This window comes from Henckelia pumila, chromosome 1 (genome assembly GCF_033568475.1).
Source record: "Henckelia pumila isolate YLH828 chromosome 1, ASM3356847v2, whole genome shotgun sequence".
Lineage (NCBI taxonomy): Eukaryota > Viridiplantae > Streptophyta > Magnoliopsida > Lamiales > Gesneriaceae > Henckelia > Henckelia pumila.
In genome coordinates this window covers 128,064,672-128,136,760 of record NC_133120.1, presented here as the reverse complement: position 1 = coordinate 128,136,760, position 72,089 = coordinate 128,064,672, and the positions used below count along the sequence as shown (strand labels likewise).

General features: G+C 34.9%; 3 protein-coding genes across 3 annotated transcripts; 1 reads left to right on the top strand and 2 right to left on the bottom strand.

The window, feature by feature from the left end:
• Window positions 1-40,170: 40,170 nt before the first annotated feature.
• Window positions 40,171-40,530, bottom strand: LOC140873975 (uncharacterized). Its single transcript, XM_073277254.1, has one exon. It carries the CDS (start codon window positions 40,528-40,530, stop codon window positions 40,171-40,173), a length of 360 nt encoding a protein of 119 aa, XP_073133355.1.
• Window positions 40,531-42,278: 1,748 nt separating this feature from the next.
• On the bottom strand, window positions 42,279-46,151 carry LOC140887162 (uncharacterized). The gene is made up of 6 exons (XM_073294236.1): window positions 46,007-46,151; window positions 45,745-45,884; window positions 44,587-44,939; window positions 43,918-44,014; window positions 43,546-43,833; window positions 42,279-43,415 (listed from the first exon to the last, which is right to left on the bottom strand). Exons 1-6 carry the CDS (start codon window positions 46,149-46,151, stop codon window positions 42,432-42,434), a joined length of 2,007 nt encoding a protein of 668 aa, XP_073150337.1. The 3' UTR covers window positions 42,279-42,431.
• A 9,762-nt stretch (window positions 46,152-55,913) lies between these two features.
• Window positions 55,914-60,453, top strand: LOC140875687 (E3 ubiquitin-protein ligase BIG BROTHER-like). Its single transcript, XM_073279455.1, has 9 exons — window positions 55,914-56,052; window positions 56,549-56,640; window positions 56,860-57,015; window positions 57,551-57,788; window positions 58,682-58,716; window positions 58,829-58,873; window positions 58,949-59,076; window positions 59,703-59,811; window positions 59,890-60,453. The coding sequence occupies exons 3-9, from the start codon at window positions 56,875-56,877 to the stop codon at window positions 59,938-59,940; spliced, it is 747 nt and encodes a 248-aa protein (XP_073135556.1). The 5' UTR covers window positions 55,914-56,052; window positions 56,549-56,640; window positions 56,860-56,874; the 3' UTR covers window positions 59,941-60,453.
• The last annotated feature ends 11,636 nt before the right edge of the window (window positions 60,454-72,089 follow it).

The following is a 72,089-nucleotide window of genomic DNA, read 5'->3' as shown; positions in this document are numbered from 1 at the left end:
CAACATCAGCAGGCTGACGACGAACACAAGTATAGTCCGAGATCCCTAATAGTATTAGAGATTATCTATTAGTTTAGATAAGGCTTTTAGATCAGTATCAGTGATATGGTATTGTCTTGGCTTGTAGTTATGGGTTGTAAATGTTTGTTCAGCTAGACCAGTTGTTGAGATCCGAAAGTACTATTCGAGATATCCTGTTTAGCACGCATGTTCTATGTGTTGCATTTTTTTCGCATGTTTTTACGTGCTTATATATTATGTCACAATCATTATGTTGCATGCATTATCATGTTGAGCATATACATTGTTATAGCTTGTAATGTAGTCGCTCAGCCCTTATTCCTTAGTGGATGATTGGGCCTGCTAGCACGGGGTCAGGTCACCTATTTCACAATTTATTCTGGTATGTTGCCACCTCCTGATGCGATGGTACACCGTGCTGCATATCATGACGTCTTTCCATACTGAGAGAGTTTGACCGTGACAGGTTTCTGATACCCTGTACATTTCCATTCACACACTCATAGCATGTGTATACTCGTATTTTTGTACTGAGTGTTGTTATCACTCACGTATTTGGTTGTTTTGTAGACAACCCATTCCACGAGGCAGATGTAGGTTTCCCAGAAGTTGGACTTGTGCATAGTAGGTGACCAAGGTTTGGATTGCCAGTGGATTCTAGTTTAAGTTGTTTTGGTATTATTTATTCATTTGATTGGGTTGTATATTGATTTTATTTGGGTTTTCAGCAATTTTACCGGTAGTATCATGTCAGGTTATTATTTATTTAAGTTTCCGTAGTAACTATGATTATGGTTTTTTGTTTAATTTTAACCGCATGCTTAAGTATCTTATTAGTAGATGGTCTGGGTCAGGTCACTATAGAAGGATTACGGGATTTTGAAATCTTGAACTGAATACATAGTCTTGAAGGAGCCGATTCCGCAGCATAGTTTCTGGTGTATTATGGTTTTGTTTGCATCGTTGCTTCACATGCATTTGTTGAAGAAGAGGAGTTCATGAATTCGCAAATTTTTCTGGCAATGAGAAAATGGAGCACATGACCCTTAGTCGGCAAAGTCGTTGTCAAGCTCTTCCACGTGTCCCATGTTTCTTGTCGCTGAAGGATGTTCTCAAAGGGAGTAAAATCAGTGAAAGGAATAAGTAATTTGTCTTGCAAGCTACAAATTCCTTTATATTATTTTCCTTGTTTTGATAAGATTTGATTTATGAGTTTTTCCCTTCTATACTTCGGATTTCTTTTAATTAAAAATATCTGATTCCTTTTATTTAAATGATCTTATTTTCTAATGAACAGTTTTTTCTTATTGTGTAAGAAACTAATTAAGGAATATTATCAAGAATTGAAAACTTATTTATATATATACCAAAAGATTGCTTCGTACGAAACCGACCAGATCGATCAACAAAGAGAAAAAAGTTCGGAATATATTGAGAGCTTAATCGAAGAATTTATGAAAATTTTCTTGTATCCGATCACTTCTATTTTAGCTGTGGTGTTGTGCGTATTTGAGACATCAAAGACAACGCCATGCAAAGTATTGTTTGAAGATTTGATTTTTTTGCTCCAAATTTTGGCACACGGGATTTGCATATTTTGGTTTTGTTATTTTTATTATGATTTTTTATGATAAAATTTGTTTTCTCAACTTGTTGAGAAAATTCATTTTTCATAGAAAATCACTAGTATTGATATTGTTAATTGATTAATTTTCTGGTGATTATTTGACCCTGAGACACCGCACAAGTATAACAAATATTTATACTTGTGCATAATTATCTCCGAGTTTTATTTCTTTTGTTTAGTTATTCGTGTTTGTATTATTAAGATGCATGTTGTCATTGGTATTGACAACGCCACACACAACACTAACTCTTACACAAATTTAAAATATATTTGTCAAGGGAATTTACCCTTCAAGTGGTATCAGAGCCAAATTTTGACTTTACTAATGAGATTCTGGTTATTTTTGTTTTTCATGTCTATCATGGACGTGCAGTTTGCTAACATCGCACTCCAACCACCCATTTTGGTGGAGCTAAATATGCCCTTTGAAAAGTGAAAATAAGAGTCTACATTAAATCTATAGATGAAATAGAATGACAACGAGTTGTAGATGGTCGGTCTTCACAAAAAAAAGGATGATGTGGATGGTGATGGTATGCTCAAACCGAAAAGCCGATTGACGGCCGACGAAGTACAAAATTCTAATTTTAATTCAAAAGCTTTTAATTTTGTCTTTACATCAGCTGATATGAATATGTTTAACTTGATCGCTAATTGTGCTTGATCTAGGAAAACATGTGAAATTCTCCAAAAACAATGTGAAGAATCCGAAAGTGTAAAAAGAACCGTGGTTAGATTGATTTTGGAGAATTTCACATGTTTTCCTAGATCGTAAAGAGAACCGTGGTTAGATTGCTCACCTCTAAGTTTGAGGATGGAAGAAAAGCAGACAATCAAGAAATATGATCATCGGTTGAGGAATATATCCAATGAAGAATACATCATTGGAGATCCAATTCAAATGAAATACTTGTTAGCAAAGTCCTTAGATCAGTTTTGGAGCATTTTAACATCAAGATTTTTGCAATTGATGAATCAAAAGATGCATCTAAACTTGGATTAGATGAATTGATAAGTTCACTTTGCACCATCGAGATGCAATATTTGTAAGCACACAATAAAGACAAAGGTAAGACTATAGCCTTCAGGTTTCACATGATTCTTAGAACGATTTTCTAAAACTGTCGCAGTAAATCAATGAGTCCGTTCTACGTGAAGACTCAATCTCATTAATCACAAATAAATTTGGAGATTATTTGAAGAGGATAAGGGACAAGAAGAAAGTTGGTCAACAATCTAAGTTCCCAAGTCTACCTGCTCCTAAAAAATCGTAAAGAGTTTCATCTACTTAAGGACCATCTCGACCAATGTATGATGGTAAGAATCATCCTAATACCAGTATTTATGATTCTGTGCAATGCAGGGAATGCAATGGATATGGACAATATGTAAATGAATGTGCAAATAGACTATGCATGTGTATGAATGTGTCCTTGAGTGATGATGAATCTAGTGGATATCAAGAACCAAGTGAAAAAGAAAATCATACATATCTGAATGCATTGTTGAAAGAGAAGCATTGTTTTCAAGACAATACACTTGGTGTTGCCTCCAGTGTTGCAACACCAGACCACAACATTACTCAAAAATCAGTGTGCTTGAATGAATCTACTCTTGGTAATTCGATTGATCAAGAAGAACAGGAAGCTGGTGGTGATGAAATTTATTTGGAATGTGTACATAAATTTTATGAGGAGTTGTATGTTGATTGGATGTTGAACACAACTGTCTCTAAAGAAAATTCTAAATTTAAATCTATTGTGGCTAAACTTGAAGTGATTATAAGTTCGAAAGATCTTGAATTTTGCAAGATTAAAGGGGGAGCGTGAAAAAGAAACTCTAACACTTGCTAAGTTTAATTGAAGTACAATCAAGCTTGACTCTATACTTATGATGAGTAAGGATGGTAATACTGATCTAGGTTTTGAACACAATGTGTATGAAGTTGGGGAATCCTAATAACCAACTGTGTTTGTGAAAGAAAGTAGCAATATAATTAGCACACCCATTGTCGCTCTGTCGATCATTCTCCATCAAAAGAGCGTGTTTCTGCTCAAAAACCAAAACAAAGGAAACGTCATTTTGTGTGTCACTACTATTTCAAACCTGGACATATCAAACCCTAATGCTTCAAATATAAAAAAGATTACATGGAATGGGAAGCCAATAAGATGTTGCCCACAATTTTGCACAACACCTACCGCAACACCTCCATCAAAAGACCTACAGTGAATAAAGTATGGGTACCAAAAGTTAAAATTCAATGTCATTTTTTTATAACTAACATTGCAGGTAATTGATACTTTGAAAGTGGAAGCTCACGCCACATGACAGGTTCAAAAAAACACCTCACTAATTATGTTGAACAAACGAGTGGAAGAGTGACCTACGAAGGTGGTGCAAAAGTAAGGATAGTTGTCAAGGGTACACTGAATGTGGAGGGACTCCCCAAGCTTCACAATGTGCTACATGTCTAGGGACCAAACTCAAACTTGATAAGTATAGTCAATTGTGTGATGATAATTTACATTTCAAGTTTGATAAAAACACTTGTGAATTTTTTGATAATGCTAACATGAGTTATGTCAGGTACAAAATACATGGATAATTGCAATGAACTAGTAGAAGATCTTGTTTGAAAATACATGAAAGTCAATTATCTTGATTTATGCAACCAAAAGTTGGGTCATAAAAATTTCAAGACATTGAAGAATTTGAGTAAGTATGATGTTGTACGAGGTATGTCAAATCTAAATTCTAGATTACCATATGTATGTGGAGCATGTCAAAAAAGTAAGCAAACTCGGGTGTCACATCTCGTGTTGCAACACTTTGGGACAACACGCTGCCTTGATCTTTTGCATAAATATTTAATTGGTCCGAAGGAAGTGTAAAGCTATGGAGGTAAGAAGTATTATTTTGTGTGTGTTGATGACTTCTCATGTTTTACATGGGTAAGTTTTCTTATAAAGAATTCGGACATGTTTGATGCTTTTAAAAATTTGGTCACAAAAATTACCAACCTGCATAACTTGAAGCTAGGAAAAATCAAGGTCGATCATGTTAAGGAATTCAAAAACTCTTTGTTTTCAAATTTGTGTGATAAGAAAGCTATTTCACATAAGTTCTTTGCCCCTAAAACTCCTCAACATAATAACATAGCCAAAAGGAAGAATTGAAACCTACAAGAGTACTAGGGTGATGAGCTCAAAGAATATTTCAAAACGTTTTTGGGCTGAGGCCTTGAACACAACATGCCATATTTCAAATCGATTTTTTCTTAGAAGTGGTTATACTATGACATCTTATTAAATATTAATGGGAAATAGGCCAAACCTTAAATACTTTCATGTCGTTGGTTGTGTATGCTATGTTTGAATTATAGAGATCACCTAACCAAGTTTGATTACAAAAGTGACAAATTCTTGTTTCTTGGATATGCTACAAATAGTCATGTCTACCGAATGTTTAATATAAGAACTAGGACTATTATGGAATCTATTAATGTTGTCTTTGATGATTTTGCAGATCTAAAAATAAAGACTGATGAAGACGATGTAGATGATTTGCTGGAAATATCCATACCACTGGAAAATCCAGGTGTTGTTCCAACAGTGACTGAAATCGAGTATGAACATCAAAGTGATGATGATGTTGGTGTGATCAATGATAGAAATGACATTTCAAGAAAAATACATAAGAATCGTCCATCATCACAGATCATTCTAGATACACATGGGAATAAGGATGGAAACGGGGCGGGTTTGGGCAAACCCGAGACCCGCCTAGGCCCGCCCCATGGACCCGACGGATCCAAACCGGGTTAGACCCTTTGGACCCGCCAAATTAAATATAATTTAAATTTTATTAAATAAAAAATTTAAAATAAATTAAAATTTTAACAAACCATCATTAAATTTATTTTTAAAATTTATATTAATAATATTTAGGACAAAAAAATATTCTTACAAGTTAAAATATATTATTTTTTATTTAATTAATAATTAATAACAAAATAAAAATCATAATAATATATTTTCATATTAAAAATATCATAATATATTAAAATTATTTAAATCCAAAAATATTATAAACTCAAATTAAGGATAAAGTATTGATTATGTAATATAAATAATATAATTATATACTATTAATATATATACATATATTTTATATTTATATTTAATATATATATTTTTGGCGGGACAGGTCCGGCTAAACTCGGGACCCGCCTAGGACCCGCATGTAGACCTACTTTGCCGGGTCTAAACCCGTCCCGCCGGGCCGAGTTCAATGCGGGCCGGGTTTAGACCCGACCCATTGTCATCCCTACATGAGAACATGCAAACTCAAATGAAATAAAAGGTGGACTACTGAAAAATGACTGGATTAGTATGCATGATTTTCGTGTACTCACAAGTAAAGAATTCCTGTTTTATCTCAAATTTCGAGCTGAAAAATATCGATAAAGTTTTGAAAGATGAATTTTGGGTTAATCACATGCAAGATGAGCTTGAACAATTTTTTCTGAAACGATGTATGGTACTTAGTTACACTTCCTAAACACGATAATATAATTAGTACAAAATAGATTTTAAAAAATTAAACCGATGAGCCAGAAAACATCATTAGGAACAAGGCAAGGTTGGTTGATCAAAGGTATACACAAGTTGATTGGGTTGATTTCGATGAGACCTTTGCTCCTGTAACCCCCATTGAGTCAGCCCAACTATTGTTAACTATTGCATGCCATATAAGAATTAAAATTTATCAAATTGATGTCAAAAGTGTCTTTTTGAATGGTATTATGAGTGAGGAAGTCTATGTTACACAAACAAAAGGATTTGAAGATCCACTTCACTTGGACCATGTCTACAAGTTGAAGAAGACTCTCTATGGATTGAAGCAGGCAGCACATGCATGGTATGATAGATTAAATGAGTATATACTAAAAATTGACTTCAAGATGAGGTTGATAAAACTCTTTTTATTCAAAAGTCCAAGGTGAAATACTTATTTGACAAGTCTACGGAATGACATTATTTTTTGTCCTTCTTCTCAAAAGAATGTAGATAGTTTTGTTTAATGTATGCCTCCTACTTTTGAAATGAGCATGGTAGGTGATTTAAGTTTTTCTCTTGGATTGAGAATCAAAAAAATTCATGATGGTATTTTTTTGTGTCAAAAAAAATATGCTTATAAGAATTTAGTGAAAAATTTCTGCAATGATAACACTAAACACATGAAAAATCCTATGGAGTCAAGTGAAAAATTGTGTGACAATGATGTTGCAGACGGTGTTGACAACACCATGTACCACAATATCATCGGCAGTCTTATTATATTTAACTGCAAGTCATCCTGATATCATGTTTAATGTATGTTTGTGTGCGAGGTATCAATCAAATCCCAAGGTCATACATATAAAAGCTGTCAAACATATCTTGAGATACATTTCTAGAAACTTGGATTTAGTATTGTAATATACTAGGGAAACCAACACCAACCTAGTGATGCTGACTTGGTTGGAATTTAGATGATATAAAGAACACTACGAGAGGTTGTTTCAACCTTGATAATAATTTGGTTTCATGATATAGTCGTAAGCATAGTGTCACTCTCAACCACTGAATCTGAATATGTGGCAGCTGAGAGTTGTTCATATCTATTATGGATGAGCCAAATGGTAGAAGAATATGGCTATAAGAGTGAGACTCTCATTATTTATTGTGATAAATTGAGTGCTAGACATCTCAAAGAACCAACACTTTCGCACAAAACACATTGAGATTAGACATTACTTTATTCGGGATTTAGTTAAAAAAGGTATAATTGATAAGTGTCTTTCCATGCATATTTTTGTGTTATTGTTGAGTTCATGTTCCATGCATTTGTTACATGTTTAGGTTCATTTTTGTGTATTTTGTTCTTCATTTTGCGCATGCGGTCTACGTTTCACTTTCCCTGGTTTTTTTGTAGGAATTAAGGAAGAAATTCGGAATTTCGGTAGAACAAGGGGTGCTCAAGCACAAGAATTTGCAGCTCGAGCGGCGCTCGAGCGCGAGACGAAAGAAAATAAGAAAATTGGCAGAAGTTACCACGCTCGAGTGCAAGATCTTGCGCTCGAGCACGGTCGACGGGATTTGAAAAATAAGGAGTCATAACTTATCTCACTCGAGCGCGATCGCGGAGTCAGAAAAAATTTAAAGTTCCAAAAAATTTAAACTTGGACTTGACGGGATTTATTTCTTGGGCTTTCAAAGATATATAAATAAGAGATTGTCAAACGTGAGAAGGGATTGATTATGATTTGACGTTTAGAACGTGGTTGGCGGCTATGTCTCGGGATTGAAGGCGTTCCACACTCAGTTTTTCTTTCTTTCTTCTTTTGATTTTTAGTTTATGATTAAAAACTTTGTTTGAATCATGTTTATGTTTATGGAGTAATCTTTTCTTTTCGATTAAGGCCGCGAAATTGAGCCGAACAGATTATTGTTGAACAAGTGGATATTGATTTGGGATTTTTAGATTTTTTATTAAGGTTATTGATTGTTGGATTTATATTTTGTTTTTGTGAATAATTACTTGCATGTTAATTGATTCTGAGTCAACAGATTATGAATTGATTTTGATCACTCCAATAATTGACATATGGTTAAACCGACTAGAAATAGTATTCGGTTTCAGTTTGTGGTTTTAGGTGAAAACTGGATTTTCATAGCTTCTAATGCATTTGAGTTTGATTAGAATTATTAATTAATCCGTCCGACTTGAATACATTTAACAAATTCTAGAAATATATTGTTAAACAAATGAGGAGAATTCGCCGTGATTTAAGATTAAATTCGATACCTAGATTTGCCACTTGTTTGCATAATTTGTTCGGTACCTGCGTGTGCCTTGATCGAGTTTTTCTTAATTGAATTCATACCCAGTCCTTGCTGCGTTCTCATTTTAATTTATTTTATTCATAATTTAATTGTTAGTTGAATTTATCAAATCACTCTTTATTTTGCTTGGTCTAGATTAAGTTTTATTAATCATATTTTGGTAATCACAAAAAGCAGTCCCTGTGGGTTCGACACTTGGACTCGTCGTTCACTTACTATTATTTGACCTAGAATACTTGCTAGTAATTTATTTAAGACCGAATCGGTCGGTCAATAATCCATATGGATTTTATGTAATAATGAAAAAAGGTAGTCATACAAATTCACAAATGAACTTACATATTTAGATAAAAATAATAACAATAATAATAATATAATATATATTATAATTGAAGAGTCACATAAATAAATAAGAAAAAATTTGTGATAAATCATCAATAGCAAGCAAAAGTTTGTTGTCAGTCCTTGTGTCATAACTTGTGATTTCTAACTCCCTGAAAAATGTATGTCATGTGTTTGTGCTCCCTAATTGAGGCCAAATTACCAGATTGCCCTCAAATAATTTCTAAACTCATTTATACCTTTTTTGAACAATAAAATAGTTTTTTAATAATCATTATTCTATCCTTCCAATTCCAACGTCTCCCCTATCTGTATTTTTCTTTTTCTTGAACCCTAAACACAATTTTTCGTTGATCGTGATGTAATTTTTTTGCTTAGTTCATTAACCACGGGCGAAAGAAATTTATAGAGAAGAAGCGCGGGATTTTAAAAATCGTTTTGAAGCACCATTGAAACAAATAGTTCAAGGTATGATTTTTTTTTTTTTTTTTTTGCTGCAAAATTAAGATTTTTTTTAGCTAAAATTATTTTTTATGATCGGTTTTGTTTAATATTTTCCAATTGAATACTTATTTGAGTTTTTAGAATGTACGATAGTGTTTATGTTTGAGCTCAATAGCTCGCATGTATTTTATAGATTTGATGTTCAATATTTAGGTTTTACGGATGTGAGTGGGTCTGTGGTTCATCTATTATAATTGTGGAATCATTATCTGAAATTCGTTAACGTTCTCGATTTTAACAATTTAATTGCCAAATTTTATGGTTTAGTATTGGATTATAAAGTTTATATGTAAAGTATACATTCTATTAAAATATGGTGGCTGCAAGTGTGATTCTTTAATAATTTTTTTCGGTATGAAATTCGTAGACGCTAAAAAGAAAACAAAATCGTCGTAGGTGAAGACGGATATGAAACCCAGAAAAGGTTTGAAGGTTTTTTCTTCGAAATATGTTCTCATCTTGAAAATCGACCAAAATATCTTTTTTTCGAAAGTATTTGAGGATTTCTGCGTTTTGGTGTTATTTTTTTGTGTCTTTTTTTGAAATTTTTGATTGTGTCTATTTGTCATAAATTTGTAGGATTTTGATGTTGATTGTGGTTAATTTTCTTGTTTAATTATTTATTTATTTTATTTTATTATTAATTATTCAAAATTGTTGAATGATTATGCAGAAGTACGTAATTATTATTATAATACTTGACTTTGATTTCGTTTTCGACAATTTCTAGTGTTTTGTTCTTTAATTGAATAAGAACTTATTTATTTATTCGGATCTCAAAGTGGAGTTTTACTCGAAATCATTCAATAGTATTTTAAGGTTCATAAATTATTTTTTAGTTATTTATTTTCATGTGTTTATCTCAATTTTTATGTTTTTGTTCTTGAATTTGTTAGTTTCTGTTTATATTGTTGGCCGCTTCAGTGGAATAATTATTCATTTGAAATGATTGAATGATTATGGTAAATCTGTTTTTCCAAAGTTTATTTTGGTTATTGAATTTTTTTTCTGAAACTGCCTATTGATGCATTTTATGGTTTCATTGGAGTTTCTAGCCCGTGACATAGAAGAAATGTGGACATATAAAGATACAGTGAATATGGATACTTATCAAGATTTTGTTGCTGCGAGTATATTATCTGATGAACATGGAACTCTGGAAAACAATTTTGAAATGATTTTTATTATATTATTAGCTTTTAAGGTTGATGGAAGTTTGACAATAATTAATTATGAGGAAGACATTTTGTAAACTCAAGGTGGTTCAATATGTTATTCAAGCTTCAGTTAAACCAATTTGTATGTGTGTGTTCTGTATGTTTGGTACAAAAATTTAAGATAATAGTACATAATTTGTATAATTTAGCATAATTGTACGTCTTTCTAGATTGATAAATTGGTTTTACTAAGATAGAATACGTTAACCAACTAAAAAAATTTAATGATAGAATAACCTATATATATATATATATAAATTTCATAATCGAATATATAAATATATATTTGACTAGTCTTACTAATAAGATTGAACATGTCAACCAACTAAAATAAATTAGGTTCGAATTCTTCTGGATTCGAAATAAATCCAAATTAATTTGGAACAATCTCGGATGAATGATCATCCAATTACATGAGTGTTGGTCATCTTATGTCATGTGTACTATTTTGGAAAATATATAATAGAATACAACGTTCATTATTCAATAAGATAACATATAACGATATTATTCATTGCTCAATATTTATAATTGCGTACTTAGATGTACTTTTAAATTCCAAAAGTTGTTGAATATGATAGTTATTGTTGGGGATCGTGTGTGTGTCTGTGTGTATGTAGAGGGGGGTGAATACATATTTTAAAAATATTTGACTCTAAATGCAATATGGTTGAGCAAATGTTAGTTCACTCAACCGATTTTCCTTTAAATTTCTAGAGATATAAGAGCTACTGAAAGTAGTGCGGAAACAACTCTTGTTATACTATATGATAATGATGGAATCGTGTAATGCAGTGGCGTAAGTAAGCAATGATATGTTTATGGATGTTCGGAGCTCAATTTCCTATGTCACCCCTTCTTCCTCACGGGAAGAATACACTAGAAGACTTTGGTTATTACAACGACATGCAATACACCCGATCCAAGTTAGGACTTATCAAATGCCCAAGATGGAACTCCTAGATTCACACTGATAAGATTCTAAGTTCTTATCAAACATTCTTCAGTTGATGATGATGGTGCTCTAAGCTTCTTGAAGGCTTAGAATCTCAAATCCTTGTAGCAGATAGTGTTCTTCAAACAACGGTTGGATTTAAGTAACCCTGAAAAGATCTCTTCGTAGATCGGATAAGCTTTTTGGCTAAGGGTTGAGAGAGCAGTCGAGTATTCAAGAAGTGTTTTTAAAGTGCTCAAGTATGCAAATCTTTGTAAGCGTTGTTCATCTGAGTAGACTCTGATATTTATAGAGGCTTTGTTCAACGTCTCTTTTCTTTTGACAACGATAGAAAAACGTCTAGAGTGTCAGATATCAGTCCTAGATTTGCGATATGCAATAATATCTTTTGAATATCTGTATTAGGAGCGCCTTAAATTGTCTATTCAATGTGTCGTTCACATTAAATGATATTTATGGTTTTTCTTACTTTATCAGACAGCTCCTTAAATTCTTCGTCCTTTGCATTCAAGTTGTCTTGTCAACCTTTTGAGAAACTAGGAATTTGAGACTTCTTGAGTATGATAGACATCCCGTCCACTTGTGAGTTCAGTAGATATCATTGCTTTGATAACCCAGATCAGTTGAGCATACGTCGGTTGATGTTCTTAGATTGGTTGATAGATAACGGTTGACGTGCTAAGATCAGCTGATACCGTTCATTCCAATAGACATCTCTTGGTCAGCTGTCGGTAGAATTCTCCAGAGCTCCTGTTTTACACAAAAGTGACGGCCAAACTAAAACAACGAAGTATTGTTTTGTTATCACCAAAAGCTAGGATTCAACAATTTCCCCCTTTTTGGTGATGACAAAACCTAGGTCCCGAAAAATCATTTATGAAGAAAGTTTACAAGATGAATTCATTGCAAAAATAAATTGCATTTATAAAAAACAAGTTACAATCAATCATTCGACAAATTGCAATAAAATCTTATTACACCTACGTTGCGGAAATAAATATACCTGATATCATTATTTCCTTTGTTGTGGGACATCTTGCCTTTTTTGTACGGTGTCAACTAATTTTTTGGATACTTCTCCCTTTTTGACATCACCACGGTTGAGATGAGGGATGATCTCTCCAAGTTGTGCACCGACAGTGGTTTGAAAGGAGTTAATACGGGAGTCAATATGAGCAGTCAAGTCAGATTGAAGAACTGAGATCTGTGCAGAGGTGTGCTCATTTGTGCGACGAACAGTTTGTGACACTTGTTTGGCAACGGTATCCATGGCACGAATATTGCATTCCTTGTAGTTTTTCAGTTTGGTGATGCATTTGCCAATCTCAGAAGATAGATTATTGAGATGATACATAATTGCTGATCTAGAGCTTGCAATACCAGCATCTTGTCCTTGGATGCGATTGCTAAAACTCTGCGTTGTAGAGCGAAGGTCGTCTATGATGCATTCCAGAGCATAAGTCGAGGATTCTGGTTCATCAACCGAAGCTGAGGCAAGTTTGTCAAAGTCGCAGCCAGAAACGTTGAGCGTGATTACTTGATCTTCGGCAGTAGTCTTAATAGGGGATGAGGTAGTGTGCTCAGCAATTGATGGCGTTGTGGTTATGTTTTTCAATGAGAAGGATTGCTCGATCCTAATCGTCTGATCAACTAGATTGATTGGACTGGTAGGCTGAGATTATTGAGTAGTCTGTTGAGGAGAAGAGTCAGCAGAGTGAATCTCATGAAGAGGAGATGTGTGTGAACTTCATCCAAGTCATTTAAAGACTTCAAAACGTTTGATACCAAAGTAAGTGGGATCTCAGGAAGAGAATCATCAGCGAATGATGTAATTGGTTGTATCAGTGGAGGTTCTGAATCGGTAGCAGTGCATGATGTCGTTGGTTCGTCAGAGATGGAACCAAAAGAAAAATATGTCGAAGGACATTCTTCTTGTGCTGCAATGAATTCTTTTTCCTCTGATGTGAAGATGAAGTCGGGCGGTTCTGAGTTATCGTGAGAATCCAAGATTGGAATCATCGCCTGAACTTCTTCACGGTACATGCACTGGTATTCTTTGGCCGGGTGAGGTATGGAGTGCTTCAGCCGATATTCTCGTAAGGTGTCAGGGACATCTACTGACTGTTTGAGACGCAAGATGACTTCAATATCATCTTTGGTTGTCTTGCTCATCGGTTGATAGTGTTGTTCTCGTTAAGATAGAATGTATCGGGCGAGGCTGTCACGGAGTTGGACATCAACCAACTTATATCTGCTGAGAGCGGTTTCAAGATAAGAAGTCGCTGTAAGGATGAACATTTTATCTTCTAACCTGGATAGGTATGCCAACTTGTTTTTGTGCATAATTTGAGAGTATGAGACGTTGAAGCGATAGTTCATCCATTCATCAAATTCTTGGAGTCGCACAGCTCTGAGAATGCCAGAGATGATGAGTAAGACTTCCATTTTTCCAACAGATTGGGCTTTAGGAGGTGGTATGAAAAAGCCTTTGCCTTTTCCTTGAACGTTGGTCGAGATACTATTGAAGGTTGTGGCTGAGGGCTCATTGAGAGTGATTCCTTTGAGTGAATGAACTAGAATGCTGACTATTGGATCTTGAGCCCTGAGGATTTGATTACTGATGATGGAGATTGCATCAAATGATGAATAAGATATTGTCACCGAGATTGGTTTACTAGTAACTGCAATGCTTTCAGCTGGCTCGGATGTCAGCTGAGGGATAGAGACTGTTTGAGTATCAAGATTCATCGATGTCGAGACTGCTATCGTGGTTGCTGTCACAAACGAATTTGGAGTGTGAACAGTGGATAACAACTTTATCCTCTTAGGTTTTGGTTGAGATGGCTTGAGATTTGTTTTCTTCCTTGGTGAAGGAGAAGAGCCACCGAAGACTTGAACCAAAGGAGCATTGTCACTGGCATCATCATCTAGATCTGAGTCAACATTAATAGTGCGTCTGGTAGTTCGAGGGCGCTTTTGTTGAAGATCTGTAGTTCCCACGGCAGCATGTTGTTGTTCTGCCCCGATTTCCCGTTTGATATTCCTTAGTTGATCAGTTGTGACTTGCTTCTTTTGCAAGAATAAAGGGATGGTAACCGCATTGAGCCATTTGGAAACATGAAAGGCTTCAAAACTGGAGGTGTCCACACCTAAGGCTGCAAAAAGATGACAAATTTGTAGTGCAAAGCCTTCGGATTGTCCTTTGACTCAAATCATCTCACAAATAGTAAAGTAGAGAATGGATGACCAGTTGAAGGTCAGCTAAAGGCAATGGGGGCCATGTACTGAAATTTTTCAAGAGTGATCTTGTCATAGGATCCAGCTTTGGCCAAAAGTGTTTTTGCTACAATGTTTGCTAGCAGTTGATATGCAGTATTCAGACTTTGTTTGAGACCATTAACTTTGATAGGTGCTCCATCCAATGTAAATTGAGCTGCCCAGTGAGAGGCATTCCCGTCAGGTAGATCTGCGCATTTCATCAAACCACTGGTGGGCAACCCAAAAGTTTCACCAAGAAAGTGTTGATTGAATTCTATTTTCCATCCCTTCATGATGCAAACGATGCTTACATGATGAAATTCGGCGGATTCAAAGAATTCCTTGACTAGATCGTAGTCCACGGTAGCGCTAGAGCTGAGAAACTTGCGAAGCCCTGATGCTTCAATCATGTGGAACATTGCAGAGATTTCTGCATTTTTGATGGAGTGGATTTCGTCAAAGTATATTCCCAAGCAAGTATTCTGGATAGACATGTTGAAAAATTTTAGTATTCGTGAAAGATTTGCAAGGAAATTGAAACTCGAGTTGTTGCGAAAAATATATATGTTTGTGTTATGTGGGTAGCCGCAGTGTACGCGTCACCTAAAATTTGAAATTTTGAATTTTGAAATTTGAAAAACACCCGGTAAGATAAAGATAAGACAAACAGTATATATATATATATATAAATATTATAATTATAATAATAAGGCGGTTGGTTCCAGAGTCCGATGTCTGTATGCAACTGATCTTTTGACATCAGTAGGTGGCGTTTCGGATACGCCGTCTGGTCCAAAAGTATGATTGACGTGTAGGCTTATCAGTGGATAATGAACAGATGCAATTGATATCTGCCGACCCTTTAACTTCCTTGTGTTTTTATAAATACGAGATCAACAAGTCAGTAGGGCATCAAAATACACACATAAGATAGAGAAAAATAGAATGTCGGGTCCAGGAGGAGATTTGGCTGAGGAGTTCAACGCTGCTTTGAGCAGAGTTAGATCTCGCGAGTATGAGGATACGGTGTTTGGCCAATTTGTTGAAGAATTGAAGGAAATTGAAAAACTGTGTCTCTATCTCTCTGTTGTTCATCCTCAGGGTTCAATGGACACTGATAGAGACTATGCTGCCCAGATGCAGCAATATGAATAAAATCTGGGGTCGACTGATCCGGTGAAGATCTTCAGTTCGGAGAGTTTGTATTTGATCTTGCTCTACAAGGAGCTTGAAGGACTGGAGCTTATCCGGTCAGAGGACATTGGCTATGTTCGCTCTCCTACCAGAGAGCTTACGTTCTTCGTGCTTTCATGGAAGAATGCAGTAGAGAAAGAGATTGCTAAGGAAGTGTCAGCCTTTGAAGCTCTTATGTAATCAACTTCTCCTGTAAAAATGACCTGAGATGATTCTTTGTCGTAAGTAGAAATTTACTCATAAATATTATCACACCTTTTCACGTAGCCGATGTCTGAATAATAATAGTGATGTGACTAAAAGGCGTATATACATGAGTATGGGATGCAGATGAAATAAAATTAAACAAAATAAAACAATAGTCAGAAAAGTACGATGCAAGATGGAACTGTTTCAAGCTTTCATTAAATGCCTAGTGCACGAATATCGGTAAAGTAGGCTTATCAAAGGTCTGCGCCAATATTTTGTAAAGATATTCTCGACGGTTCAATGTAGGTGACTATTGACCTACTGGACCTTTGGCCTTCAGATTTTCTCGCCTATAAATATTGTGCCTCAGGCAAAATAAAAAATCACAACTTAGTTTAAGCAAAGAAAATCACTATGGATGAGTTTGATTTTGAAAGAAGAAAAACAGTAAAGCCCCGTTTTTATCTTAAATGAGTTTATTTGAGTTAATCGGAGATTACAAAGTTCACAAGCCGACTTGTTTTTGATCAGGGTCCTTTTTGCAAATTTTGGAAATTTCAGGGACTAAAACGCAAATTTTGAGATTGTTATATTATCTACTCTTGGAATTGGATTGACCAAGTCTTCCTTGCCTTATCTTCTTCTTCTTCATCGGCTTCTCTCCATTAGAGACACCCAAAGCTTTCTCCAAGCTCTTAAAATCCAGTCCGAACTCGATCCGTCCGTTGGAAATTAATTCTGAAGGCAGATTAGTGATCACAGCAGTGAGAGCTCCGTTATACCGTAAGTATTTCTCCGATCGGATATGTTTTATTTTTTAGAGGTTCTTAGAATCGATTTAGATTCTAGTATGTTGTTTTTGGCGGAGTTCTGATCGTTTATTATCTGTCGGTTTTGAATTAGAGCGACGTTCGGAATTGTTATGATTTTTGGAAGCTATTTTCAAAAATGTGAGTTTTGAGATGTGTTGGGTTTGCCTTGTTGTTGTTGTATTAGCATTGAATTGAGTTGTTATCGGTATTGAACTGCTGTCTGCGTTGCCGGTTTGTTCAGTTTTTAATCGTTATGCCGTCGGTTTGAGTTTTGGGGATTTCGAACCGTATTTGAGTTGTTGAACTAGACTTGTAAGTTGATCGTGGTTATTGATCATTCTTTTGTCTCCGTAACAGATTCTTTTGGAGGTTCCAAGCCCTGAGTTAGCAGTTGTTTGATCGTTTCCGAGATTTGAACGAAGAACGGTATAGAGAATTTCCTTGAACCGTTGCCTCGTTGTTGTTAGATTGTATAGTTGTTGATACAATCTCTTTTGTAGCGTATCCAAAGTTGGGAGCTACTGCATTGAAAGGTAAAAGCAGTCATCATGGCGGGATAGCATACTCGGGACTGTGGTTCTCGAGTTTCCCCTTTGAAATCACATACTTGCATTTACACTTGTTCTAGCATGAGGAACTTGTGTCTTGTTTGATTGTATTAGGCTTTTGTTAAAGGGCTTATGTGTTATGTTTATGTTATGCATTCATCTTGAGCCAATCTTGTTTTCAACGGGCAGAACCGCCCTTTTTGTTTAGACGTTTGGGAACTATGATTGAGTGGCCTAGGTCGTAGTCGTTTCGCCTAGTGCTAGCATACTCATTATAGTTGCTCAAAGTCTAGAGGAGTGAATACGTGGCACCACCTCGATTGGGAGAGTCGGTGAGTTGTTACGTGATCTTATCCTCGGGATCCCAAAAGCACAGCAGCAATCCCTTTTTATCAGATTGATATCCCGGTTTAAAATACATGCATTGATTATGTTATTATTGATTTCTTTGTTGTATTGAAAGCATGATGATTGTTGTATTAATTGTTATGTTGCTTTTACTGGGAATGTCTTTCTCACCGGTTATCCGGCTGTTGCTTTGTTTTGTATGTGTACTTGGCAACAGGTGGGGCAGGATCAAGTCAGAAGAGGCATGGTTAGCTCCGAGGGAAAGTTGTAGCAGTGAGACTCGGTTTAGAAGTCGTGTCAGCATGTCTACCTAGTGTTGTTAGAACATGTTTAGATATCGAACTTCGTTATTATGTTGTATTGACATGCAAGCTTTGCCGTGTTGTTATCGTGGCATGTTCTATTTTGGAGTAGTTGTTAAACTCTAGAACTTCATGTATTAATCGGAGGAACTGCATTTCTAATGTATGTGTTGATTTGGATTGCATTGGAATAGTTTTAGATGGAATTTGCAAAGCATGTTTTCTGCTGTTCTGTTTCTGCTGTAGGGGGGCGCCCGAGCTGCAATTTTTAGCAGCCCGAGCGCACCCCACTCTGAGAACTCAGTAGCGCCTCTGTCCAGGGCGCGCTCGAGCGGCGGTTTTTGGCCGCCCGAGCGCGGCCCTCTTTAAAAAAAATTTTTTTTTTCCCTTGCTTTGCTTTTAGTTCTTAGATCTTGGTTGTTTAATTATTGTTTACTACTTAATTAGATGTTTAGAACCGAGGCCTCACATTAAGTGGTATCAGAGCGTTAAGATTCTTGGTCGAACTAGAGTGAGTGGGGTAGATCGAGTCTGCGTGTATTGGCTCCTCGCATGTGTTTGAATTATTTAACTGTGTACTTGATTCCATGCGAGCATGCTTTATTGTTAAGAATTATTGAATTACATGGTTTTGTGATTTAATTTATAAAGCATGATCTACTTGAGATATAACTGTTTCTGTTATCGACTGGTATCCTGTATTCCAAGCGGTTGTAAGGGCACTGATTGTAGCGATTGAGATATCTCGTGTCCTAACCTTTGATTATCAGATGGGTCCTCGTCGAGTGATAAACAGAAACACACCGCCAGTTATTCCTACGACTGAGCAAGCTAGCACTGAAGTTGATCAGTTGGATGCTTCAGCGACTCCTATGGAAACCTTGCTGAAGAGGTTTCAGTCGTTCAATCCGCCGTTGTTGATGGGTTCAGAAAATCCAGTTGACTGTGAGAGTTGGTTGGATGATATGGATCAATTGTTTGATTCCATTGACTACACAGATGACCGCCGAATCAGGTTAGTAATTCATCAGCTGCGTGGCGGTGCTAAGAGCTGGTGGATCATGACAAAGAAAGCAATAGAGAATAGAGGTACGGAAGTTACTTGGACTCTTTTTAAATCTGAATTCTATAAGCGGTTTTTCCCTATCTCGTACCGTAAGGACAAGGGAGCAGAATTTGCCAATTTGAGACAAGGGAATCTGAACATCGAAGAGTACGTTGCCAAGTTTGATAGTCTGTTGCGTTTTGCACCACTAATTGCCGGAGATGAAGAAGCTAAGGCAGATCATTTCATTAATGGCTTGAATCCTGACATCTTCACTTTGGTGAACACTGCTAGGCCAGACAACTTTGCGGATGCCATGAATCACGCAAAGGGAGCAGAAGCAGGCTTGTGGAGGCAAAGAGGTAATCAGGTGGCACCTCAGCAGCAAAGGCAGTATCAGAACCAACCCTCTCAGTATCAGAATCAGCCACCTCAGCATCAGAACCAGCAGCAGAGGTATGAAGGTGGTAACAGTGGGGGAAACAGAAAGGATCAGTACAAGGCAAGAGGTAAACAATTCAAGAGGCAGGGGAACAGTTCGTCCAGTTCCAGTGGTTCGAAGCAATTCGGTTCAGGACCGAGTTCTGGGTCATCATCCTTGTACTGCAGCAAGTGTGGAGGAAGACACTCACCGGATCAATGTGTGGGAGTCTTCGGCAATTGTAACACCTGTCAGCAACTGGGACACTTCTCTAAAGTGTGCCCACAGCGTAACAGAGATAGAGCTCGGAGTGGGAGTTCGTCTAGATCTGCAGCTCAGCCTGAGAGGCAGTCTTCTGCAGTGCACTCTTTCCAGCCTCAGCAGCAGAACAGACAGGGAGGTAGTACCAGTGCAAATCAGCCTCCGAGACAGCAAGCACGAGTCTTTGCTCTGACAAAGGATCAGGCTCAAGCAGCACCTGATGATGTTATAGCAGGTAACTGTTTGATTTTTGGTCATTCTGCTCATGTTTTGATAGATACAGGTGCTTCCCATTTCTTTATCTCTGAGAAATTCATATTATTGCATGCTTTGCCAACTGAGTTATTGCCTACAGTAGTAGCTGTTACTTCACCTTTGGGTGGAGGAATTGTTTCTGTCCGTTTAGTCAGGAACTGTGAACTGTGTTTTGAGGGAAATTTTCTAGAATTCGACTGTATTGTACTTGGACTGTCAGATTTTGATTGTATTGTCGGTATAGATGCTTTAACCAAGTACAGGGCAACAGTCGTTTGTTTTCTGAAAGTTGTCAGGTTCAGACCTGAAATGGAAGACGAGTGGAAATTCTTTGGTAAGGGTTCTCGATCTAGAATTCCTTTGATTTCAGTGTTATCTATGACTCGTTTGCTACAGAAAGGTGCAGAAGGATTTTTGGTGTATGCAGTTGATGTACTGAAATCTAGCCCAGCTTTGGTAGATTTACCGGTGGTTAGAGAATTTGCTGATGTGTTCCCGGAAGATGTTCCTGAATTGCCACCTATTCGAGAAATCGAATTCAGCATTGACTTAGTGTCAGGTACTCAACCTATTTCAAAAGCTCCTTATCGTATGGCACTTGTTGAATTGAGAGAGTTGAAGGAGCAGCTTGAGGATTTGATTGCCAAGGGATACATCAGACCTAGTGTATCGCCTTGGGGTGCTCCTGTTCTATTCGTTCGGAAGAAGGATGGTTCTATGCGGCTTTGTATCGACTACCGTCAATTGAATCAGGCTACAGTTAAGAACAGGTATCCTTTACCTCGAATAGATGACTTGTTTGATCAGTTGCAGGGTTCTTCTGTCTACTCTAAGATTGATCTGAGGTCAGTTTATCACCAGTTGAGAGTGCAAGAGGAAGACGTTCCTAAGACCGCATTCAGGACGAGGTATGGTCACTTTGAGTTTATAGTCATGCCGTTCGGTTTGACTAACTCCCCAGTGATTTTTATGGGTTTGATGAACCGTATCTTTCAGCGTTATTTAGATGAGTTCTTCATTATCTTTATCGATGATATTCTTATCTACTCGAAGAACCGTACTGACCATGCAGAGCACTTGAGGACCGTACTGCAGATTTTGCGAGTTGAGCAGTTGTTTGCCAAGCTGTCTAAGTGTGAATTCTGGTTAGATCGAGTTGTCTTTCTCGGTCATATTATTTCTGAAGATGGGATTTCTGTCGATCCCAGCAAGATTGAAGCGGTTATGAATTGGCCTAGACCTACTTCAGTGCCGGAGATCCGAAGCTTCATGGGTTTAGCTGGTTATTATCGTCGTTTCATCGAGGGTTTCTCGTCTATTGCCAAGCCTATTACCCAGCTGACTCAGAAGAATGCGCCTTTTGTTTGGACTCCAGATTGTGAGGCTAGCTTTGTTGATCTGAAGAGAAGACTGACCAGTGCTCCAATTCTTTCTATTCCGAAGGGTACTGGAGGTTTCACAGTCTATTGTGATGCTTCTAACCGAGGCTTGGGTTGTGTTCTTATGCAGCATAAGCATGTGATAGCGTATGCATCGAGGCAGCTGAAACCGCACGAGACTCGTTATCCGGTCCATGATCTTGAACTAGCTGCGATCGTCTTTGCTCTGAAGATCTGGCGTCACTATCTTTATGGTGAGTCTTTCAAGATCTTTTCTGACCATAAGAGCCTTAAGTACTTGTTTTTACAGGCAGAGCTAAATATGAGACAGAGAAGATGGTTAGATCTGTTGAAGGATTTCGACTGTGAAATCAATTATTATCCGGGAAAGTCGAATGCAGTTGCAGATGCCTTGAGCCGAAAGCTTTGTTCTTTATCTCTTTCTACTATTGGTGTTTCTCAGTTGATCGATGATTGTTGCACTTCTGGTTTAGAGTTTGAAACAGATAGGGAGACTATCAGAGTGTTTACTATTCAAGCCGAGCCAGAGTTGCTTGTTGCAATCAGAGAAGCACAGAAGTCTGAGCCGAGCATCCAGATTTCAGTAGAGAAAGTCAGATCGGGTCATCAGTCTGAATTCCAAGTTAGAGATGATGTTTTGTTCGTGAATAACCGTATTGTTGTGCTTGATATTTCGGAGTTGAGACAGCGTATTCTCCGAGAGGCTCATTGCAGTCGGTTTAGTATTCATCCTGGAGGTCGTAAGATGTACAACGATCTGAAGAACCAGTTTTGGTGGAAGAGAATGAAGAGCGACGTAGCGAGGTTTGTATCTCGGTGTTTGAATTGTCAACAGGTGAAAGCAGAACGGAAGCGACCAGGAGGTCTGTTGCACAATCTATCTGTTCTTGAATGGAAGTGGGATCACATTTCCATGGATTTCGTCACAAAGCTACCACGATCCGTTCGAGGATGCGATGCCATTTGGGTAGTGATCGACCGATTGACGAAGTCTGCGTGTTTTATTCCGTACAGGATGACGTATCGTCATGATCAGATGGCTGAGTTGTATGTTAGCAATGTTGTGAGATTGCATGGTGTGCCGAAGTCGATCGTTTCAGACAGAGATCCTAGATTCACTTCTCACTTCTGGCACAGTCTTCAGGGGGCACTTGGTACTCGATTGCATCTGAGTACAACTTATCATCCTCAGACCGATGGACAGTCAGAGCGGACTATCCAGACGTTAGAGGATATGCAGCGAGCGGTAGTGCTAGATTTTGGCACTAGTTGGCAGGATTCTTTGCCTCTTGTCGAGTTTTCTTACAACAACAGCTTCCAAACGAGTATTGGTATGGCGCCTTTTGAGGCATTGTACGGTAAGAAATGCCGATCTCCGTTGTTTTGGGATGACTCGTCCGAGTCACCAGATTTGGGACCGGATATGCTTAGAGATATGGCAGAGCAGGTTAAGATCATTCAGACCAGAATGAAGTCAGCTCAAGATAGACAGGCAAAGTATGCGAACGTCAGACGTAGACCTCTGAGTTTTGAGCAGGGAGACCGCGTTTTCCTTAAGATTTCTCCGTTCGGAGGCACTGTCAGATTCGGTAAGAGAGGGAAGTTATCTCCGAGATTCATCGGGCCGTACGAGATTCTTGAGAAGATAGGCGATCTTGCCTACAGACTTGCACTTCCTCCGTCTTTATCTGGTATTCACGATGTTTTTCACGTCTCTATGCTGCGAAAGTATCATCCAGATCCTACTCACATCCTTCATCCTGACGAAGCTGAGTTAGACGAGACTCTGAGCTATTTTGAACGACCGATTCAGATCCTTGATCGGAAAGAGAAGCAACTCAGAACCAAGTTGATTTCATTAGTGAAAGTACAGTGGAGCCGTCACGGAATCGAGGAAGCGACTTGGGAGACAGAGTCTGACATGAGACAGCGTTTTCCAGAGTTATTCAGTTGACGTGAGTTCTTCTTACTGTCTTTAGTTCTTTATTCTATCTTATGAGTTGTGGTTCTCGTTGATTTCAAGGACGAAATCTCTTCTTAGTGGGGGAGAATTGTAAAGCCCCGTTTTTATCGTAAATGATTTTATTTGAGTTAATCGGAGATTACAGAGTTCACAAGCCGACTTGTTTTTTATCAAGGTCCTTTTTGCAAATTTTGGAAATTTCAGGGACTAAAACGCAAATTTTGAGATTGTTATATTATCTACTCTTGAAATTGGATTGACCAAGTCTTCCTTGCCTTATCTTCTTCTTCTTCATCGGCTTCTCTCCATTAGAGACACCCAAAGCTTTCTCCAAGCTCTTAAAATCCAGTCCGAACTCGATCCGTCCTTTGGAAATTAATTCTGAAGGCAGATTAGTGATCACAGCAGTGAGAGCTCCGTTATACCGTAAGTATTTCTCCGATCGGATATGTTTTATTTTTCGAAGGTTCTTAGAATCGATTTAGATTCTAGTATGTTGTTTTTGGCGGAGTTCTGATTGTTTATTATCTGTCGGTTTTGAATTAGAGCGACGTTCGGAATTGTTATGATTTTTGGAAGCTATTTTCAAAAATGTGAGTTTTGAGATGTGTTGGGTTTGCCTTGTTGTTGTTGTATTAGCATTGAATTGAGTTGTTATCGGTATTGAACTGCTGTCTGCGTTGCCGGTTTTTTCAGTTTTTAATCGTTATGCCGTCGGTTTGAGTTTTGGGGATTTCGAACCGTATTTGAGTTGTTGAACTAGACTTGTAAGTTGATCGTGGTTATTTATCATTCTTTTGTCTCCGTAACAGATTCTTTTGGAGGTACCAAGCCCTGAGTTAGCAGCTGTTTGATCATTTCCGAGATTTGAACGAAGAACGGTATAGAGAATTTCCTTGAACCGTTGCCTCGTTTTTGTTAGATTGTATAGTTGTTGATACAATCTCTTTTGTAGCGTATCCAGAGTTGGGAGCTACTGCATTGAAAGGTAAAAGCAGTCATCATGGCGGGATAGCATACTCGGGACTGTGGTTCTCGAGTTTCCCCTTTGAAATCACATACTTGCATTTACACTTGTTCTAGCATGAGGAACTTGTGTCTTGTTTGATTGTATTAGGCTTTTGTTAAAGGGCTTATGTGTTATGTTTATGTTATGCATTCATCTTGAGCCAATCTTATTTTCAGCGGGCAGAACCGCCCTTTTTGTTTAGACGTTTGGGAACTATGATTGAGTGGCCTATGTCGTAGTCGTTTCGCCTAGTGCTAGCATACTCATTATAGTTGCTCAAAGTCTAGAGGAGTGAATACGTGGCACCACCTCGATTGGGAGAGTCGGTGAGTTGTTAAGTGATCTTATCCTCGGGATCCCAAAAGCACAGCAGCAATCCCTTGTTATCAGATTGATATCCCGGTTTAAAAGACATGCATTCATTATGTTATTATTGATTTCTTTGTTGTATTGAAAGCATGATGATTGTTGTATTAATTGTTATGTTGCTTTTACTGGGAATGTCTTTCTCACCGGTTATCCGGTTGTTGCTTTGTTTTGTATGTGTACTTGGCAACAGGTGGGGCAGGATCAAGTCAGAAGAGGCATGGTTAGCTCCGAGGGAAAGTTGTAGCAGTGAGACTCGGTTTAGAAGTCGTGTCAGCATGTCTACCTAGTGTTGTTAGAACATGTTTAGATATCGAACTTCGTTATTATGTTGTATTGACATGCAAGCTTTGCCGTGTTTTTATCGTGGCATGTTCTATTTTGGAGTAGTTGTTAAACTCTAGAACTTCATGTATTAATCGGAGGAACTGCATTTCTAATGTATGTGTTGATTTGGATTGCATTGGAATAGTTTTAGATGGAGTTTGCAAAGCATGTTTTCTGCTGTTCTGTTTCTGCTGTAGGGGGGCGCCCGAGCTGCAATTTTTAGCAGCCCGAGCGCACCCCTCTCTGAGAACTCAGTAGCGCCTCTGTCCAGGGCGCGCTCGAGCGGCGGTTTTTGGCCGCCCGAGCGTGGCCCTCTTTAAAAAAAAAATTTTTTTTTCCCTTGCTTTGCTTTTAGTTCTTAGATCTTGGTTGTTTAATTATTTTTTACTACTTAATTAGATGTTTAGAACCGAGGCCTCACAAAAACCGTGTATAGAAATAGAGTTATAGCAAGAGGCATGCATATCTGGTTTTTTCTGGAGGGGATACGTTGCAACTTGCCGACTGGTTTAGCTCTCATGCATCCACGCGTTGCTGAGGGGTTGCTGCTATGCAAACTTACCTTGCGTACTCAGAGCACTAGAGATGTGCTAAGGCCTTCTGCTATGAAACTCTTGATGCTTTTGGTAGAAAGAGATGAAATGCAGTACATCTGCTTTGAGGATGATGTCTGCAGTGGTCAAGGTTCACTCACTCGCTGGATGATTGAGTGGAGTCGAGGGATGAGAAGCCGGATCTATGAATTATTCCCCCTAAACTCATGCTTATCTTTAACTCAGTTCTATTAAGCCAAATACATTGCGAAAGTAAGAAAACTTAGCGTCTGGTAGTGGCTTGGTGAAAATATCTGTTGCCTGCTGGTCAGTAGATATGTAAATCATCTGAATCTCCTTCTTTAGCACATGTTCTTGTATGAAGTGATGTCGTACATCAATGTGCTTTGTTCTTGAATGCATCACGGGATTCTGAGTGATTGCGATTGCACTAGTGTTGTCGCAAAATATGGGGGTTTCACTAGATTGTATTCCATAGTCTCGAAGCTGTTGTTGTACCCATAGTATTTGAACGCAGCAACTTCCAGCTGCTAGATATTCTGCTTTGGCTGTAGAAGTGGCAATTGACATTTGCTTCTTACTGAACCATGAAATAAGTTTGTCTCCCAGAAATTGACAAGATCCACTAGTACTTTTTTTATCAATATTGCACCCTGCATAATCTGCATCTGAATAACCAACAAGATTAAATTATGAATCTTTGGAATACCAAAGACCCATGTTTGTAGTTCCCTTAAGGTATTTAATAATCCATTTAGCAGCTATATAGTGAGATTGTTTTGGTGCTGCTTGAAACCTTGCACAAAGGCATATAGCAAACATAATATCAGGCCTATTGGCCGTTAAGTAAAGTAATGAACCTATGAGACCTCGATACATTGTTACCTCAACTGGTGCTCCTGTTTCGTCTTTATCAAGCTTTATGGAGGCACTCATAGGAGTAGATATGGTAGAGCAATTCTCCATGCCAAACTTTTTGATGAGTTCTCTGGTATACTTAGCCTGGTTTATGAAGATGCCATTTTCAAGATGTTTCACTTGTAGCCCAAGAAAGAAATTCAATTCGCCCATCATGCTCATCTCAAATTGTTCCTGCATTAACTTAGAGAACTTCTCGCATAGACGAAGATTAGTTTATCCAAATATGATATCATCTACATAGATTTGAACAAGCAGAATATGATCTCCTTAAATAAATTTAAAGAGATTTTTGTCGACTGTTCCTATGACAAAATTATGATTTAATAAAAATTCTGATAAGGTGTCATACCAAGCTCTTGGTGCCTGTTTTAAATCGTAAAGAGCTTTATCAAGCTTAAAAACATAATTAGGAGTCGAGGAACCGATAAAACCTGGTGGTTGCTCAACATACACTTCTTCTTGAAGTAGGCCATTGAGGAAAGCTGACTTAACATCCATTTGATAAAATTTGAAGTTTTTGTAAGCAGCATAGGCAAGAAATGTCCTGATGGCTTCGAGCCTTGCTACTGGAGCGAATGATTTATCAAAATCAATAAACTCCTCTTGTCTAAATCCTTGAGCAACCAGTCTGGCTTTTTTTTCTAATTACTGTCCCATCCTCATTTAGTTTGTTGCGAAACACCCACCTGGTGCCTATAATTTTTCGATTCTCCGGTCGAGGAACTAAATTCCAAACTTTGTTTCTAGTGAGCTGATTTAGCTCCTCTTGCATTGCTTTAATCCAGCTAGCATCTTGTAAGGCTTCATCTATGTGCTTAGACTCTAGCTGTGAAATGAAATCTGCATGCAATAGTTCGTTAATCATTTTATTACGTGTACGGAGAGGGGCAAAAGTGTTACCGATGACCAGCTCGGATGGATGATTTTTACCCAACCGAAGATTTGGTCCAAGGGAATTTGTGCCTGGATTAGTTTGAGTGTCATCCTCATTCCTAACTGTGTTATCGGGTTCAATGATTTCTTCTTCGATTCTCTGTTCTCCATGATCTTGATCTATTCTTCCTTCAGTGGGTTGGATGATTACTTCTTCTGGTTCATCCCTTATGATGGGAAGTTCATCACTGTCACTTTCATCATCTAGAATAGATGATTTTAGTCTGTTTGCTTGATCTTTGATATTGGTTTGAGACTTATCTGCACATACAGTAGCTTCATCAAAAATAACATGAATGGTTTCCTCTACCGACAGTGATCTTTTGTTAAAAGCTTTGTAAGCTCGACTGACTGAGGAATATCCAACAAATATGACTTCTTCTGTTTTTACATCAAAAGCCGTTAAGCGGTGTTTTCCATAATCATGAGCGAAGCATGTATAGCCAAACACTTTAAAATATGAAACATCGGGTTTTGTGTCATTCCAGATCTCATATGGTGTTTTGTTGTGCTTCTTGTTAATCATAGATCTGTTTTGAGTGTAACATGCTGTGTTAATTGCCTCTGCCCAGAGTCTTTGAGATACGTTGGAATCAGCAATCATAGTTCTAGCTGCCTCCTTAAAGAGTTCTATTTCTTCTCTCAGCAACACCATTTTGTTGTGGTGTCCGAGTAGCAAACAACTCATGCTTGATTCCCTGGTCATCTAGATAGGATTCGAGGGCTTTGTTTAAAAATTCAGTGCCTCAATCACTCCTGATCCGATCTATCCCAGTACGTTTCTCATTTTGCAAACGTTTAAAAATCTTTATCTGGTGAGTAGTTGTTTGATCTTTGGACGATAAGAAAATTACCCAAGTGAAACGGGAGTAATCGTCCACAATCACTAAGGTATATCTCATTTCCCTAAGCTCCTGACCAGTATAGGACCAAATAGATCCATGTGTAACAGGTCTAAGCATTTAGAAGAAGATATAAACCATTTGGTTTTAAAAGTAGTTCTCACTTGTTTGCCCTGCTGACAAGCTGAACAAACTCTATTCTTTTTAAAATCACCTTTGGGCAGGCCAAGAACCAAATCATATTTGCTCAGATGTTTAATGGACTTAAAATTTAAATGATTGAGTCGTTTATGCCATAACCATTGCTTATCATTTTGAGCAACAAAACACGTAGGAATTGACGGTTGTTCACTTTGCCAATTTATCCTATAAGTGTGTTGTTCTCTTAGTCCGGTTAACATAATATCACCATTACTAGATTTGATCATGCATGTGTGCTTGTGAAATTCAACAGTGTAACCACTATCACATAGTTGACTAATGCTGATCAGATTATAACATAAGTTATCAACAAAAATACGTCATTATAATAATGTTACCATGAGTAATCTTACCCTTACCCACGGTCTTACCCTTTGAATTATCACCAAAGATAATTTTAGGCTCTTTGAATTGTATGATTTCGGATAACAGATCTTTATTTCCAGTCATGTGCCTAGAGCATCCACTGTCAAGATACCACGTTGTCTTTTCCATTGAACTATTCTTCTCGACTGATTTTACTGATAGTACCTGCAAGAAAAATATATAATCATGGTACCATTATCTATTTGGGTCCGAACTAGATTAGTCCTTTCGGGACTCACACCTGAATTACTCTAACGGTTTTACCCGTATGTGCATCTATAAAGTGAGTCGATCGAGGTGTACGATGTGTACTGATGTGTGGTCTGGATATCACAGTATGTTGTTTGAACTTTTGATCTTTGTTATCCAGTCTGTATCGTTTTTGAACATGCATGCAATTGAAGTACTGGTTTTGTGTCATCCGATGATTCCTGTACTTGGATTGACTTGGTTCAAACCTCGACTTCCTGAACTTAGATTGGTTTCCCTGTCTTTTTTCATTCAATCTATATTTGTTCCGTGTCTCTCTTTTCCTTGGATTCTGGGGCTCCACATATCCAATTCCTTTATGCTTGCCTTTGTTCTCATATCAACTTGACTGTCTACCATAGATCTTAGGTTCAGCATGTTCATATATCGTACTAGATCGAACAAATCTTATTACATTAGGATCGTTCCCACTAGAATACGATTGAGTATTTTTCCTTCGTAAGAGTACATTCATTTGATCCATATCCAAGACCAGTTTTATCACCTACTTGTTTCTGGCTCTCTTGTATCTTATCCAACGAGATAGAAGCCTTATTCCAAGAGTTGATTGTTTTAAGCAACTTTTGATTTTCATAAAAAGTAGCTTGGAATACTAGTTTCATATCATCATTCTCAGCCGCTAACAGGTTTAGCTTAGTCCTTAGACCGTCAAGTTCTTGTTGCTGTAAATAGCTAGATTCTCTTGACTTATCCATAAGACATGTCTTTTCTGTTTTTACTTCCTCGAATGACGTAGAAAGCTTCTTATACTCAGTGATCATCTCATTAAGTGCTTGAACAAGTTCTTCTTGTGTAAATTTAGACGAGTTAAAGTTAAATACCTCAGTATCGTCTTCTTCACTCTGAGAATTAGCCATAAGACATTGTACTTGTTCTTCTTCACTTTCTTCGGATGATCTATCTGTATCTGATGACTCGGATTCTGTTTTTGCCCATTTTCTTTTTTCTTCGTTTGCAACTAGCACTTTTTGTTCCCTCTTCTTTCGGAATGTTCTTCTTCCTTCCTTGTATTTCTTCTTTAACATGCTGCTTCCTTTCATCATTCTTAGGTCTAGTGCAATCTGCAATGAAGTGGCCTTGCTTGACACAGTTAAAGCATGCAGGACCATCCTCTGTATGGTCTTGTTTATAATATGATTTGTTAAACTTTGTGTTATTCTTACGCTTGAATTTACCAAACCTTTTAATGAAGAGAGACATCGCTTCTCCACTCATTTGCTCAGCTGTCTTCTTTGCTGATGCTTCCTCAGTCGGTTGAGGTGAGATAGTTGATGTCAATGCTTTGGTGGGGTTCGAGACAGATGTATCTTCCTCTGTTCTGATTCCGAGTTCAAACTCGTATGCCTTGAGATCTGCAAATAGATCATGAAGCTTCAGCTTGTTTAGATCCTTTGATTCTCTCATAGTTATGGTCTTGACATCCCATTCTCTGGGAATGCTCGCATAACCTTCAAGGCAATTTCACGATTAGTATATATTTTTCCAAGAGAAATTAATTCACAAATAATCTTGCTAAATATTTCATCAAACTCAGTCATTGTTTCTCCTGGTTTCATCTTGGCATTGTCAAACATCTGAATGGCTACAGTGAGTTTGTTTTCTTTAATTTGATCGTTCCCTTCGCACAGTTGAGTAAGTTTCTCCCAAATTTCTTTGGTGATTGCGCACATCTTGATCTTGCTAAACATGTTTTTGTCCAACGTTTTGTACAGTATATGTTTAGCCACGTTGTCAAGATTTGCTTTCTTTTTGTCCTCATTACTCTATTCTGCTCTAGGTTTCTCAACCATCTGTGGTTCGCCTCCTGATATGGCTACAGCAGTGTTGACTTTGAGAATCTTCATGGGTCCGTCAGTGATGACGTACCACATATCATCATCTCGAGCAGAAAGATGTGTCTGCATATGAATTTTTCAGTCATCATAATCTTCTTTAGAGAACACAAGGATTTTGTTTAGTGAAGTCATGATGAGTATCAACAGTTAAAAGAAACACCCGCTCTGATACCACTTGTTGGGGATTGTGTGTGTATGTAGAGGGGGGTGAATACACACTCTAAAAATATTTGACTCTAAATTCAATATGGTTGAGCAAATGTTAGTTCAATCAACCAATTTTCCTTTAAATTTCTAGAGATATAAGAGCTACTGAAAGTAGTGCGAAAACAACTCTTGCTATACTAGATGATAATGATGGAATCGTGTAATGCAGTGGCGTAAGTAAGCAATGATATGTTTATGGATGTTCGGAGCTCAATCTCCTACGGCACCCCTTATTCCTCACGGGAAGGATACACTAGAAGACTTTGGTTATTAGAACGACATGTGTAATGGACCGGGTGCATCCCTCTGCCTCTGGCCCATCTGGCCTCAGCTCTGGGGTCCCGCGACCATACTCATGATCTTCTCTCCACCTGTAAATGAGAGTTTTTGCCATCCCCAGGATTCGAACTTGGACCACCAGGCATATATCCAAATTCAACTCAATCCTGGTACCACTAAGTTGATAGTGGTACCAGGATTGAGTTGAATTTGGATATATGCCTGGTGGTCCAAGTTCGAATCCTGGGAAGGGCAAAAACTCTTCTTTCCAGGTGGAGAGAAGATCATGAGTATGGTTGCGGGCCCCCAGAGTTGAGGCCAGATGGGTCTGAGGCAGAGGGATGCACTCGGTCCATTACAACATGCAATACACCCGATCCAAGTTAGGACTTATCAAATGCCCAAGATGAAACTTCTAGATTCACACTGATACGATTCTAAGTTTTTATTATACTTTCTTCAGTTGATGATGATGGTGCTCTAAGCTTCTTGAAGGCTTAAAATCTCAAATCCTTGTAGCAGATAGTGTTCTTCAAACAACGGTTGGATTTGAGTTATCCTTGAAAAGATCTCTTTGTAGATCGGATAAGATTTTTAGCTAAGGGTTGAGAGAGCAGTCGAGTATTCAAGAAGTGTTTTTCAAGTGCTCAAGTATGAAAATCTTTGTAAGCGTCGTTTATCTGATTAGACTCTGATATTTATAGAGGCTTTGTTCAACGTCTCCTTCCTTTTGACAACGGTAGGAAAACGTCTAGAGTGTCAGATATCAGTCTTAGATTTGTTATATGCGATAATATCTTCTGAATATCTGTACTAGGAGCGCCTTAAATTTCCTATTCAATGTGTCGTTCACATTAAATGCTATTTATCGTTTTTCTTACTTTATCAAACGACTCCTTAAATGCTTCGTCCTTTGCATTCAAGTTGTCTTGGCAACCTTTTGAGAAACTGCGAATTCGAGACTTCTTGAGTACGATAGACATCCCGTCCACTTGTGAGTTCAGTAGATATCCTTGCTTTGATAACCCAGATCATTTGAGCATACGTCGGTTGATGTTCTTAGCTCGGTTGATAGATAACGGTTGACGTGCTAAGATCAGCTGATACCGTTCATTCCAGTAGACATCTCTTAGTCAGCTGTCGGTAGACTTCTCTAGAGCTCCTGTTTTACATGAAAGCAGCGGCCGAACTAAAACAACGAAGTATTATTTTGTTATCACCAAAAGTTAGGATTCAACAGTTATGCATCGATTAGTTACATTTGTAGGACGACACTTGTATTTAAACTTCACTATTAAAAGAACATACATGATCTTTGGGTTTGGTAACTGGAACAACACATGAACAAGAAGAGTACAGATGCGACTTAATTAAGCATATAATGTTCTAATTTTTTGTATAAAATTTTGGGTCACTAAGATCGACTTTGCCAAGTGAAATTAAATTATTTTCACTTGGAAAAGTCAATCTTAGTTCCAAATTTATTTTGTTTTTTTTCAAATATAAGTTGAATTATTCCAAATAGGGGACAATTCAAACCTAATTTACTTTCACGTGGCAAGGTCGATCTTAGTAACCCAAAATTTTATCCCTAAAAATAGTACATTATGTAACGACCCACTATATCAAGACGGGTCTTTTGAGTGTGCTTATATCCTCACTCACACGCACCCTGAGAAACTTTCCAGTGGGTCACCCATCCTATAATTTCTCCAAGTCAAGCACGCTTAACTTTGGAGTTCTTATATGATGAGCTCCCGAAAAGAAGATGCAAGAACTCCAAAGTTAAGCGTGTTTGACTTGGGGCAATTATAGGATGGGTGACCCCCTGGAAAGTTTCTCAGTGTGCGTGTGAGTGAGGACATAAGCACGCTGGAAATACCCGTCTTGATATAGTGGGTCGTTAAAAATGGTATCAGAGGCGACCTCTCTTAGTACGGTATGGTTCGGGGACAAACCAAGCGGAAGCTGGTGGGCATGTGACGCCCGGGGCTGATGAGGCAAGGAGTGATCGCCGGTGCCAAGAGGTTGCACGGACAATGAGCGGCTCCTGGTAGGCTTCTAGGCGGAGGGAGACATGAATGAACCGATCCAGTGCCGGAATGAGAGGGAATTCTGAGACTGTGTAGGTATGGGACTACATAGTTGAGAATGGCTTAAAATATTTCATATGTACTGCTCATATCAAGAAGGTGCATCTTCTTTTCGGGAGCTCATCACATAAGAACTCCAAAGTTAAGTGTGCTTAACTTGGGGCAATTATAGGATGGGTGACCCCCTGGAAATTTTCTCATGTTGCGTGTGAGTGAGGACATAAGCACCCTGGAAAGACCTGTCTTGATTCGTTACACATTATATGCGCAATTATGTCGCATTTGTACTCTTCTTGCTCATATGTTGTGCCATACCCAAAGATCACACATTCTCTTATAATAATGAAGTTCAAATATAAGTGTCGTTTTACAAATTTGGTTAATCGATGTCTAAATATCATATTCAATGAATGTTGATGTTTAGAAATATATCAAATTACGCAATTGTAGATATTCAATAATAAATGATATTACCACATGTGATCTCATTGAAAAATGAACAATGTATTCCTCCTCTACATCTATCAAAGTAGTGCACATAATATTAGATGACTAGCACTAATGAAATTGGAGACAATTCATCGACAATAAAAACTTATCATAAACATCATAATGTGTGTTATGCACTAAATCATAAAATTTTTGTTTTTGTGCAAATAATGAGGCTCTCATTCCTAATTTCCTATTTTCTTGTACCACAAATGTCTAATATTGTTCCAAATATATTTGAAATTATTCCAAATTGAAAACTAGAACATTCTATGTGCAATTAAGCCATTTGAAATTTATTCCAAAAATTAGAATATTATATGTGCAATCAAGACGCATTTGTACTCTTCTTACTCATATGTTGTGCTATATCTCATGAGCACACATGATATTTTAATAGTGGATTTCAAATGCAAGTCATCTTACAAATTTGGTTAATCGATGTCTAAATATCATATTCAACAACTTTTGAAGTTTAGAAGTATATTTAATTAGGCAATTGTAGACATTAGACCATGAATGAATAATGTATTCTTCATCTACATTTAACAAAGTAGTGAACATGACATTAGATTACTAGCACTAATAGAATTGGAGGCAATTCATACGACAATGAAAACTTATCATAAGCATCATAAAGTGAGTTATGCACCAAATAATAATATTTTTTTGTGTGTGAAAATTATGAGTCTCATTCCTAATTTCCTATTTTCTTGTACCAAAAATGTCCGATATTGTTCCAAATATATTTGAAATTATTCCAAATTAAAAATTTATACATTGTATGTGCAATTAAGCCACATTTAAAATTTATCCCAAAAATTAGAACATTATATGTGCATTCAAAACGCATTTGTACTCTTCTTACTCATGTGTTGTGGTATATCTCATGAGCACACGTGATCTTTTTATAGTGGAGTTCAAATGAAATTCATCTTATAGATTTGGTTAATCGATGCCTATATCATATTCAACAACATTTTAAGTTTAGAAGTATATTTAATTAGGCAATTGTAGACATTAGACAATAAATAATATCACAAATTGTGATCTAATTAAATAATGAACAATGTATTCCTCCTTTACATTTAACAAAGTAGTGAACGTGACATTAGATTACTAGAACTAATATAATATGAGACAATTTATATGAAAATGAAAACTTATCATAAGCATAATAATGTGCGTTATGTACCAAATAATAATATTTTCCTGTGTGTGCAAATTATGAGTCTCTCATTCCTAATTTCCTATTTTCTTGTGTCACAAATGTCCGACATTGTTCCAAATATATTTGAAATTAGCCGCATCTGAAATTTATCCTTAAAAATAGAATATTATATGTGCAATTAAGCCAAATTTATACTCTTCTTGCTCGTGTGTTGTGCTAGACCTCATGATCACACATGAACTTTTAATAGTGGTGTTCAAATGCAAGTCATCTTATAAATTTGGTTAATAGATGCCTAGGTATCCTATTCAACAACTTTTGATGTTTAGAAGTATATTTAATTAAGCAATGGTAGACATTAGACAATGAATGATATCACAAGTTGTGATCTCGGTCGATGAATAATGAACAAAATATTTTTCTTCTACATTTGTCAAAGTATAGTTCATATGACATTATATGACCAACACTAATGGAATTGGACAATTATTCAAATGACAATGAAAACTCATCATAAGGATCATAATGTGTGTTAATGTAATAAATCATAACATATTCGTCCTGTGCAAATAATGAGTCTATCATTCCTAATTTCATATATATTTTGCCACAAATGTCCAAGATTATTCCAAATATATTTGGAATTATTCAAAATCAGGGAAAAATTCAAAACTAATTTAATTTCACTTGGCAAGGTCGATCTCAGTGACCCAAAATTTTATCCAAAAAATTAGAACATTATATGCTTAATTAAACCGCATATGTACCCTTCTTGCTCATGTCTTGTGGCAGATCCAAAGATCATGTATGATCTTTTAATAGTGAATTTCAAATACAATCGTAGTCTTACAAATTTGGATAATCAATGCCTAAATATCATATTCAACAAATGTTGGAATTTAGAGGTACATCTAATTATGCAATTGTAAATATTGAACAATGAAGCATATCGTTACACGTGATTTCATTGAATATGAACGATGTATACTCTTATGTAGTTGCCAAAATAGTACACGTGACATAAAATTATCAACAATCATGTAATTGGATGACGATTCATTCAAGATTGTTGCAAACTAATTTGGATTTATTCCGAAGCCAGAAGAATTCGAACCTAATTTATTTTAGTTGCTTGACATGTGCAATCTTAGTAAGACTAGTCGAATATATATTTATATATTTGATCATAAAATTTATATATATATATATATAGGATATTCGATCATTAAATTTTTTTAGTTGGTTGACGTATTCTATCTTAGTAAAAACCAATTTATCAATCTGAAAAGACGTACATTTATGCTAAATTATACAAAATATGTACTATTATCTTAAATTTTTGAACCAAACATACAGAACACACACATACAAATTGGTTTAACTGAAGCTTAAATAACATATTGAACCACCTTGAGTTTACAAAATGTCTTCCTAATAATTAATTATTGTCAAACTTCCATCAACCTTAAAAGCTAATCATATAAAAAAAATCATTCCAAAATTTTTTTCCAGTGATACATATTCATCAGATAATATACTCGCAGCAACACAAGCTCGATAAGTGTCCATCTTCACTGTATTTTTATATGTCCACATTTCTTCAGTGACACAGGCTAGACTCTCCAATAAAACCACAAAATGCATCAACAGGCAGTTTCAGAAAAAATTCAAGAACCAAAATAAAGTTTGGAAAAAAAGGATTTACCATAATCAGTCAATCATTTCAAATGAATAATTATTCCACTGAAGTGGCCAACAATATAAACAAAAACTATATAACAAATTCAAGAACAAAAACATAAAAATTGAGATAAACACATGAAAATAAATAACTAAAAAATAATTTATGAACCTTAAAATACTATTAAATGATTTCGAGTAAAACTCCACTTTGAGAACCGAATAAATAAATAAGTAATTTCTTATTCAATTAAAGAACAAAACACTAAAAATTGTCGATAACGAAATCAAAGTCAAGCATTATAACAATAATTACGTACTTTTACATAATCATTCAACAATTTTGAATAATTAATAATAAATAAATAAACAAGAAAATTAACCACAATCAACACCAAAATCCTACAAATTTACTACAAATAGATACAATCGGAAATTCCAAAAAAAGACACAAAAATTAAACACCAAAACGCAGAAACCCTCAAATATATGCGGAAAAAAAGATATTTTGGTCGATTTTCAAGATGAAAACATATTTCGAAGAAAAAAACTTCAAACCTTTTCTGGGTTTCATATACGTGTTCACCTACGATGATTTTTTCTTCTTCTTAGCGTCTACGACTTTCATACCAAAAAAATATTAAAGAATCACACTTGCAGCCACCATATTTTATTAGAATGTATACTTTACATATAAACGTTACAATCAAGTACTAAACCATAAAATTTGGCAATTAAATCATTAAAATCGAGAACGTTAACGAATTTCATAATGATTCCACAATTATAATAGATGAACCACAAACCCACTCATATCCGTAAAACCTAAATATTGGACATTCAATCTGTACAATACACGCGAGATATTGAGCTCAAACATAAACACTATCGTACATTCTAAAAACTCAAATAAGTATTCAATTGAAAAAGATTAAACAAAATCGATCATAAAAAAGAATTTCAGCTCAAAAAAAAAATCTTATTTTTGCAGCAAAAAAATCATACCTTGAACTATTTGTTTCAATGGTGTTTTAAAAAGATTTTCAAAATTCCGTGCTTCTTCTCTATAAATTTCTTTCGCCCGAAGTTATTGAACTCAGCAAAAAATTTCCATCACGATCAACGAAAAATTGTGTTTAGGATTCAAGAAAAAGAAAAAGACAGATAGGGGAGATGTTGGAATTGAAAGGATGGAATAATGATTATTAAAAAAACTATTTTATTGTTCAAGGGGATATAAATGAGTTTATAAATTATTTGAGGTCAATCTGGTAATTTGGCCACAATTAGGAAGCCCAAACACATGACAGACATTTGTCAGGAAGTTAGAAATCATAAGTTATGACACAGGGACTAACAACAAACAAAAGTTCGTTGTTGGGGATTTATCACAAATTTTTCCAATAAATAATTGAAAGAAAAACGTGTTAATTATGTAATAATGAAAATAGGTAATCATATAAATTCACATGAACTCACATATTTAGATAAAATAAAATAATAAAATAATAATCATAATAATATAATATAATAAATAAATATAATATAATATCATAATAGATATATTACACGGTTTATGTTAGCCTTAATATAAGGGGTGGGCTTCGGGTTGGGTTTGTCCGGACGGGCACCCAACTAGATTTTATTATTCGACCCCAACCCAAAATTGTAGATACCGACAATCTGGTATCCGACAATATCGAGTAATTATGGGTATTATTATACGGGTACCCGAAATTTTTCTACCATTGATTTTGGCAAGAAGACCATTACAATCTTCAAGATCCATCTTGAACAATAAAACCTCACTATACAAATCAATTGAATAAACTGAAAATCTTCAAGCTTCAACATTGTAGATCTGATGTATTCTTCCACATCTTCACGTACAAGCCTCCCTCATTTGCAGCACCGATTCTTGAAACTCTCGTAGTATTATTCTTTCTTCGTTTCTGGTTTGGAAATGGGTTGCTAAGAGCATGTACAAGGATGTGAAAAAGTTGGTGTGGTTAATTTGATAACTTGATCACATGATGATGTCAGCGTTGATGACTTCATTGCATGTTTGTACAGTGGTGTGGTGATGTTGTAGTGGTGATGTTGAAATATTATTTTTTAATCTATTAAACAATGATTTTAAAACATAATAAAAATATAATTAACAAATTAAAAATATACATAATTAAATTTAATAATTACATAATAAAAATGCACATAAATATAACAAATTAAAAAATATTGTTTAAAAATACCGATAAAAAAAATTTAAAATCACAAAATATTCCAAACTAAAAAGCACACAAGAAAAAAGGTACATCAATTAAAATTAAGCACAAAATATTCCAAACTAAAAAGCACATAAGAAAAAAAGGTACATCAATTAAAATTAACACAAGTAAATAAAAGTGGACAAGTTCCACTATGCATCCCCATGTAAATTCCAAATATGTTCGATCAAGTCTTTTTGAAGATTGTGGTGCAATTTTCGGTTTCGAATACTGACACGTCGTTCTAAAAAGGCGTTGAACTCTACAGTAGGATCTCTTGAAGGGACAACGTTTGATGGCACATGTTCATCATCTCTAGTTGGAAAATCGTGACGAGTATATCCTCCCTTTCGTCCTCCACAATCATGTTATGTAGAATGATACATGTTTTCATTATATAATCTAGATCAATTGGATCCCACAAGCGAGATGAACCTCTCACTATATGCCAACATGCTTGGAGTACACCAAAGGCTCGCTCAACATCTTTTCTCACCCCCTCTTGATATCGTGCAAAAATCCTATGTTTTTGCGAGAGGGGTCGAGGGATAGTTTTGACAAAGGCAGCCCAAGATGGATAAATACCGTCGGCGAGATAGTATCCCATGTTGTATTCATTCCCGTTTACCTCAAATTGAACTGGAGGGGCTTCTCCCTTTGCAAGATTTAAGAACAAGTTGGACCTCTCCATTACATTGATGTCCTTGTTGCATCCTGATACGCCGAAATATGCATGCCGAATCCATAAATCTTTTGATGCAACCGCTTGTAGTATGATTGAAGGTTCTTTTTTATGTCCACTTTGATATTACCCTGCCCAAGCTGCCGGACAATTTTTCCAAGCCCAATGCATGCAATCAATGCTTCCAAGCATCCCGGGAAATCCTCTTCTAGCATTTTCAGCATTTAGCCGAGCAACGTCCTCAGATGTTGGTTGCCTCAAATATTGTTCAAAAAATATCTCATGCATCCCCCTGCAAAAAATTTTCAAACACTCCAGCGCTGTCGATGCACCTATCCTCAAATATTCATCAACAGCATCGCCTGTAACATCATATGCAAGCATCCGAACAGCAGCCGTAACCTTTTGTAGTGATGAAAACCCGATTTTATCGGTTGCGTCCCTCCGTTGGACAAAGTAAGGTACATTGGTCTGTAGAGCTTCCATAATTCTCAAAAACAAAGGTCTTCTCATACGGAATCGCCTTCGAAAATCATGCTCGCTGTAGACGGGACTGTCGGCGAAGTAATCTTTAAATTATCTTCGAGCTCCGGCAACACGTTCTCGATTTTTTGATTTCTGTTTGTAGCCACGTACGCGACTTGACTCCCCCGATTGAAGCGTACAAATGTTCATTATTAATTTCTGGGTTATTGAACGTGGTGGGGAGATAAAGTCGTCCATCATCGGATCATGTGACATAATTTCATCGTCTGATGATGAAGAACTCATGTATGCCATGAAAAATATTGAAGATTTAGTGTGTGAATATGTTTAAACATAGTGGAGAATGTGTAAAATGAATTAAAAATGAGTATATTTATAGAAAATTTCATGGATTTTGAAAATTATGGCCGTTTGTACTTTTTCAGAATATTTTTAAAAAAATTCAAAATTTTTTAAATTTTTTTTTTTGAATTATTAATAATTTTTATGAAAAAAAATCAGGCTGGAATTGATTTGGCCGTTGAAAATCATCTCAGCCCTTCTTTTTTTTTTTTGTTCTTTTTTTTTTTTTAAATAAAAGGGCCAGATTTTTCTGGCCCTTTATTTATCAACGGCCAAAAATATCTGGCCGTTGATTTTTTAAAAAAAATTTATTAATTGGTGGACCCCGCGTTAAAAAATGTTAAAAAAAATAAAAAAAAAACCAATAATCGTGGGGCCCACATGAAAAAAAAATTAAAAAAAATAAAGAAGGGTGGGCTTGACCGCGCGGAGAGGCTCCGCGCGGGGCCCACCACTTGATCGCACGCAGATAACATCCGCGTGCGATTTCCTCGTCCCTTGGAGGGGCGAGTGATGAGGGGGGCGATCAAGTTGGGTTGATCGCCCCAACTTGATCGCCCCCTTGGACATGCTCTAAGTTTCAGCAGTACGGAGAATGCAAGAATGAGGGGAGAGGCGGTGAGAGATGAAGCAGTAAGTGCAGCTCCAGAGCCCAAAAATTTCACAGCCTAGCTAGGAGGAAAATGAGACAACATGAGATGGAACAATAGGTGCAAATTCCATAGCCGAGAAATTTCAGACAAGTGAGGAAGATGAGATTTGGGAGAGAAATCAATAATCTCAGCGGCTAAACAAGAAACATGAGATATGGGCTTGTCTTGGCGTACATCATATTAGTATTACTTATATTGGGTCGGGTACTCGAACCCGATCGGATAATAAATATGCTATCTGACACCCGAAAATCCAATTGTTAGGTTCGAATTCTACCCAAACCCGACAATTTTAAAAATCACATAAACCCTAAACTTTAAACCTCGAATGGGTCGGGTACCCGAGAATAAACACCCACCCCCAATAGACATTGGATTTTTTTTTTGAAAGGACAATAGACATTGAATAAGTTGTAAAACATTTTTATGAAAACTTTTCTTTATATTTATAATTATTTTAAGAATAAATGTGTTTGAATTCCTATTAAAAAAAGTAATATTTATAAAATGTTTTAATAATTGTTTTAAGAATATATGTATATAGATTAAACTTTAAAAATAATATATTTTAATTTTCATATTTATTTTCAATTATAAAAACATAAAAAAAAATACATTAAAAACTATGCTTAAAAAATACTTTTTAGAAATATTTTAAACAAAACGCTTTTAAAAAATGTTACTGGAGAAATGGACTTGAAAGAATGAATTTGATCGAAGTCCGAGGACAACACAACGTAACGTCGGAAGGAACTAAAGAAACAAAGAAGTTTTCCGAAAGATTAAAATACAGTCTCATTAGAAACCAACATTTAATGTTAATACAACCATAAATAATCGAATGGTGGAACGACTGGCCTCCCGCAATTTGAATCTAGAGTCCCAAGTGCATTACAAGTGAAATCATCAATTTCTTGATTTCTTCCTGGATTTTGACGAATTCTTGGATTGTTCGGAGCTTACATTCTGAGTATTCCCTTTAGAGTTGGCTGTTTGGTTCGACTTTGAGTTCAGATTAAGAGAAGACTCTTTATCTTTAACAACTGCACCCTGCGAACCTCTTACCTGAGCTGCTCTTTTATCCTTCCTCTTTGGCCTGTAACTAGACCTTTCCCTTTTCGGTAGCCATCTTTCCGGATCCGGTGGGGGACCGGGATTTGCAGGATCAAACCCTTTCGGATACTTTGGCTTTCTCTTCCTTTTCTTCTTTGGTTTCTCCTTGTTTTTCGTTTCGTATGCTTCAGCAATTCCCAGAGTACGACCGTTGCTCTCAACATGCTTTGCACCGGAGGTTTTCTCCAAACTCTCAACGTCAATTCCCTTCAGATTATATAGGGGTTTCAATTGCTTCTCATAAGCTTCTGCCTTCTCAATATCGGCATGAGCAGTAGTTTGAATAAGCCCTACCAAGGCCTCGATGCTCCCATGGTTTTTCACAAGTTCCTCGTAGAGCCGAGCTGCCTCATCCTTCTTTCCATGTCTGAGCTTAAATGAAGCAGCCTCTTGCATGATGATATCAAGTTTACTATTCTCGGTCATGGCATCTGACCACCACTGAATCGCAGCATCAAACACAGCATCAGCACCATCAATATCTCCAGCTCGTTCTTTAAGAGAGACAAGGGTCGCAACAGTTGCAGGCTTATGTTGAATATCAGGTATTTTCAGTAGAGAATCGGCTGCTATTTGAGGATGGCCTGCAGCTGCAGCAATCTGTGCACGAGCGAGTAGGATGATGTTCAACTTATCTGGAAATTTACTTGCTGACTGCCCTAGTAGCTCCTCGGCTTTATTGGCCTTGTTCTCTCTTACATGCACAGCAGCTTGAAGTAGCACAGGTAATATACTGTTGGGAAACATGCCTGGTAGAGCAGAAGCAAGTTCTCGTGCCTGCAGATCCTTTCTAAATTAAATAAATTTGATAACACAGGAGATATGGGGCCAGAGGTTGAAATGATTATCCATAAGGAAGATCATTGGATCAGGTTATAAAACAAATATGCAGTTGTAATTGTATTACCTGATCTACTTTATTCGAGTGTAGTAGCAATAAAAGACGGTTAACAAAGATTGCTTCCTTTTGCTTTTGCGAGAGCTTCAGGTCAAGATCCCGAGCAAGACGAAAGGTCAGAGGTCCTTCACTTTTCTCTATCAATTTATCTAGTTTTCTCAAACCATCAGATGCATCCTTGGGGCCCTTTAACGCAACAAAGTTGTTTGTCGATACTGCAAGTGAGGATTCATCTGCCAGATTTCTTTTGATAATGTTGGAATAAGATTCAAAGGCTTCTTGAGTATCACCCATGATCTGTAGGAAAACAAATTTAAACTGTGCTACACCACCGCCATTGAAGTAGAAGAAAACAGTGTCTCAAATATATTATAATCTCACATGTTTAACATATGCCAACTGAACAGCTACAGGAGCCAATTCAATCTCAATATCATCATCTGCTAAATTCTCTTCCATTAATGTTTCCTGCCCAATCCTTAAAAAGATAAATGAGGTCAGAATATGTGAAAAGTTCCCAACGATCCACTGTAAGTTTTTATCGTCACCATCAGTATACAACACTAAATTCTAAGAAAGTTTCTGAAGGATATGAAGGATAGTGATGGTCCTTAGCGATTTTATGCAAAACAATAGAAAATAATATGAAAGATCATCCATGAACATACATGGAAAAGAATGGGAAACTCCAATTTCTGCGGAAGCATGAGAAGATAATTGCCAGAATCGAGAAAAACAAGTCAATCCAATCAACATGATATATCCGTATTACCCTATTATGTTATCCCAAATGATACAATTTATGTATGTTTAGCATTCCATTGTCAGTACTGAACGAAAGTAAGAAAAATTTTATGGAATTCATCTCAAGCCAAAGTTCTAAAAACTCGCATCGATACTCAGTTCTACAGGCCTGTTTGAGAATCAAGCGCATGCAAGATCTTAAGATGATCTAGGTCACAATATGAATAACACCAAAAAGATGAAAGTGAACAACAGAACAAGATTAAATTATTTATTTTGAGTTTCTATAAGGCAGCAGGATATTACCTTCGAGCTGATAGCAACAGTTGCTCAGCATCTTTATATTTGTTTCTTTCTATCAATGAACACGCAGCATTATATGCCAGTTCAAAACTGCTGGTCACTTTAACTTTGAGAGAATCCATTGCCCCCTGAACGTCGGAAGCCCTCCCAGCAGAAACCAAGCCGGCAACAAAATTTATCTCCAATGAATCTATCTTGGTCCTCTGGAGCCTTTGATAGATATCCACACAAGCAACCATTTTTCCTAGACGAAATAAAATCTGTGATTCTAACAACATGGCAGCAGTACTTTCTTCTTTCCCTTTCAAGCACTCCAAAGCCTCATTCAACTTATTTTGCCGGTACAAACAGTACGCCTATTAAGAAAATATCAGTCCATAAATAAGTTGCGATTTCTGCTAGAGAAATAAATGCAAAACCTTAGCAACAAATGAAATAGCGCCGAAGTTTGTAAATATTATCTTATGCTTGCTAGTCAAACATAGTGAATTCTTCTACTTGTGAGTTGTGACAGTATATAACAAAATGAGAACAAAAACAGAACAAAAAAAATTGCAGTAAAGTAATAGTGATGCATGCGTATACTTCCCTGTATCCACATTGATCGACAAGAATTTCTCAACCCAGTCCAGAATCATTTAAGAACCAATTTATGCCGATAAAAAGTGACATATCTCCAACGGCAACACTCCTCAAGAAACTGAATATAGGTTTAAAATTGCCAATGCACTGGTTTAGTTAAGACTTGTACATCATTATCCCGACTTCAATAATACCAATAGGGAAGATGACATTTTTTTTTACTTTCAAAGCGAATAAACAAGGTTACTTCAGTTGGTGCCAATGCCATCAACTTTTTTCTATTTGGATGCTTTCTCCCCTTCTCCAGGATTTTATATTCAGAGGTAACACTTGAATTACTTTTGGAGAAATGTTATCAAAATCCTTCATTTACCAGAAACTTAATCATGACACACTAACAAGTAACAACCCAGTGCAACACTTGAAAATTTCATTACCATAGTTGGATGATGCTGTTAAAGGAATGGAAGCATGTACCCTTTGCGAGGCAGTTTCAAAATTATCACCAAATGTCTCAACACAGTCCTATTGTATAGATTATGCTACAAAGAATTAAGAGGTCCACTCCACCAAAAGTACCTTGAAGAAACTGAAATCAATTGAAGATTTCATCGAAAAACCTTCAATAGTCAACAAAGCATCGTCCATGGAATCATTCTTGATCAAAGCCACCACTTTGCATCTAATTGCGTCTTCATCTCCCGGTGCAATTTTAAGAACTAAATCGACCAAAAACACAAGTAAATTACACAACTGACAAGAAAAAAACACACAAATTCAATTACAGTACCCCTGCAAGCTGATTCAAACACATAAAGTCGCAAAACACGTCAAAAAAAACCTTGATTCGACACTTTGACGGCTTGCTCGAATTCTGAGCGTTGGATGTGGCGATTGAGAGAGGTGAAGAGATCTTCAATGGCCACCGAAGGGTCCACGGCGGCGGCGGTCGCCGGTTTAGCCTTTTCTTTAGCTTTCGGAGCCATTTTTTACGCCTGTGCTTCCTGCAAGCGTCTTGCTAAATTTATTTGAGGCCGCTATTCTAATTGGGCCAGCAAGGCCCATGACTACTAGTTATTACTAGTTGGGCCAGACTAGGCCCAATACATATATTTCTCCAATTTTGATCAACTAATTTTCTTTGAACTACGACCTGATAATAATGGTTCTCAATAATATTTACTGATTTGATCGTTCATCCAGTATCATCAATTATTGATTTTCGATAATCCCTTTTCCAATAAATACACAAGTGAAATACATTTTAGCACATAAACTACTGATAAAATGTCAAATTGATACGTGAACTAATAAAAATAGTTTAATTGATACATGATCAAGTTATAAAATCAATTTTACTCTATACTTAATTAAATTATTTTAAATTCAAATATTTCTGTTAAATTCAAATGAATGCACATTTATTTTTCAAAAAATTATTTTTGCTCACAATTATAAGCATAAATTTATATTTATTTAAATTTTATATTATAATAAATTGATCGTACTCATTTTACGAAAATATTATAAATATTATTTAATATAAACACACACACACACACATATATATATATATATATATATATATATATAACAACTGATAAATTATATATTTAAAAATAATATATAAAAAATATTTATAAATATATAATAAAATGATATTTTTTTATTTATCTATGTTATAATATTATATTTATATTAATAAAATTACAATTAATCAATAAATCAGAATATTTAAAAAACAAATATAATTTATTATTTTTATAAAATATACATTTTTATATTTTATTAAAAATATAATTAAAAATCATGTAATTTATCAAAAATGTCTAAATCAAGTACAAAAATTTTAGAAAATCATAATTGTACAAATGCATACAATAAGCAAGATTCAAGTGATATTATGTTTTTGCTACAACCTTCATAGACTATCAATTTTTTTCGAATGAAATATATATATATATATATATATATATATATATATATATATATATATATATATATATATATATATATGTGTGTGTGTGTATGTGTCTTTTCATTTATGATATAAACATTTCACGTTGAATATTTTTTCGGATACATGATATATAATTTTTCTTTTTATAGTATAGTAAATATGTAAATATTTTGATTCAAAAAAAAATATGTAAATATTTACGATTTTAATCCTAAAATAATTTAAAAAGCGTAATATGTATTTAGTTGAATTTAATAACAATATTGGACTTAAAAACAATTTAAGTAAAGAGAAAAACTGACTTTTGAGTTTGATCATATATCAATTAAACTATTTTCAATAGTTCATGTACCAATTTGACATTTTATCAATAGTTCATGTACCAAAATAATTTTTATTCTAAATTACACACTTGTAATTCATATAAATCGAACATATATGTGTGACGTAACATTTTCTCTTATATTAATGTCAAGATCGAAAGATTGCTATTTTTGTAACTAAAAATTTTGAAAACTTACAACAATATTTAAGGAGTATTTGCAAAAAATTATGTTTTTGTAGATGTTATTAAATTTATAGATTATATAAAAAAGTTAAGAAAAATCAAAAGTTGGTAGTGTTTGAAAATAAATGTGAATATCTAAAAATTAAAGTTGGGTAGTGTTTTATAAATAAGTGATTAGAGTGATTTTAACATTGATTTTTTTATTAAAATCACTTTTGGAGAATCTTAATCACCATATGACTAGTTTTTGGATTTCAATTAAGTTAAGCATAAGCTAACACATAATCTGTGTTTAAAAAACACGCAAAAATGATTTTTTAAAGCCAAAATCTAACAATCACTTTTTTTAATGATTGCAAACATTCTCTTAGTGTCATGTTTCGATTGAATTCCCAACATAGGGACAATAATTTCTCAACATAAATTCAAAACAAGCCATCCCAAATTTGGCAACAATATTTATAACTTTTTATTTTTTATTATTGAGTTGAGAGAGATGTTTTGTTACATTGAGTATCGAACCTGAGATTACGTCCCAAATTTAAGATATTGATATCAAATAGACTATATAAGTCATCCCACATTTGGCAACAATATTAAAAAAAAAAAAAAATTCGCTTCTATTTTTTAATCGACATGAATAATGGAGTTGTGTTATTTGATGATGATGATGTTTCGAGGAGTGAGCTTGGATATGGTCCCATTTGTTTGATAAAAGTGATGATATACAGTCATTCTCATAAATATTTGGTTTTAAAAAATCTTGGGTTTGTTGTGTTTGTTTTGACTTTGGTTCAAGATTCTCCTGTCCATTTCTTGCCCACTAATAGGAGCCATCGAAAATCATTTTTGGGACCAAAATCAATATACATGAAAAATGGATGCTCTAAAAAAAATGTCCGAATCCTATTGACTTGCTCGATCTTTTCGTCTTTGCTATCGATATGTATGTAGAGAATTTGGAGATGAACCAAATTTGTAACCTATGGGACTCGATTAATTTTGTCTAACTTTTCAATTATTTTCATGTGTAATATTTGGCTCGATATAAACTCGAGGTTGGGTTTAGATTTGAGGGAATATTTGAATGAATGGTTTGAAATATCTCCATATTGGAGTGAATTTGAGATCTAATACAATAGCTTAAAAAATAACTATTGAAATTCGTGATTCTCGCATCTAAAAGAATTAAAAATATTTATAAATCATGCACAGTCCACATAGCATTTAAAAATCTATTTAAATTGAGTGGTAAATGCTTGCCACCAGATATTTTGGTTTAAGCAAAAATAACTTTTGTTGTAATTTCATATTAACAATCAACTTGAATCTTCAATCGTTTATTAGATCATAATTGTTTGTTTTTTCCTAATCTCGGTCGCATTAGAAATCAACAAATAATGTTTTTCGTTGAGATTAAAAACCTTGACGACACAAAAAAATTCCTAACACTTGAAATATAGGTGTTCGGCCGACCCTTGTGTTCTAGTGGAGTGAATTTTCAAAATTTTCTTATCTTCGAAATTTTCTTATCTAGTAGTGTCAGATTATGATTATTGGTAGGGATGAAAATGGATAGGGTTCGGATAGGATTCGATGTATTTGTTTTCATATCTATTTATTGTATACATCTCATATTCATCTTCATCTTCATCTTCTTCGGGTATTTAATTTTAATCTTCATAAACATACCCGTCGGATGATTGGATATACATATATACCCTACCCAAATACTCTATTACTACCTACAATTGTACTTTTTTTTAATTTGAATTATTTCAATAAAATTATGTTTATTTGCCAAATTCTTAAGAAACAATAAGAAAAAGATAAATAATAATAATAATAATAATAATAATAATAACAACAACAACAACAAACTAAGCACCATATAAGAAATAACAAAATATTATAAATAATTTATTCCAATATCATTATCCTACAAAAATAACATTGGCTTCATACTAATTATTTTATTCGTTCCATCCAACTACCATCATTCAATAAATTAGAAATAAATTTTTTAAAACATAAATATACATGCATATATATTTTACTTGGGTATTCCGGTCGTGTATGGATAATATGTTACTACATCCGCCTCCATGTCCAAACTCAAAAATCTCATACATGATTACTCATTTATTAATCGAGTCCAAAAGATCTCTCCATATCCTCTTTCATTCGGGGAGGAGATTGAATTCTCCATCGGAGTCGGAGAAAATTGTCTCCCTAATTATTGGTTTATCTTATCCCAAGTTTGAATTCATGATTTCTTAGTCTAATTAGGTGTTGTTAGGATGAAGCGCTTACCACTGGGCCAAAAGCTATAGTTGTTAGCCAAGAAGCAACTTTTTTTTCCTTATACTTGACAGCGCAGTGTGTCGAGTTGTTAAGTTCATGAGTCTAAGGAGGGTCATACTTACTGTTGGTGGTGTCTCATATCCCTTCGAGATCAATCTTATCATTTTTGTACTGTTGGTCATGTCCCCAACTGAGAAATATTATAAGTTAAGATTTGGTGTCTCTCTTTTACAACCCACCTAGCCAACCAAATCAAACAGCGCAACGTCAGCAGCTTGACACACTAGAGCTTTCCAGGTCATCCATCTCAATTCTATTCTCACTCATGCACGTTTAACCCAACATTCCCTCAACATGTAGAGTTTATGTGTTATCTCGGGTCATAATGACTAATAGTGTACAACTATAATCATGTAATTATTCACTCGATGAATGGTAACCACTTAGAAAGTCCTAAGAAGGGTTGTTTAGTGAACTCATTCAATGAGCACTCAAGCAGTCAAGCTCCAGCAACTTTTATCCTTCTTTTAGATGGCTGAATCGACTTGAAACTTGTTTAGAATATATATTAACTATATTTTCATCATATATATACAATCTCATATTTATTGTTGTAGTGACCCGAGTTTTGTTTAACATAATTAAATATTAAAACATGTCAACATGATCATTGATTAAGCATTAAAGGTCAAAAAAATACCAGGAAGCTCAAATAGACACATAAAGTCTTGAAGAGGTTGGACCCCCAGATCTATTCAGATGGACTGAACTCTATTGGACCATCCAATCTGGGTTCGGATAGTCCAAACCTAGAGAGCTTTGGAGGCTCGTGACATATCATTTTAAGTTTGACAAGTAGCAATTCGGATATTACGAAGTCCAATTAGAATCTTCCAAACCTAGTGTTAAAAAACGTGTCAAAATGTTGATACAAATGGACAACATATAGGATCGTACCTTCCAAACATTAGTTCAAATCTTCCGAACTTTGGTCTATAAATAAGGGGATTTCCTCGAGTTTAGGTAAAAATCCAGAGGATCCTCAAGTTATTTAGTCAATATCGAGTGTTTCTAATCATATTATCGAGGGTCACACACTAGCAGGGAACTACCGGGCTCATAGCAAAGCAGTGCGCTCTCGACATCAGCAGACTAATGATGAAAGAAGGTACACACTTGAATAATTTTATTGGGGGTAGCTATTGGATTATTTAAGTATTCTAGATGAGATATAGTGGTGTAGTGTTCACTTGATCTGAAGGTTTGGACTTTGGACCTCTGTGTCCAGTTGTTAGAGGTACGTAAATACTGACTCAAATATTCAGCTGAGTTGGGATGTAATCAAGCCTAGTCAAGTCGAACTTTTAAATGTTTGAGTTTGGCTTGTTTATAATCGATCCGGGCACGAACATTATTTAACGAATATATTTATGACTCACGAACTTATTCGAACTTTTATCGAGCCTATACGAGCTTAATAAATATAAATTATGAATTTAATATTCATTGAATTCATTAAAAACTAAAATTTCTATTTAGAGAAAAATATAATATTCTTATTTAAATTTGTAATTTTATTCTAATAAATAATGTTAATTTATTTATATATATCCGTCATGAGTAAAAGCGTAAAATCTAAAATAAATATCAAAACTATTATTTTTCATCTAAGAGCTGAGTCACGAGTCTACTAACAAGCGTGTTCACGAGCTAACGAGTCGAATATTTTAAAGCTTGAACTTGATTCGTTTATCTTAAGAACATAATTAAACGAGCTCAAATAATTTTTTATCGAATCAAACTTCAAATAGCACACGAACAGCTTGGGTAATTTATATCCCTATAGATGAGTATGCATATTTATGTGTTGCATTGTTATTTGTTGCATTCTTATATGTCATATGACAATTGTATATTTTGTCATGTCATGTCATGTATGTGAAATGTGCATACCACTTTGATGTTATCTCTAGGAGATAACCAGTTGTGTACCGTGTGACACATACTGCATCGACGGGACAACGTGTGCGGTTACCCAAGAGGGTGTTAGTCCAAGATCGTAGTCCGTATTCGTCGTATACTCTGGATCTTCAGAGTAGCATTTTTATACTTATGACACCTTTAGTCTGAACATGATATTCTAGAGTTTGATCTCAGTTTACTAGAGCACTCATGTTACATTCATTGTATATAGACATGTATACTCATATGTTATGTACTTAGCGTTAGTCGATCACATCCTTGTTGTTATCTTGGACATCCCATTTGACGTGACACTTTGTAGATTGCTCAGGACTTGGATCAGTGTTCAGTTGGTGATCAATGTATGTCAATAGAAGGTTGCTGTTGGTTTTAGTACTTTAAGATTATTTTTGGTTTTTGTTATATTCAATTTAGTTGTATAGATTAAATTTTAATTTTGGTTTTGTTTCTGATGTATTCATTATTATATATGTTGAGTCTAATCGCATGTTGTTAAGTTTTGATTAGTAGATGATCTAAGTTGGATCACTATATTGTACTATAATACATTCAAGGTGTTTTTATCTATGCAGCTTGCATGAATATACAAATAAAATAAATGCCAAGATAATGCAAAACATGAAGCGTATTTAAAGATAGTTTATTATAACTGAGTTAATTAATAAACTTATTATCTACAACCAACAGCTAGCTCGCGAGACATCTACTCTAACAAAAACAAGTTGGTATTTGAAATTCATTCTCGAGTGGATTATCGAATAAACCAATGGATTTGAAACCATTAGCTCCAAATATAACAATCCAAACACAATTCAAATGATTTGTTATCATGGATTTGAAATCCTTATATTCAAATATATTAATCCAAATGCAACATAAACAATCAAATTGATTTGAAATACATAACTTCAATTCCTCCCAACAAGGCTCGGATCACATTTCGGATATGTATCGAACTGACCGTTGCATAATCCTACGTACTTTTATTTTAAAAGTAAAATTTAAAAAATACATTCATCAATATGTACATAAAAAAACAATTTAAAATATGAAAAATCTCTTTATAAATTATGGGGGTGGGAGATGATAACTTGTGACATTGCCATTGTCATGTGTATCGACAAAGCCCCAAAAGTCGTATTGATCCTTCAATTGCACGTCAGCTTTTTTGTACTCTTCACATGATTCATGACAACCTGCGGTCCTAACCAAATATTAAATATTACACACACAAAACACACACATATATATAATATAAAGTGAAAATTGTACTTAAATATTTTTTTTTTTACAAAAATATTGTAATTAAAATTAATAAATAAAAAAACCCGTCCATTGGGGAAATCATTCATAAATTTGATTTTGTTTTATTCCAAATAGGAATCGGATAGAATTTAAAATTTTCAAATTACTTTTACTTTTAAAAAAAAAAATTAAAACAACTCAATCTTTTTTGCTTCAAATACTAATTTTATTTTAATTTAATTCTAATAAATTTTCTTTAGCATGCAATTTTATTTACTTTAATTTTCCCTGTAGAATATTAACCATCACACATAAATCCATTTTTACTCAAAAGAAAAAAAACTCATAAGTTTAACACACGTGACGTTCAAGGTTCATCCTAATGAATTGCTAGGCGCATGTCTATATATATTAGCCATCGGACATACATGGCGTTTGTATATATATGTTGTGCGGAAAGTTTTGTTTAATATGATATTCTATCAAATTATATATACGTGTATGTATAACTATGATCAAGAAAATAATATTTTACCAATTTAAGAGGTATTCTTGAATATTTATCAGCCAAATAAAAAAAAACATTTGGTGAGCATATAATATATATAAGAATATAACTTTCGGTGACAACTAAGTTCAACGGATTACAACTTCCTTTGGGCCCAACATCTCATGAATTTGATTATATTCCTTGCTTCCACAAAATACAAGTTGAATTTAAATATAAATTTTATATATATATATATATATATATATATATATATATATAATGGTTTAATGGCAGCGATTATCCCTTTAATCGGAGTTCCATGGGTTCAATTTTCTAGAGTATCTATTAAATTTTCAAGAGTATCGATTGAGCTCAATATTGTCCTTCAGTATTTTATAAATTGCTGAAATATATGGTCTATAAATGTTGAATATTAATACAAATTTATTAAAATTTAATTTAATTAATTAGTTAAAAGATCTCAAACTCGAATGCCGGAATCTGAGACAACTATGATAATACTCGACCGACGAGCACCTCGACTCGCTTGTACTCCGATCTTAGCTCAAACCATGTGCATTAGTTTTTGTAAGGTTAAATTTAATATTCTCATTTTGATTGTTGGTATTTAAAACCTATAATTCACCTTATTCCCACCATACAACAATATAAATATTATATTTTTGAATCATAAAATAATCAGTTTATTTCCGGCTTATGATTATAAATTATTTTTGTAGAAGCTAATTCTAACATTTATTCATTATTATAATTAAAGAAAAATAAATAAATACTTGGGAAAGACAAGGAAGAAGTAAAGTACAAGAAACCGAGCCATGCCTTTCGCCTTAACTTTTACCCAAAATAATTGTATGGGCCCGCCGGTCGCCCTCCTACCACTTTAACTTTTACTAAGAATACTTGCAACCGATTATTCCGGTTCCCAGTCAAAGGAACTTGTGGACCCCACAAGATCGAGCCCCCAAAAAGACACGTCAGCTCTTCAGCTGACCAAACATTTAGGTTATCAAAATTTGCTCAACCAACAATGAAGCGTACCATACTATTTATTATTTATATATAGGTAAACACTATTTCTTAAGGGTCTAATAATTTTAGAAAAAAATTTAAAAAATAAAAAATTTCGATTATTGTTCAATAAATTAATGATAATTTAAAATTTAATCTTTAATCGAAATTTTGTACGAATTATCCTTATTGAATTAGTAAAAATATATAATGTTTATTCATAACTTTTTTCTTTGGGTGCACTATCAGCTCACATCGAAATTGATTTTTTATCACCAAATATTGGATGAAATATATTTTGTAGACTTAGGTTGTTTGATTTATGTGAAATGATTCGATTATTTTTTTTTATTTGAATTAGGCTTCTTATTATTTTTTTAAATTACAACATTGAACGTGAGTTTGCTCCATGTGTTCAACCTTGAACTCGGAGGAAATGTATTTGTTGTTGTTTTTTTTAAATAAAATCTATATAATATTTATAATATATACAAAAATTCTTAAGGGATTGTCTCACAAGTCAATTCAATTTTATGATAAGATTTTTCGACTTAACTCGAATCATTAAAATATTAATTTTTTGTCATATAATGTACACCGCATAAATAAATCAAATCAACCGATCGTCTCAAAAAAAATCTACTCATTTATATACTACCAATGAATATTTCAAATGATCATAGGTGAAATAATATATTTAATAACAGAGAGACAAACAAAGAAATTTGACTTTGACACGAGTTGAATGTATTTCATCTTTTCCATCCATTTTCACAAATGAACTCAAAATTAAATTTGACATAATGCAAAAGTCAACAAACTAATTAATCATCATAATTATTAAAAGTAAAAAAGATATAACGATTACAAATATTATATTATTACATAATATATTCATATGTTAATTTTATTTTTAAAGCTATATAAACCTTTTTCTTTAAAATAATTATTCCTCGCAAAATTTTTATTAGCATGAAAAAAATGATAAAAATTCATGCACAAAATAAGCTATGAGAAAATACTCTAGCATAGTTACTTTTTAAACAAAAATAATTATTGTATACCAAAAATAAGTTGTTTAACAGTAAAATATCATTTTGCTAAATACAGACACTTTCCGCTTGTGCCAAAACTACACAGATCCTTAATTGTACCTCGTGCAACGCTTATCGTACCTTGTGTCTTCTTTATCATCTCAGAGTATATTATTTTTGTTGAATGCATAATGGGAAAGAGACAAGGGTGAACTCATTGCTCTCGTTTTCATGCGCTCTTCACACACTGCACGCACTGGAGAGATAATGAGACAGGAAAAGGGGTGTCTCTCTCTTTGATCAGCCCAAAAATTTCATCCGGGGTGCCATGAATGTCGGTTCTTTAATCCTTTCCATTTTCCAAGTTCGATTTGTGTATCTGTTGCCGCATTGATTTACATGAAATCGGAGTTTTGGTTTAGTTTTTGGAGCCTGTCATTGCTGGGTTTTTTTTCCTTCTTTGACGTGAATTGGACGTGGTATCGGTTTTGATTTGTGGGTTTCCTCCTGCGTTGGATTTCGTTGCGATTCGTTCCTTTTTCGAGGGAGTTGAAGAAATCTTGAAATGAGCCTGCTTTGATTCGTTTTTTTTTATTTGGCTGCTGTGTTTTTGTAAAAAGGATGAGAATTTTCTTTTTGTGGGTCTATGAATTTAATTGTTCATGATGATTATCTTGAGTATGATTTATTTTTGATGGATTTCTCTCCGTTGGGGAAACCGGAAATATTTGTTCTTGTAATGTCGTTTGCAATGATTTCCGATTATTTTATTCGGTGCGAAAAAAAGGAAAAAAAATTAAAGATAATAACATCTGATGTCTTCATTGTAGGTAAATCGGCAGTCCTGATTTTCAGAAATCTTGTTATTTTCTTCATTTCGAACAATTTTTGTCAGGGCTCGAACTCGACTAATCAATCACAGGTAAATAATGTGTTTATGCCCGGAGAAACTATGATCATTTGGTTGCTTGAATGAATTAATATATTTGGGTTTTTTATAAATTAATTACGAAATTTGGATTTTATTTTTGGACTTGGGCCCACGGGGTTCTTCCAGCTTGTGTGATTAGCTCTGGATATTACAACCTTAATTGGATTCTGTAAGATTTGAATATCTGATAATTGCTTTTTGGATGGTCAGAATTATTTTTCGAAAATGAGCTGGAACACGCAGATGGATGTTTATTACCAAGACCATTCGATGCCTTACAATTCAATTGGAAGCTTTGTAGATTTTTTTGGAGGTCTTACTTATGACCATGTCAATTACATTTTTGCTGATGTTCCTTATGTACAGGTACTGTATCAGAAACATTTCGATCCTTTTTTCTTATGGGATGTGTTTATCAAGATTTAAAGATCGTTTCCCTGTTGCTCATAGTGGTTGCATATTCGGAGAACTTGTGAGGATATATTAATTAATAAACTCGAAGCTCATGTTGTGTCGGAGGTGCTTCAGTGTCTTGATGCCTGTTCAAGATGGCTTGGTTGTGTTGAAAGGCCAAATTTGATGTAAAACTGCTAGCCGAAAATGATTTAAATCATCCATTCTACTTAAAATCACGCTCCCCTGGGCCCTGAGTCAGTGAGAATGTTTTAACCAATATCCTGTTGCTCATGTGATTAAATAGCATTAACTTTGATGGGTTTTTATGTTGAGAAATGAATGGTTGAACTTTATGCCTTATAATCGATGTAATCGACGTGTCTTTTGTCTCTCTTGTCATTGAGTTCGTATAGGATATGAAATAAGTTTAATTCATAATTTGAGGAAACCATGAATAACGTGCATGTGGTGAAGGAACATGTGTGATTGGCTGAATTATGTGCAGGAGAACGCTTACCCTGCAATCAATTCTAATCTATACAAATTTGCTGCATCTGAACCGGGAAGTTTGTCATACTATGAATATGGGCACGGCTATGTGGTTAATAATCACATCTCAGGGACTAATGAATATGGCGGACATTTGGAAAACCCGTCAGGGCTGGCTGGCAATCAAGCTACTATTTCCCATGCACATCAGACTGGAATTCCGAGCAACAGTTCCCATGCTAGTCCTTTAGAGTGTGAGTTCTGGTTTTTTTCTTTTCTTTTCTTGATCCTGGTTATAGGGATGTTTGCTCTTCGGTTTGGGTGGTTTTTATGTGTCATCAAATTCAAAATCGTTGGTTCGGTTTATGAACTTTCCCGAACGAAATGCAAATACATGTAAAACTAACTGAAATCACGATTATTTTCTTTTCTTGCACAATTTTTCATTTTACTTTTTCCTTCATCAGCCCACCAAAATTTGAAGTAATGAGATAAATTTTAAAGTCTTGCATATAATAACATATAAGATCAAGTCATTGTCTATTCAAGTTCACATATGGTTTAACTTAACCCAAAGCATTCAGTTTTAGTTTAACCATGGATTGGGTGTTCCTGCAATTTTCCGCTTTGGATTGGAACCAAACCACAGTTTCCAGAAACTGTTGGTTTCGGTTATTTGTTATTTTCGGATTAGTGTTGCAGTTTTTGTTGTGTTCTGTTCATGCCTTATAGGTGCTAGCTTGTGAAATGAAGCAATCAATTAGTCCTTGAGAAATATGTTCACAGCTTGGTTCCTTTTCTTTGCACGACAACTCTTGTTTTAGAGAAAGTTCCTGCATTGGTCAGACGCACCTGCAATTTTATGCAATCTGGTTTAACTTGTATAAATTTTTTCGAAAAAAAGAGAAACAATTGATGCCCTTGTTTGTGATGTAAAAAATGGGGTGAGAGGAGAGGATTGATGACTACACAATTAAAGTACATTCCGCTAAGAAAATTGCATTTTATTCGTGCAAGCTGCTTCAATGGATCCAATATTTACTAATCATGGAGTTTTACTTTAACGTTGTGTTATTCTGTAATTGAATCTCTCATTTCAATGAATGACAACTATCCTTTAACTAAAACTCTTTCCTTATAATTATAGGTCCTCGGAATCCTCAGGCAGCTCGTGATTATGAGGTAGGCGAATTTCCCTTTCATGGTCAAAGCTTTTCAGTTAGCGGCGTTCTATCAAAGTTTTGAGATTGAAGAATACAGAAATGATTCTTTTTGCTTCTTTGCATGAATGAAGGTTGTTTGGCAAGACAACATTGATCCTGATAATATGACCTACGAGGTTTGAACAAGCTGTTTATTACTCTGCTTCGACATGTCCTGGAAACATAAATTTATGCATTCGAATACTTTACAGGAGTTACTTGAGCTAGGTGAAGCAGTTGGAACTCAAAGTAGAGGTCTTTCCCAGGATCAAATTGCATTGCTTCCAACTTCAAAGTTCAAATGGACCTTATTCTTTAGAAAGAAATTCCGAGGTGAAAGGTAAGAATGTGGGCCCTTAGTCCCAAGTATCTCCACCAAGTCAATGTTGAAAAAAAATCTGTTAACCGCCTTCCTTAGTTACTTTCACATTATACTAGATCATAGTTCCACGTTCTCTCGTTGATGCACCCACCTAAACTGGCAGGCGAACCACAGAGGAAGGTGTATGTTTTTTGTTGACTCGGGCTATGTACTGGTTGATAGGATATCTGTTGTTCCTGTGCCACTGTCATTCCAATTTTTCCGGATTCGTTTCTATTTTTTCTATCTGATTTCTCTTCAATTAGCTTATGCTAAAAAGTTGATAGCGATATTTTTTCGTCCATTGGTTATAGATTTTTGTGTTGATACTGTCCATGTTTCAAGTTGGATGACCGAAATTATGCGTTTGAGAGTAAACTACAGGACTTTCACTATCTACCCCGATACGTTGTAACTGATTCTGTTTTGAATGAGCAAGATTGAAGGAGAAAATTCTCAGCATGTAGAATTAACCCCTCTCTTTTTAATGCATACTTATTGCATCCATTAATCAATCCATTGACTCCATTCAACTCTAGTGTACAATTTATTTTGTATCATTAATATTGTCGAGTGGTATGTAATCGTTTTCTTTCGTTACAAAGGTGCGTAATTTGTCAAATGGAGTACAAAAGAGGCGATAAGCGGATCATCCTTCCATGCAAACATCTCTATCATACTGGCTGTGGGAGCAGATGGCTTAGTATTAACAAAGTAAGCCACCGTGCTTCCTTTTCTTCCACAATTAGTTCCTCCAACCATAATGTTACTGATAAATCTACAATACAACAGGCTTGTCCCATTTGTTACAAGGAGGTGATTGTTGATGTTCCGAAGCACTAACGTACGCACTTCTGTGCATAGGATGGTTGCTTCTTTTTCATATTCTTTTTCTTCTTCTTCTTCTTCTTCTTCTTCTTCTTCTTCTTCTTCTTCTTCTTCTTCTTCTTCGTGTTTTTTTGCTCGGGTTATAGTTTCTTACTACCACTTTATGATTTTGTTTTTAATCGTTATTCACCCTTATTTTTCTGTCTATTTATGTTGCTTTTTGAATATAAATTCTTGGTATATAAGATGATTCTAGGACTTTATATGTTGGGAGTATACCAATTGCAACATTTGTCTCACTGTCCTCTTTTGAGAAATCTTCACGTACTTCTTTGCTCTAACACTGCCTATGTTTCATTGATTCTAAAGGGCAGTGAAACTAACTGTACTTCAATACTCGAGTTATTATTATTTTTTTAGAAAAGACTAAAAATAAAACAAAATGACAAGACGTGATTCAAATGGGAGTCACCGAAGGAAGTGACTGAAAATAATCCGGTGATGCTTCAAGTGTCACGAGAGTGCCGGTGGCGACGATTTATCAAGGAAGACAAGAGGTGATGTCAACTTGTGGTTGAGATGATTTGTAATAGTTGTGGTTCGATGGAGATAGAGGCAATTTGTTGAAGTGATGCTTTGGTGACGGATAATTAATGTGATTATTTGATACTATTTGAATAATTACACCTGCTGCGTTTTCAAATAAGTCTCATGATATACAACACAGAATCCTTCATCTTTGAGAAAGCAAGTGCATCGAAGTTCAAAAAAATTTTCAAGTAATCGAAGAGCGATGTCGAGAAGAAAATATATGCGTATTTGTAAGAATATATATATTTGGTTTCATATCAGTTTTTTTTTCTAAATTATTTTGCTAAATAATAGTTTGATATTTATTTATATATACCGTACTCGCCAAATTGGAATTACTTCAAATAATAATAAATAAAAGTGCTAACATTAAACAGTCGTGGTCATAGATTTTAGGAACAAATGCAAGATAACTTGGGGAGTGTTTGCAATTGGCGAGGACCGTATCTATTGCAAACACTTCCTTAATAAAACCATAGAATGATGGAAGGAAAAGTATCAAGTTGCTCGGTGAAAATTGTTGGTTTTGGAATATATTTTGAAGGAGAAGTCAGAGAAGGGTGGCTAATATTTTGAAGGATTTGTGGGTTATGTGGCGGGAGAAAATGATGGAGAATTGGTTACCATTTTTACTCCACGTTCTCTCAATATCTACATCAAAATGAATTATAGGGAAATTCTGGAGTTTTCAAAATGATTTCACTACTGAAAGGAATTAATTATTCATTGATATCTTTCCATGTTTTGAAAGATTATAATATTGTGTTTTGTTTTTCTAGGATTGATAGTTAATATTGTGTTTCTTATCTATATGCTTGATATATTTTAAACTAGGAATAGTTTTGATTTGAATTGAGATAATATAATATTTCTAGATTTAAAATATGGTTTCTTGGATTGATAGTTTTTCCTATCTAAGTATTTGAAATATTTTAAATTAGGAATTGTTTTATTTGATATAATATAATTTTTCTATATTTAAAATAAGATTGATTTGTTTAATTATGATAGGAATTATCTTATAATTTTAGTTGTTTGATATTTTTGGTAGGAGATATATTTGGATTTATCATAATATATATCTATCTCCTAACTTATCTTTGTTTCCTTATCATTGCAGATTCAAGTTTGAATTAAGAAAACAAGATCAAGACTTTTTGGAGATAAGTTGACACGCTTAAATAGAAGAAAGAACGTAGAGATCAGGCGGTTTGAAGAAAACGAGAGAGAGCTTAAGTGTATAAGACAAGGAACTCGACTTTCTGGAGTGCTTTCACGTTGAAGAGTCCTTGTCTATTTGTTGAAGTTATTTTATGTAGATGCCGTGAAGAGTTTGAGAGCATGTTGATTGAGAATTGAAGATCGAAGATTGAAAGCCTTTTTGCTCTCGTGTTTTGGCATCTAGGGCCAACTCTATTCTCATGATTTTCTTGTCTACCTTCAGTAGACTTTTAGGAGTTGGTTTATTTGTTTTATTCTTTATTTTCCCACATGTTTTGAGAAAATTGATTTTTATAATAATTCACTAGTTTTAGGGTTTGTAAAACTCTTTGCTTATTTTCTAGTGAAAGTTTTGCCCTGAGGCGCTGCAAGAGTATTTTATACTCTTGCTTAAATATTTGAGTCTGATTTGTTTGGTTGCTTATCTATTTTATTCATGCTTTCAAAAATTCTGATGCATGTTAATCAAGGTGTTATTGAAGATGTTGTCAACACCTTGTGACAACATCTGAATCTGTTTTATGTGCAACCTTTTATTACTTTAGTACTTGTGCATATTTACTCTTGATTATTTTTATTGTTAGTTAACTGTTAGTTTGCTGTTACTATTCACGTTTTAATATTTCCGCTACATGTTGTGTAGGATGTTGTCAACACCTAGTGACAACATCTGATTCTGATAATTTTTATGAACCATGATATCCCTTACAAGTGGTATCAGAGCCTACTCTTGATACACTAAGAGTTGATTCTGGATTATTTTTTCAGGAATATTATGGATTCAACAACAGCAAACTCATTCTTCAAACCTCAAGAAGTATTTGAATCAAATTTGGGAGATGACTCGTTGTCACTCATCACAAAGAAGTTTGGTGATTATCTTAAGAAGATGATGGAGACAAAGAAGACCGATCAGAAACTCAAAGCTCCACCTTTTTCGGCTGCTAACAAAACTCTGAAAATAGGCGGGCCTGATCAATCATCAAGGAATTTTCCTGATCCTCAAAAGCCTCTACTTATACTGGAAGGAAAGAAAAAGCCTACTACAAAGAAGATTGACATGGTGCAAAGTCATGAATGTCAAGGCTATGATCATTTTTCCAATGAATGTGCAAACAGGCTTCGGAAAGGGATGAGCACATCTTTGAGTGGTGAAGATTCTGAAGAAGATAAAGAACAGAATGAAGAAGAAAGCCACACATCCCTGTCAGCTTTGATGGAAAGAAAGAAACTTATGCAAGTCAATCCTTTAGGTGTTGCCGCAGGTGTTGCCACACCTGGCCGCAACATCTCCCAAAGGTCAGTATGTTTAAATTCTTTTACTACTGATAATGTGTGTAATACTGATGCAGGTGATAAAAGAATGTCTCTGGAAGATGTGCGAATGCAATATGAAGAGTTATATGCTGACTGGGTTGAACGAAATAAGAAGAACACTTTTCTTTCAAGAGAAAATTTTGATTTGAAGGCTGATATATCAAGACTTAAAGTTATGCTGAGTAAGAAGGATCTGGAATTAAGTCAGGTTAAGGATGAACTCATGAAAGCTAAGGCTACACTGGCTAAATTCAATTCAAGCACAACCAAGCTTGATTCTTTGCTCATGATGGGAAGAGATGGTAAGGCTGGACTAGGTTTTGAAAACAGTAAATTTGAGGTTGGTGAATGTTCAAAAGCTCCTGTATTTGTCAAAGAAAATAGCTGTCCAGGAAGCTTAACAGAAAAGGTCACAACAACCGATCCTCCAATACCAAAGCCACAACCTGCTGCATCTTTAAAGCCCAGAAGGAAAGGTAAGTATGTTTGTCATTACTGTCATAGACCTGGTCATATCAAACCATATTGTTTTAAGTTGCAGGAGGACTACAGACATAGATCTGCACCGAAGGTGTTGCCTAAGGTATTGCCAACACCCTCCCACAACATCTCTAGGAACAGATCTACTGTAAGAATGGTTTGGGTACCAAAGGCTGATATTCATTGTTATATGATTTATACTGCTTTGAAAACTAATGTTTCAGGTGCTTGGTACTTTGATAGTGGAAGCTCACATCATATGACAGGTTCTATGAAGTTTCTCTCTGATTATGTTGAACAGAAGAGTGAGAAAGTGACGTATGGAGAAGCAACAAAGGGAAATATTGTAGGAAAAGGCACACTGGATGTTGCTGGTTTGCCTAAGCTTCGCAACGTGCTTCATGTTGAAGGATTAACTTCAAATTTAATAAGCATTAGTCAGCTTTGTGATGACAACTTGCATGTGCAATTTGATAAGAAATTATGCAAAGTTTTTGATAGCTCTAACATGTGTTTGATGACAGGTATGAGGTCGTTTGATAATTTCTATCAACTTGGAGAGGAGATGGCATGTAGAAATTCAAAGGTAGATGAATTTAACCTATGACATCAAAAGTTGGGTCATGCAAACTTCAAAACTTTGAAGAATTTAAGTAAGTTTGATGCTGCTAGAGGTATGAATAATTTAAAATCTGGAATTTCATTTGTTTGTGAGGCATGTCAAAAAGAAGCAAACCAAGGTGTTGCACCAGATGTTGCCAACATCTGAGACAACACTCTGTCTTAAGTTTGTACATATGGACTCGAAGGGTCCAATGGATGTGGAAAGCTGTGGAGGTAAGAAATATTTTGTTGTTTGTGTAGATGATTTTTCACTATATACTTGGGTAAGATTTGTGAGAGAAAAATGAGATATATTTGATGTTTTTAAGAATTTGCTCACAAGGATTGTGAATCTTCACAACTTGAAGGTGACCAGAATTCGTACTGATTATGGTAAGGAGTTCGAAAACTCTTCTTTTGAGAATTTATGTGGTAAGAAAGGTATTTATCATGAATTTTTTTCTCTCAAAACCCCACAACAGAATGAATTTGTTGAAAAGAAGAATATAACTTTGCAAGAGATGGCTAGAGTGGTGTTAAGTTCTGAAAATATCTCAAAACTTTTTTGGGCAGAAGCCTTAATCACAGCACGTCACATTTCAAATTGAGTATACTTGAGGAATGGTTCTACTATGACTTCTTATGAAACTCTCATGGGAAAGAGGCCAAACCTTAAGTACTTTCTTGTTTTTGGCTGTGTATGTTACGTTTTGAATGATATTGATCATTTTGCAAAGTTTGATGCTAAAATGAGAAGTGTTTGTTCTTAGGTTATTCTTCGGATATTCGAGCTTACATGATGTTTAACTTAAGAACTGAAACAATTTTTGAGTCTATTGATGTTGTATTTGATGATTTTGCAGATCTAAAGAAGAAAACAGCTGAGGATGAAGTTGATGATATGCTGGATAAATCTGGAAATTCAGATGTTGACCAAGGAGTGTTGACAACACCTCCGACAATACCTCCTGCTGAGATTCCAGAAACAAAAGTTGAAAAGCCTACTGATGAGAATATTGATGAGGACAGTGAGGTAAACGAAGCTGGAAAGAATGTTGCAAGCAGAATTCAGAAGAATCGTCCAACCTCACAAGTAATTGGAGATGTGCATGGAGATATGCAAATTCGAAGGAAAGAAAATGTGGATTATCGAAATATGGTTGGGCTAATTTGCATGAGCTCCATGTTTTCACAGGTAATATTTTCATGATTTGTGTCAAACAGTGAACCCAAAAAGGTTGGCACTGTATGGATTGTAGCAAGAACCACGTGCATGGTATGGAAGATTAATCAAATACTTGCTCAATCTTGGATTCAAAAGAGGTGAGGTGTGTAAGACATTGTTTGTGCAAAAGTCTCAAGGTAATATTCTTATTTGCCAAGTTTATATGGATAACGTAATCTTTTGTGCTTCTTGTGAAAAACTTGTTGATGAATTTGTGAAGTGCATGTCGTCTAATTTTGAGATGAGTATAGTTGGTGAATTGAATTATTTTGCAAGTGAAACAAATGCATGGTGGAATCTTTGTGTATCAAATACAGTATGCTATAAATCTTGTGATAAAGTATTTGAATGAAAATTGTAAACACATGCATACACCGATGAGGTCAAGTGAAAAACTGTCGAGGGAAGATGTTGTCGAAGGTGTTGACAACACCCTTTACAGAAGCATAATTGAAAGTATCTTGTTTTTTTTGTGCTACTGGGCTAGATATCATGCTTAGTTGAATGTGTACTGTGATAATTCAAGCGTTATTGATATATGCAAAAATCCAGTACAACACTCTCGAACCAAACACATAGACATTTGACATCACTTTATTAGAGATTTGGTCGAGAAAGGCATGATCTGTATTGAGTTTATTAGAACGGATAACCAATTAGCTGATATTTTCACCAAAGCATTGGATTTCGAGAGATTTTCCAGTCTAAGGAAGTTTCTCAGTTTGTGTGCATTATAGACAGAACTGAGATGTTGTCTGGAGTATTGCCAACACCCTGCGACAACACCTTTTCATGCATGTGCATCTTTTGGATCATTAGGCATGTTGCATTCATGCATACACTCTGTTTTGTGAAGTGTTTGATACTTTGTAATCATTGACCAGTTTTCACTCAGGATTCTTTGCAAATTGTTTTACAGTTTAATGAGATTTAATTGAAGAAGAGTTCTGACTAAATCACGAAGTAGTGGAGGGATGTTCGTGTATTCCATGATCCCGTCCCAAGTGAAAAGTGATTTCGCAAATTCAGAAACTCAAAATAACAAAATGGTTAAATAAGATCATCTCAATCATCAAATTTGATTGAAAATCAGAAGCAAATGGAAAAAGCTACCTAAAGGGGTCCGTTGAAGATCGTTCCTTTAGTGTGCAGGCTACCACTTCTGTAATAATAAATTTAATGGCTATCTGAAAATAAATTTTTTTGATAATCCTGAAGTGTTGCTGGAAGATGTTGCCAACATCGTGGATAACACCTCACTTGTCAACATATTTTTTTTGCATGTGATTGCATTTTATTGCATTGTTACACTCTGTTTTTAGACATAATTAGGACATGCATATTTATTTTATGGTGAATATATCTTCCTGAGAAGTTTGAAGTTCGAAAATAAGCGAAATGTAGTGATTTGCCCTATCCACTAATATTTCGAATTGTTTAGTGATTGAAAATGTTTTTAGTGGAGTTTATTTCGATGTGGAGTTTCTTTATGGAAATTTTGTGAAAATCAATTGGCTTGATTTATTGCCTTGATTCGAAAATTTATGGCCATTATGATTTTAAAATCCATTTTACCGTTGGCAATTGTTACTGTTAGGGAACATTAATTGCGATCGAGTGATTAAGAGGTGAAGGGTTTTTTGTTTAGATTTGATTTTATCATCAGAATATTTTATGGTCTTGTTACTCTTTGCTCACACTCACCACATTATCACTTCTACAGAATTTTGTCTGTCCTTGCATTATTGTCAAATTCTTCTCTTCTTATTCTAACTGTTCAAAATTTTATGGCAGAGAAGAATTTTGATTCACTGATATTCAAACAGAGATGGGCTACAAAGAAGATGTTGAGCCAGATGTTGACAACACCTCTGACAACACCTTAGAGGATGATTTTTTTAAAATTGAGATATTTGATGGTCATTGTTACTACTGCTGATACATCTTTGATGGCCATTTTTACTGCTGCTGATCCATCCCTTGCATTCTCTGATGAAGACTCTGAGGAATCTGCCTCAAAAGAAAATGTTGCATCAAATGCTGTTGACATTCCTGTTTACATCTTAGATGAGGAGTATTTGAATATGGTAGAATTTTTCAAAATTCGGAATTTGCTGGCTACTGTCACTGTTTTTGTAGGAAGCTGGTGTTGCTGTTTTTGCAGAAGATGTTTTTTTAAGGTGTTGCTAACACCCTGGACAACACCTTGGATGAAGACTACCGAGTAAGCCAATCATATTTCTCTGTTTTTTTTTTTTTCTGAGAATGCTGCAAACGATTGGCAACACTATGCCAATTGTGACTTCATTGAAGACCACATCATTGATTTGGAAGCATATGGCGCACAAAATCTGGTAAGAATTTTCTAACTCATAAATATGTTCGCTACTGTGATATATGCTACTCCTTACTGTAGACCTATGGTCTTGGAATTATACTGAAATTTGACTAAAGCTGTGCCGAATCCTCTTTCGCAAAATTTGGGAAAATTCATGTGAGGGTTCATATTTTTCGAGTTTAGTCCTACTGTGATTAATGGATTCTTTAACTCAACCGAGGTGGAAGAAGATGTGCAGCCTGCTCTGATAAGATAGCTTATGTTATTTACAAGACTGCAATCAAGACTTGGACTCCATCCACAAATTCCATCTTTGTCACCAAACAACAAGTTGGTGTGTTGTTTACTATAGGAACTGGAGCAGCTTTGAACTTTGTAAAGCTTGTGTTTTACTACAGTTATGCAATATGCAAACTGTGGGTTGGTATCTTACATGCTCATATTTCTTTCTTTGATATTTGTTGTGCTAGTATCTCAATATTTTGAAAAACATGATGATGAGCTTTTATCTGCTGTTGTTAAGGTACTGAATCTTGCACCTGCATTACTTAAAGGTAACATGAAATTGGACCTACCTTGGTCAGAAACAGGTGCTGCTGCAGATGTTGTGGCAGATGTTGCCAACACCTCCCCTGCCACTGCCATATTTGTTCCTCCTACTTTAACTCAACAGCTGGATTCTGTCTTTGTTCATTTTCAGATGCTGCATGTTGAACAGAAGATTTTACAAGCCAAAGAAGACATTGCTTACTATGAATCTCTTATGTCTTAATATCGAATTTTTCTTGGTGTAGGTACCTCTTCTGGACAAAAAGGGGGAGAAGATTTTGAATCTGGTGGCGTTCTGAAGGATAAGAAGCTAGTTCTGGCGAAGCAAATGATAGATCATCACAGAGCATTAAGTTTAATTTTTTGTGGTTTATTTTGCTCTGCTCTGATTTGTCTTTATGTTTTTGCTCTGATCTGGTTCTAATCAATGTTAGCATGTTTGATTATGACTCTCTGATTTGTTCTAAGTTTTTTTTTCTGCCCTGACTTAAGTGTTGTGAGGAGATGTTGGGAACATCCTCGACAACATCTGTGCTTAGACTAAGGGGGAGAATGTATTTTCATATTCAGGGAGAGAATTGCTATTCAGAGGAGTTGTGATGTGTACTGAATTGATTAAATGTGTTTTGTGATTCACTTTTGAATAGATATTAAGTATTTTCTGATATCGCTAAGTGTTGTGTTCAGATGTTGCCAACATCCTTGACAACACTCAGAATTGAAAGATCAAATTCACGGGGAGAACTGATTTGATAAGTTTGAACTCAGAGGAAGTTCTGAGAATTAATATTCAGGGGGAGTTGCTGAATTGCTTTTAGGTGTTTTGTCCAGAAAGGCAAAAAGGGGGAGATTGAAAGGAATTAATTATTCCTTGATATCTTTTCATGTTTTGAAAGATTATAATATTGTGTTTTGCCTTTCTAGGATTGATAGTTAATATTGTGTTTCTTATCTATATGCTTGATATATTTTTAACTAGGAATAGTTTTGATTTGAATTGAGATAATATAATATTCCTAGATTTAAAATATGGTTTCTTGGATTGATAGTTTTTCCTATCTAAGTATTTGAAATATTTTAAATTAGGAATTGTTTTATTTGATATAATATAATTTTCCTATATTTAAAATAAGATTGATTTGTTTAATTATGATAGGAATTATCTTATAGTTTTAGTTGTTTGATATTTTTGGTAGGAGATATATTTGGACTTATCATAATATATATCTATCTCCTAACTTATCTTTGTTTCCTTATCATTGCAGATTCAAGTTTGAATTAAGGAAACAAGATCAAGACTTTTTGGAGATAAGTTGACACGCTTAAATAGAAGAAAGAACGTAGAGATCAGGCGGCTTGAAGAAAACGAGAGAGAGCTTAAGTGTAGAAGACAAGGAACTCGACTTTCTGGAGTGCTTTCACGTTGAAGAGTCCTTGTCAATTTGTTGAAGTTATTTTCTGTAGATGCCGTGAAGAGTTTGAGAGCATGTTGATTGAGAATTGAAGATCGAAGATTGAAAGCCTTTTTGCTCTCGTGTTTTGGCATCTAGGGCCAACTCTATTCTCTTGATTTTCTTGTCTACCTTCAGTAGACTTTTAGAAGTTGGTTTATTTGTTCTATTCTTTATTTTCTCACATGTTTTGAGAAAATTAATTTTTACAATAATTCACTAGTTTTAGGGTTTGTAAAACTCTTTGATTATTTTCTAGTGAAAGTTTTGCCCTGAGGCGCTGCAAGAGTATTTTATACTCTTGCTTAAATATTTGAGTCTGATTTTTTTGGTTGCTTATCTATTTTATTCATGCTTTCAAAAATTCTGATGCATGTTAATCAAGGCATTATTGAAGATGTTGTCAACACCTTGTGACAACATCTGAATCTGTTTTATGTGCAACCTTTTATTACTTTAGTACTTGTGCATATTTACTCTTGATTATTTTTATTATTGGTTTACTGTTAGTTTGCTGTTACTATTCACGTTTTAATATTTCTGCTGCATGTTGTGTAGGATGTTGTCAACACCTAGTGACAACATCTGATTCTGATAATTTTTATGAACCATGATATCCCTTACAACTATAAATCCGATAAGAAAAATAGGAATTGAGAGAAACAAATAAAAGTTGGGTGTTCAAACCAACCAACATAATGTCTGAAACCAGTGAGCGTGAGTCGAAACACCCGCTGCTCGGCTCTGCTGTTCGTGCTCCGACAACCCAGAAACGATTTTCGACGAGGCTCTAATATCATTTTTTCGGAAATTATAGAGTTTCTAAAACATTTTTTTATTTCATTTAATTGACATAAAGGACAATTTTATTAAAAAAAAGTTGAAAAGTATTTTTTAGAAGCTCTTTAAGCAGTTGAACATGAAAAACGTGAAACAAATTTCAATGATAAATCTCTCCCATAAGTTTATATTCATATGAAAATTTTGGCTTTGATACCATTTGTTTGAATTATACGGTTTCCAGAACAATTTTGGCTATAAAATAAAATTTATTTTCGATCAAATCGAACTACAGCGAAAATGATTTCACAATTTCATAAATTATAATATAATATATAAATATAAAGCATGAATTTAAAATTTATAAAACACATTTTATATAAGACTAACTTCAAGTGATTTTTTACTCTAAAAAAAAATCTTCTTGTGATTTTCTTTCCTTTTTGAGAATGTGAGATGCACAGAAAGCAGTTTTCCAGTCTTCTAGTACAATCCTTCTTATAGATGACAGTGTGCGGGCACTCCAAAACATAAAACCAAAAAATAAATTTTTTCTTTTTTCCAATATTGGTATCAAATCCTGGAAGCTATACAGTTCTTTCAAATATTTGGTATTAAAATCCCATTAATTCTTATCTTTTATATTCAATAATATCTAATATATTCTCAATATATTAAAGATATTATTGGCATCTATTCGGATATTTTTTTTGACGGTGATCTATTCGAATATTACTATAATAATCAAAATCTACACTTATCTCATAACTATAATTTAAACTTAATTAATATATCATATTTAATTATATTTATCTACAAGCCATTAAAGTTATGGCTATAAATCTCTCCCATAAGTTTATATTCATATGAAAATTTTGGCTTTGATACCATTTGTTTGAATTATACGGTTTCCAAAACAATTTTGGCTATAAAATAAAATTTATTTTCGATCAAATCGAACTACAGCGAAAATGATTTCACAATTTCATAAATTATAATATAATATATAAATATAAAGCATGAATTTAAAATTTATAAAACACATTTTATATAAGACTAACTTCAAGTGATTTTTTACTCTAAAAAAAAATCTTCTTGTGATTTTCTTTCCTTTTTGAGAATGTGAGATGCACAGAAAGCAGTCTTCCAGTCTTCTAGTACAATCCTTCTTATAGATGACAGTGTGCGGGCACTCCAAAACATAAAACCAGAAAATAAATTTTTTCTTTTTTCCAAAATTGGTATCAAATCCTGGAAGCTATACAGTTCTTTCAAATATTTGGTATTAAAATCCCATTAATTCTTATCTTTTATATTCAATAATATCTAATATATTCTCAATATATTAAAGATATTATTGGCATCTATTCGGATATTTTTTTTGACGGTGATCTATTCGAATATTACTATAATAATCAAAATCTACACTTATCTCATAACTATAATTTAAACTTAATTAATATATCATATTTAATTATATTTATCTACAAGCCATTAAAGTTATGGAAATGATTTTTCATCTTCATTTTTTCTAAATTGTATTTTAAATCCATCATTAATTTAAAACACGCACTGGACAATGGACCAATAGTAAGAAGCTCATAAATTA

Coding starts and splice junctions, on each gene's coding strand:
- LOC140875687 (XM_073279455.1), top strand. CDS start 56,875: ATGAGCTGGAACACGCAGATGGATGTTTATTACCAAGACCATTCGATG. Junction 57,016..57,550: donor CTGATGTTCCTTATGTACAG/GTACTGTATCAG, acceptor AATTATGTGCAG/GAGAACGCTTACCCTGCAAT. Junction 58,874..58,948: donor CTGATAATATGACCTACGAG/GTTTGAACAAGC, acceptor AATACTTTACAG/GAGTTACTTGAGCTAGGTGA.
- LOC140873975 (XM_073277254.1), bottom strand. CDS start 40,530: ATGGAAGCTCTACAGACCAATGTACCTTACTTTGTCCAACGGAGGGAC.
- LOC140887162 (XM_073294236.1), bottom strand. CDS start 46,151: ATGGCTCCGAAAGCTAAAGAAAAGGCTAAACCGGCGACCGCCGCCGCC. Junction 44,015..44,586: donor CTGTTGCTATCAGCTCGAAG/GTAATATCCTGC, acceptor TATCTTTTTAAG/GATTGGGCAGGAAACATTAA. Junction 43,834..43,917: donor AGTTGGCATATGTTAAACAT/GTGAGATTATAA, acceptor GTTTTCCTACAG/ATCATGGGTGATACTCAAGA.